The sequence below is a fragment of the Ammospiza nelsoni genome, chromosome 18 (assembly GCF_027579445.1).
Source record: "Ammospiza nelsoni isolate bAmmNel1 chromosome 18, bAmmNel1.pri, whole genome shotgun sequence".
In the NCBI taxonomy this organism is placed as follows: Eukaryota; Metazoa; Chordata; class Aves; order Passeriformes; family Passerellidae; genus Ammospiza; species Ammospiza nelsoni.
In genome coordinates this window covers 10,512,456-10,579,679 of record NC_080650.1, presented here as the reverse complement: position 1 = coordinate 10,579,679, position 67,224 = coordinate 10,512,456, and the positions used below count along the sequence as shown (strand labels likewise).

The window sequence follows — 67,224 nt, the reverse complement described above, 5'->3', positions numbered from 1 at the left end:
GCAGATATCATCAACTTTATGCCACACTCTAAATTCTTCAGAGAATATTGAGGATATTTAGCTTTTATTAGTTATAAATCCTTATTAGAGCTGTGTATGATAGAGCAATTGTTTTGTAAATTTTGATGCAATGATCTGGTTTGAATAGAAGGGTGAGATACTGAGCATTTAAATAGTTTAGCCTCCCAAACACAGGAACTCTGTAGAAGAAGCCCAGCAGAAACACATAGTCATTGAGCAGCTGAAATTCTGATTACTGAATGTTATGCAAGCAGAGCCCCTGCACAGCTCCCTGCAGTGATTTCTGCTCGCAAGGGAGCCTGGAAATTCATTTAAAATTAATAAAATTATTATTAATTAAATAAAATCAAGAAAAATGTTAAAGTAATAAAAAGCAACACTTGTCCATTACAATGGCAGCAGGGTGATTTGTGATTTGTACACATTCAAACAAGTTGTCAGTGCTAAACACTACTGATTACCCAGATAATGCTTCAGGCACCAACCCCACCCCTCAGCCTGTGGTGGTGTCTCAATCCCAGTGAGAGCTGGGGAGGATGAAAGTTTCCCCACAGTTATTCCCCCCAGTCCAGTGCTACTCCTGAAGCACAGTATGGTCATATTATTATGTGAATCCCCACTCGCTGCAGAAACACTGATCTGGAACATTGAGGCTGTACCCCTTGGAACAGCAAATGTTTTACAGGTCCCCCTGTGACCCAGGAGCCAGGAGGACAGCATGGGAGGAACCATCAGCACGAAAGCCCTTAATGAAGAAATGAACTGGGTCTCCCTTGGAGAGGAGGCTTACTGGAGTGGAACGAAAACAAGCCCCATCCCTCCTCCCCTGTGCGCACACACACACACCCCAGAGGCTTTTGCAAAGCCACAGGAACGGAAATAATTTTGTTTGAATCCATCAAGCATTAAAATCCGTTCGCTGAGGGATTGAAGTGAAAAATGAGCCGGAGACAGGAATTAGAAGCTCACTGCCTGGGCTGTCAAAAGGGATTTTCCCCAGATAGAAAACAAGCAATTGGAAATGCAGGGAAGTAAATCCTTTCAGGCTCTGACATGTATGAACACTCTTGGTTTCCCTTCCCAGCCCTCTTGGTTCTGGGTTCATGCAGTCAGACCTGAACACATCTCCTTGTGCACTCTCTGGTCAAGCTGACCATCCCTGGGATCCCCTTTCCCTTCCAGGGGTCTGCCCAAGAATGTTGCAAGCCTCAGGCCAAGTGGAGTGATGAGACACCCAGGGGAGCCAGCTGCGCTTCCATACTCATGGCTACCCAAAGTGCCAAAGGGAAAAGAGAGCAGCTGCTAAAAGGATAAACCAAAACAGCTCTAAAACTCATTTTATCTACTGTGTAAAATTTGCTGAAGACAAGGAGCAAAGTTGACATTCTAATTATAATCACTTATGAGTTATAAGCACCTTAGTTTACCCCTCAAAAAAACCCAAAAAAACACTGCACCTCATGTCACTGAAATATGGTCTCTTTTTCTCAAGACTGGTACAAATATCTCTGCACCAGTTACATTTTGTTGATGTTTCAGAGGTTTATTTGTTAAAGTCAAATGTCTGCTTTTCCCAAAATGAAACAGACATTACAGAAATTAATGTGGCAGCTAGGAAGAGTTTGGACACTGTGCAGAGGCAACCTCCAGTCTAGGTCATGATGTGCATGTCATATTCACACAGCTCTGCAGTCTTATGGCTGGACTTGGAGAAATAAATTATCATTGCAGCACTGTCTGGTTCATGCAAGGTAGACTTCCCCTTTTGCTCACTGCCAAAGCTAAAGGCAAGAACTATTTATAGCAAAGCTTCTGTATGAAGATAATCAGCACAACCCACTGTAAAAAGGCTACTGTAGCATTGGGTCCAGAGCACAGGGGCAGCCAAAAGAGAGACCACCAAGGAAACCCATATGGATCTACCAAATGGCCTTAACACACATTTTACACTGATCAAACTGTGAAACAATTGCACACTGCTGAGCCAATTGTCTACTGAGTGAAGAACAGAGAGGAAGAAAGAAGTAACGAGGAAAAAAGAGAGAAGATGAAGGGCCAGATATGCAGGATTTAAACTATGGGAAGAATCAACAGACTGGAGACAAAGAGCCATCTAACTCCAGCCCAGTTCCAGACATGCATGCAAATTGGTTTAAGAATAGGACAGAGGTAGGAAAAGAACAAGGCAGGCATTTATACAACAGGACCCCTGGTGCTTTGTGGCTTTGAATTCAAAACCCAATTAAGAGAACAGACAACTCAAAGAAGTTTAATTTGACATAAAATTTTTATGTGTGCTAATATGCTTCAAGAAAAAGTCCACAGTTACCTAGATACAAAAACATACGTGTTTGTAGCAAATATTTTCTTTAACACATGCTGTCCTCTGCTGTTGTGTAAAATGCTTTCCTATTGTACTGTGACTCTGATAATAACACTGCCACTTAGGTGGTGTTTCATCACTCTAGATCCCACTGTGCTTAACCCAGGGGGTATCATTATCTCTGTTCCACATGTGGAGTCATGGAGGCACCTAAAGATGAAGTGAGTCCACAGCAAGATCAGGAAACCAAAAGCAGTTTTATAGCATTAGCTTGTATAGAAGAGAAGCCTCAGGAGGTTTAAATGCAATTTGCTGGCAGCATAAAGCCCGTTTGAAAACACCCATGACAAGAGTTCATCTTAATGGTGAGCCAGGGATAAACATGGACAAAGAAAAGATAGAAGTGATAATGCTATGACCATGAGTCAGAAAGAATCAGCAAGTGTCAGCTTCGAAGCTGCAGTAGAAAGAGTTTGTGTTTTGTTCACACTGATGACATTCACAGCTGTCTCCTCGCTCTTTGAGAAGCTGATGAGTTATCACCAGAATCTTGCAACAGGACCACAGCACCCAGACAGCCAAGCAAAAGACTTGGAAAAGATGCTGGCTGAAGTCAGCTAGTGGCTGTGTGGCTCTAGGGACAATATTGGGGTGAGGGTTGATCTGTAACTGAAAAGTCCTATGTGCCATCCCCATTCTTGTCCCCTTCCTGCTGAAGATGCTGCTGCACTGAACCTGAAAGGTCTGGTTATAAATAACTTTTCCCTGCAGCTCCTCAATGAGCCACTGAGGTGGAATGAGTCATCTCTGGCAGCTCTGTGCCCCCCCAAAACGACTGCGTCAGGTTGGGAGCGTGGCTGCCAAACAGTGGCACACTCTGTTCCCTCTCAAAGGGCAGTGGCCTTGGGGGACAGGGACACCAAACAATCCAGAGCCACTCATTACTCATAGGCACCCAAAAGCCAGTGCCTTGTGAATAATGTAACATCCATCAGGAGAAATGTACACTGGCACTTCAACCCCCTTGTCCACACCATTATCCACATCACCTTGGTATTCAACTGGAGTTTCTAACCATTAATGGGTTTGTTATGGGAATGGTTGAGCAGATCTCTGAGCATGGACCTCACATTCTGTTTACAAAGAACTTTTTCTGACCAAGATTTGGTGACATTGCTCAGCAATTGGGACCAGCAACAAGCAAGTCGGCTGACAAACCCTCACCTCTAGGTGAGGTGTGCTACCAGGCACATCTCAGTATTCCCTATGATAAAATAACACGAGAACTTTAACAAGAAAAGTCAGATTTGCTTATTCCATTGTGAGACAAATTAACCCAGCTGACAGACAGCTGTATCTCTTTCAGTTCTGTGGCAGGAAAACAGAATGTGATTGGCGAGATTTCCTGACCTTGCATAGGACACCAGGTGCCCAGAGTAAAGAAATTCTAATGATTATTTGATGGCTCATGTTGACTTTATTCAGAGACAGATGGAGCTCTCCTGAAACAGGTCCTTTTTCAAACCTAAGACAATAAAGATAGATGTTTCATGGATTTTAGGATAAACACCTATGTAAATAAGTAAAGCACAAGTCCTAGCCAAGAAAATCACACTAATTTACTGTGCTTATCAGGGACTGAAGGGGTTGGGCATGAATACTTAACAGTGGGGGAAATAACTTAAACAAATACTGGGTTAAAATGAAGGAAAAGAATATCAGGAAAGGAACACAAGGAGGGTCCCCAAGGCAGTGTTACTGTTCTAAAAAAAAAAAAAAAAAAAAAAAAAAACCAAAACAGAACCACCAGAAAGTAAGATTTGGAGACAGAACATGAGGAAATCTGCTACATTTCTTTCACATGGAGAGTTTAAGACAATGTGGTCAAAATTATTATTGTATATTTTCAATAAACTAAGTTTAATGGCTGTATCCTGTTGCTCACTCAAGCATCATGTGAGAAAGCAAGCTCTGGACAACAGCACACAAAATCAACATAATTGAACAGTTCAGTTAAAGTCAAACCTTTGCAAGCAGAATATTGAAAACTAAAATTCACAAACAGAATAAACAGAGCAATGTATTGCAGTTCTCTCCATTTGCCAGTGCTCAGTGCTCCTGTCAAGAGCAATGTTGCCCAGGCCTGTGGCCTCTGGCAGTGGTGCCCAGCACTGCACTGGTGCTGGCTGAAGGTCAGTCTGCTTCCAGGTCATGCTGGGATGCAAACCATGACAGAGCTTGCCAGACTTTTTGCTACCAGCTGAGTTATACAGTGTTGTCTGAACAGAGGCAGAGGATGATGCAGCTTTACATGAGCTGCCTCTTCATTTTCCCTCCAGTTCATAATTCATCATCAAAGCAAGAAGGTACATTCTATTAAAAGTTAATCATTTTGTCCTGATGGAGTTTTAAAACAGACCTACTCTGGAATTTTATAGGTTCATCATGTGCAGCTTCATCATTTTTATATTCATGTCAGGGAATATTTTATCTTCCATGATTTTTTTCCTAAACAGAAGTGATTTACTCCATAGAAGAACCTAAACCTTGAAAAGATTCTAGTCCTGCCTTCTACCACCTTCTTAGCACTTAAAAGTTATTTACTGGTACCTGGCTCTCATAAAAGGACAATTCTCCTTTCTGCTCCTACCTCTAACCTGTCTTCCCTTTCCTCATTATTACCTTTTCCCTGTCTCCTAACAAGGGTACAGAGAGTGATACCTGTTTGCTCTTGGAGTGTTCCCATATCAGTGAGCAATAACACAAGAGCTTCACTTTCCTGCTTTCAGAAACTTTAGTCCTTTGCTGTATTTGAATCTCAGAGCAAGGTTTTTTTATCCACTGTGGTCGTGTTTCTTGCCACTTGGATGCAGAGATAGCAGCCAGTACAAGATACAGGACATATCTCCATACATTTTGCTCATTTGCAAAGTACAATTCCAATTATTTCCAGAGGTATGACCAGTGTACCCAGAGGGAGCATCTGTCCTAAAAATACCTGGGAATGCCAATGGCAAAGGCTAGAGTGACAGTTCTATGGCTAAGAGAATAGTAATTCTGATACTTGAGAAGCACAACATATAGTTTTATTAATGAGCAAGAAAACAATTAATAAAAAGAAAATTAGGAATATGGGAGGCAAGAACCTCAGTAAGGGCCAAGATCCTGATGGAAGAGGGAAATGCTAATGAGATACAGTTTCTTGCTGTAAATATTTGTAAAAGCCAACACATCCCAAAATACCCTGTAGGACATGATAAAAATCCCAACAAAACAATTCCACCAACATGTGTCCTAACTGCCCCAGGACTGTGAGCCATCCTCTTGTCACACACAACAAACTTGAAAATTGAAGGTACTGAAACCAATGGGAATGAAATAGCTACTGCTAGAGAAGGATGAGGATTTTGATAGAGCAGCTGAGTGCTGTAGCTGCTGCTGCCTGCAAGGGGCTGCCACCTGCAACCATCAGACAAGAAACAGAGTTCTTTCAGCTGAACTGGTGCTTGCAGGATCCTATCTATGTTCTTTCTTACCTGAGACCAGGTACCTCTCTAACCTCCAGGTCTGTTCCATCCTCATCAATGCCATTCTTTGACCACTCTGAGCAAGGGGAATTCCAGCTCCTAAAGACAAAAAGTGAACAAGCAATTAGCCCAAATATATTGGTGAGTTCTCTGTCTTTTAGACTAGGATTGTTCAAAGTTGTACACCTATTTCCTAGAAAAGCAAGACTTTATAAGTCCTAGAGGCTGTCTGCCAATCTTTCCAGAAATTTATACAGACTTTCCTAAACATCCCATGGGAGGATGTTTTCTGTTATATCTCAGCTTGTGCAGTCTCCCACAAAGAGCAAGGTGAACAGAGATAACCAGGAGTTTTTCATAAGCAATGTTCCCTTGCAATAGACAAAAATTCATACTCATCAAGTTCCAAATTGAACACTACACTTAAAAACTGAACAAGAAAATATTTTAACTGAAAATTTCAAGGAACGGGGGAAGCAGTTAAAAATTTCCAACTCAGCCCACAGAAGGTTCAGGTAACGGTAATGCAGGACCCATAATTCAACTCTAATTTCATTCCTGCATTCTTTGACCATCACAATTTTTTCTTCTTTCTGATCCACTGGATCCACTTTGCTTTCCCCTCTGCCTATTCTACTGCATTGAGCAGAGATGTAGTAATTATGCAACAAGATTTTTCTTAAATTGCAAGGTGGAATGATTTAAATGGGTGTATGAACAGAAGAAAAATGCTCCTGATTGAACTAAAAAGTTAAGCACAGTTAGAAAGGTGCTGATGCCAAATGTATATCCAGTTGCTTGTCCATAGTGTACAGGAAATGCCAGAGCTGAAGTGCACTGTCATACAACTCAGCTACAGCAGGACTTCAAACAGTGACCAGGACACAGCATTTATATTTGCTGTCATTGTTGTTTAACAGAAAAGTATATTCCTTTTAGCCTGTCTGGGCATTTTGGTTTCTCTTAAGATGCTATTTAGAAAAGAAAAATAAAAAGCAGAAGAAACTGATTATTCTACTGTGGGTAGGAACATGGAGGAGGTCACCATATGTGTAGGATAAATATCCTCCTATTGCAAACTTGTATCAGTCAGTCACCATCATCTGCTCTGTGGGATAAAAATGCCTCAGACACTGTGCACTCAAACATCAGAATTGCCCATCTAATTTACAGTGCTTATTGCTGTTCAGCAGGACCAGCATGAAGATTAAGGTGATTTCTTGCTTTTGTCAATTGCTCTTTCCTTTCCTTTATTTTTCTTTTCCTTCTTCTTTATTTTTTTTTTTTTTAAATAATTGAATGTTCAGCTCCTCTCTATCCCCAATGTTAAAACTCTGAAGAGACATCAACGGAGTCATGGGATTCACAAAGGAACTGATTATGCTTGGGTTAGGAAATTAGATCGCTCTGCAGAATTTTCAGCAGAAGCTCTCCAGTTCTGCTTTTATGTCCATCCTTCATTGATTTTGTTATACAGTATCAAAAGGGCACTGTAGGCCCCCATCTGAATCCAGTGCCAATGCACGGAACAGAAAGTCACTCTGTCCCAAGGGAGAAGAGAAGGAATGGGTACAGAGGAACAATGTGAGAAAGAGAAAGTAGCACAGGGGAGAAAAGAAAGACCAATAAATAGTTGGGGGGAAAAAAATCTTTCTTTTTTCTCTGTGTATCTTCTCTTGTTTTCTTCCCACACTCGAGTTCCCCTTGTCCCCTCACCTGGGTAGTGGGTTAATCTGGTCTGCAGTGTGATGGCTTTAAACTGAAACCCAGTCCAAACCTGACTTTTCAATTTCTAAAGCTCTGGAAGGGAACAGGCAGGAGGTAAGAGCATCCCAGAGGAAGCAAGGCTTCTCTGGCAGAGCTGCTGCAGCAGCAAAGCTATTAATAAATGTTTGCAATCTTTTAATCGCTCTTCTAAATTGCCATGGTGTTCTTGCAAACCCCATAGTGTGTCAGTGCAGCTGCCTCCTCCCGCTGCCTCCCCGTGTTCGTGCATGTGAGTGAGGGGGAACATCAGGAACATGCTCAGATCCAAGGGCTGCTGCAGCATTAGAGAAAATGATTTTGACAAGTGCCTATTTAAATCTTCCCTATTCCAAAGGAAGCAGCCCCATTAGTTACATCTATGAACCATATTTGCACCTGGTTTTCCTTATCCAGCAAGTCCCACCTCCTCGATTAAGACACTAAACTTTTTTTTATTAAAATATCACATGTGATCAGTCAGGCTTGGGACCTGCCACCCAAGATGCCACATCTTGTGATGTGATAGCACTGCAGTCTCAGTCACCAAGTAATCACTCTGGCTTAAGCAAAGATATTCTTGGCCACGGAATATTTTTGTACACTTTATGTGACCCACTATGGAGCCGATAGTCACCAGGGTACAACAGAAACACATATTGCTCTTCAGGCTTTTCTACAGGGTCAATTAGTCAGGATGTAAGTGGACTGGAGAGTTGTGATCCTATTTATGGTGAGAGATAACATTTCAGGATGAAAAGGATTAATACTTTTAAATAAATTGTCTATTTGCCTCTTCATGTTTCTAAAGCGTATCCATTATTGTCAAAACTAGGATATAGCAGACAAAGCTACCTTCTAACGTCATGGTGGAGATCAGCTTAATCCTTTCTCTGTTCCCTCCCCCAGCTCAAACTCTCATCTTCATCCTAATTATAATAGCATTTGAAATTATCATGGTTTAAAAAAAGATGCCAGCTTATATAATATTCTTATTGCTTATTAATGATTTCAGAAGGGAGAGCAAGTTGCCTTGCATTCTGGGAATTATGCAAACCAAGGCTCAGCCATACCTTGTTGGACTCCACCAGTTTCTTATTTGGAAGCCTGATGCATGAGGATTACCATGTAATAACAGATGTTAAGGCTCTCAGTGAATGACAGGCCTGCTGCACATACTTGAACAAGAAGACATGACAGGCATCACATTTCACAGTGATTAGCCTTGGGCACTTTTCAAAGGCAGAAGACTCGAGGCAAAGTGACTTTAAGCGCCCTTCGAGTGTGATAATCCCCTGAGCACAGCCTGAGGAGTTTGATTGCTGTTCGGCATGGGAGCTCATGAATAATGATACAGAGAACAGCAGAGAACAGCAGAGAACAGCAGACTGCAACACTGACACGGTTACTGGCAGCCACAGAGAGAGAGAGGCCTGCTTGCATTTGGAGTTCTTAAGTCCATTACTTAATCTGAAGTTACTTATACCCTGTCCTCAAAACATCACCTCCTCTATACAGCTGCAATGTGTGAAAGGCACCAAAAAACTGAGCTCGAGATTCAGTACCTGTCCTTCAATTTCCTGTCTTTGTCACTGTGGTAGATTTCTGTTGGAGAATATGGGGTGGAGTAGGAGGGAACATTAACGGGAGCAGGAGCTCTGTATCCATGTTATAAATTGCTGCAATTTTATTTAAAAACGAACTTCAATATAAGATGACACCATCCGTCTCTGATACTAAGAGACTATTAAAAGACTAATGAAGTTGCTTGCCCCCACACTTACAGAGAAAGACCTGCAACCTGCAAGTCCCAAAAATAAAAGAGCTTAGTATGTATAATTTAAGTAAATTAATTAAATAAAATCATTCTAAAATGATTTTGTTACTGTCTGTGATCTGACTCAGAGGTGCTGATCTTACAATTCTGGGTAACATTATTATAATAGAGAAACAACAGAGAGTACATACTCTTTTTCAAGCAATAAGTTCATCAGTGTAGCAATATACATAAAATGTTGAGAGCTGAAGTTGAATGTATATTTTATTGGAATGTAATAAATACTCAAAATCATCATTGTATGCTTTTTAAAAATCCTACATCTTATAAAACAAGACTTAACACTACTCATCAATTTAATAGCTGTCCCTCCGTGTGCCACAAACAAAGCTAAGAAAATTTTTGGTTTGGCCAAGTGGTTGGGGTGGGAACAGGAAAGTAGAAGAGACAGAACGAGTTAAAAGAACCAATGCATCTTCTGGAGACAAACTGTCACGTTCAGAAAATTTCCCATGCCAGCATCTTCAGAAATAAATGGGGATGTCCTGCAGACAGTGCTGCACATTAAATTGCAATGCTGTGAGTGTGGTGCTATTGCATCAGCAGGGTCCCTCCCTGCTCTTACCCTGAAAATGGTGTCCCTACAGTGCCAGTTTTGGTCTTGGCAAAGAGAAGCCACACTGCAAAACCACTGGCTTCAACAGGATAAAAGTCTTCCTACTTCTACAATCCTACACAGAGGGAAAAAACCCCCACATTTAACTGGTTCCAGCTTAGCTTCTTGACCTGTAAGCAGGTTCTGGTTTTAAGTTACACACAGTCCACAACAATTCCTGCTGTGTCTCACATTCTGTCTCTACACCACCTTGTGCCCCGCTGGCTCCAAGAGTGGCTCTTGGCTTGGCACGGCCATGTGGGCAGCCCAGGGTGCTGACACACAACAAGCATATGCTGAAATGTGGAGGAAAGTGAGCTCCCTTAGGAAAGATGGAAAATGAAACCAGATGCCACCAATACTGAGAGAGAGAAGAAACCAGATATGATCCTTTCGATGACTTGATGGAAGCTGCTCATGTTCAGAGACAGCAGGACCAAATTCAGCTCTAATTAAGTCACTAATGTTACAGGGGGATAAACATGATCTTTTATGCATCACAGGTATGAAAGAGGAACACAGAAGGTCACACAGAAACAACTCCTTGAGTTCTAGCATGAACATGTGGAATTTTACTGAGGAGGCCTAAGGGATGTACCCTGAGTCAATTCCCCTCAGTCATCTCACTGTGGCAGATGCTTCAAGCACTGGGAAAAGGTTCTTATGTGCATCACCAGGAGTTCCAGCTTGGAACCAAGCAGCAGCAGGCAGAAGGCATCTCAAATGTAGCTCAATCCCCCGTGCCCTCAAGGTAACTGGTGGCAGCAGCTTTGAAATCCAGCAAGATTTTTTTGTTTGTTTGCTTCGGTCTTCATGGTGCATATAGCTAAAAAGTGGCAAATATTGACACTCTGACTCAGATGCAAGCACATCTTTAGAAAAAAATTGGAAAAAAATAATTTTAAAAAAGCCCTAGTAACCTTCCCAAAATAGACCAGATGCTCCCAGTGCTTTTTGTCTTCTCTGATCTGTAACAGCCATTGCCTCTGGAAATCTGATCTTTGTGAGCACCCCCAGTCAGCACAGCAGAAACAAAATCGCTCTTGATTCTCCCCACCAAATCACACCACACAGTACACCCTGCTCTGCTTTTGAGGGACTTTCACCTGCTGTGCTGGGCTGTGGGGTGCTGCAGCTAAAATTGGAGCTAGGCAAGAACAGACGGGTGGGGAGGTCTCTGTCAGAGCGGGTCAGGCAAAGAGCTGAGAGCCGTGTGCCCCAGCCAGGCAGTGAGTGACACACTCCTTGCACCAAGCTGACAGCAGCACAAGCTGAGGCCCTGCAGCTGCCAAGGGGGGCCCTGGCTGTACCCAGTGAGCAGCTCCAGCACAGCCCCCTTCCCCCTGCACGTGCAGAGCCAGGCAGCAGGCACGTGTTGTGTGAGCTTGCTCCAGGATGCTGTCCTGGCACCTCAGCACTGAGGGATGGATACATTGGAAGTGTCTTTCATTGCCTCCCTCATGAGGGAGAGCAGTGCTCTGTGGAAGGCTCTGATCCCACGCTGCTCCAAGGCTGCTGGAGTTAAACATAAAGCCACGGAAAGAAAGGATTCTTCAATATGCAGCAACAGAAGCAGATACATCTTACTGTAAAATAGGGCCTTGGCTTAATCTGCTCATGGGAATTCAGGGGGAAGGAGAAGCAGAGAGCAAAGATCTGCAAGATGACAGCAGCACCAGAGACATCATTTTTGTTTCAGTGGCCCCTACACAAGGCTGTGTTTATGCCATACAAGTTTCTGTTATCTCATTTATTATATTGCCTAAGTGCATAATAACTCAATAATTTATTTGTAGCACTCCTTGAAACAGATAAATGTCATTTTCCTCATTTTGCCAATGTGAAACTCAGGCACGGAGAGCTTAAAGCCCTGATTTTTATGCATAGGAAGGTGCCCAGCTCCTCCTGTAATTAAAAGAAGTTATATACCCACATATTTTGGCAACAGAAATCAGTGGGGATGTCAGGAATTTCAGGTTGCACACAAACCTATCCACTAATCTTATGTAATTGAAAGTGCTCAGCTCTTGTAAAAATTCCAATTTTTCTTTTCTTTTTCAGCTAAATTCAAATATCTCAACATAATCTCCACTCTGTCAGACACCTCTGCTGTCCAAGATGTACTGGTTACTAAAGAGTCATGGGTGGGTTTTTTCTTTTTTTCATAAGCTTCCTTCCCAGATAAGCAATCTCTGACTTTGTTGGGGCTGTTTGTTGTTTTCTAATACTTTCCCTTTGGTGGTTATTCCACAGATTTGTGGAAATTTACAGAGGAAAAGTCTTACAGCATCCTCAATAACAACCAACCCTTCAAATTGCACCTCCTGTTTGAGTGCATTCAGCACAGAACAAAACACGAGTCCTGCCTTGCAGGCTGCTCTGAGATCTGCTATGTCTGAAAATCCTGGTTTCAGGTGTGGGCTGGGAAGTGAGTAAGACTCTCTGAGACCGTTCTTAAGTTTATGGCAGTCTTTGCCACAACATTATGGAATGTTGTAAGACTCCCTATAGGCAGCAATAAGTTAAAATCCTGCTAATGCTACTGGATTCTTTCTGAAGGAGCAATTTTTCAATTACACATAATTAATAGTAATTACCCTTTATCTTCAGAGACCAGAACAAAGAATAATTAATCCATCTTAACATCCCCGTTAAGGAGGTGTTAAATATGGGGGTTTTACACAGCAGATTACATAGTAAGTTATCTGGTTTACAGTTGAGTCTGTGTTCCCTAATATGGAAAGGAAAGAGAAGAAAATCCTAAACAACCTGAACTAATATTCTAGTTCTTGATTAATTTAATTAACTAGTTTGGAAGCAGCTGTTAACTTCTTGCAGCAGCTTGCTGCAAATGAAGTGTGCTGCCTACAGATCTCAGCAGTTTTACCATATTTGATAAATAGTAATATTCAAGTGGACAGTTTACTTATTTTTAACATATATAAGGTATTTGAAATTATCCCCATTACAGAGCTGGAGAAAATGAAACCCAGAATTCCAGGTCCAGCTTCTCCCTTGGCACATCACCTTTTTGTACTGCTCTTCTCTCACACTGGTTTTTGCTGCACAGGGAGACTCCTGATGCTGTGCTCATGCTAGGCAGCACATGCCAAACTCACAGACACTTAATGCCCTTTATCAGATCTTAATATTTGATTTCAATCTTCCAATGTGGCTTCTAATTTCCAATACCTTAATGGAAGCTCACCTTTTAAACACATGGGGTGTCTCTCAGAGCACATCCTGTTCCTGACTATTAAAAAAATTCCAAAGAAATGTGAATTTACTATTTTGAACTTAAGCAAGCAGTCCAAGATTGCACTGCCAGCACTGAAAGAGGCTGCAACAGAATTTGCCTCAAACACATGGTTTTGCAGGACAATTACTCCACGTGGCAAAGATGAGGGCAGTGCTGCAAGCAGCACACAGGGCAGCTCATGGGGCAGCTCTGACAGAGCAGCAGGCTCTGACCCATGACAGCGTGGGTGTACAGAAAGCTTATGATTAATGATTACATGTTAGGGTGATAAAAAAGAGGGATAGCTCTTAGCCTTATGTGTATTGATTTGAGGGAACCTGAATTCAAAGGAGAGGAGTAGAGAGGAGAGAAAATGAGGAAGAATACAAAGGAAGAGACCTCAGGGAGAAGAAGATTGTCCCAAATGTTAAATGAAAGCATCTGCATGAAAAGCTCCAGGCCAGCATGCTCAGAGAATGCACTCTTCTGTCTCAGTGACCTTGTGAAGATAAACTGAACAAAAAGCTTCAGGCAACATCAGACAGGATTTAAGAAGCAGTTTTAATTTTAGCCAGATTGTTTTGTATTTTCAGCACTGAGGTTATCTGGGGATGCAATGTGCACAAGGTGGAACAAAATGTAGTTGTCTCCCCCTGCTCTGCTACCACACCTGATGGCAAATTCAGTTCTGTGCTTCCAGGGAGAAGCAAAAATCATTATTTTGGCTACACAGGGAAGATATAATTGTGGTATCACAAGGATAGAGTATCACAATGCATCCTCATTTTACTCCAGAATGTATTTACTTAGCTACTTCATGCACAAGCAACATACCAGACCTGTACTCCAACACAGTATGTGCTGATGTGCCAGTTCTTTCTACTCACTTTATGCCCTTGATCCCTATCTCCAGACTGACAGCTATTTACCATGAAGAACCTGTTTATTCCCACTGTACCTTAGCTTCCTCATCTATAAAATGGATGCATTCTACTGAAAAAGAGTGCAAGGATTCACTAAAATATGTGTGTCTGTGTGTTATTGAATACATTTACTAATAATTTTAATTACAGCAAATACATACAAACCCTAGGAGCTGGCTGCACACAAGAAAACATGCATTCATCACAGTCTACTGCAGATTATTAGCACAATTAATTCCATACAAATGTATTCTGACCTGCCACCAGGAGATACAGATGGCGTGTAAATCCAAAGTGAGGATCTAAACCTTCAAGCCTGTAGTAAAATGTCAAATAATGAACCAAAATGGTAATAAAACCAACCCAGACTGATTGGTACTAGCTCCTCTGCAGGCACACTACCACAAACAGGAAACAGCAGTTGGGAAAAGGAGACCTCACATTCCTGCTGCACCTCCCCAGCACCACCACTTCATTGGACAGTCACTGATGAACATTTACATTGATGGAGAATCTTCTATCAAAGGTTCCTAAACTGCTTTACAAATTGTCTCTAATGTGTATAGACAGTGCATGTTATTTCCCCTGTCCTTGCATGCTCTGTCCTCCATAACCCCTATTTGATAAGATATCCCCAGGCCATTTTCTCTCCCAGTCTGCAGGAGAGACATCCAGCCTCTCTCTTGGCAGGTCTCTTGACCCACTCTTCCATTTAAATAGCATTTTCTTATTTTTTTCTCTCAGATCTTTTCTTAGGAGACAATTCTTTCCCACCTCGAGTGTATAACTCACCATCACTTGCAACAGTTCCTTGAATCCTGACACTGGAATCCACACAGCAGAGCTGGCAGAGGATGAGAGTGAGGAGATGGGAAAACAAACGTGAAGATGTTGTAACCGTTCAGCGCTGTGCTGTCAGCTCAGCACACCAGGATGCCTGACTGCACTTGCACACCTTATACTAACACAGACAGTGACTGTGCAGGGAGCTGTGGCCACCCAGGTGTGCTCTGGGCATCCTCCAAACAACAACAGGGAGCTAAGGCAATACCCTGGGTGAAACAGCACAGGGTTATATCACAGCTCTGCTCTCTGCACCATGTCTCTCCTCATCAGCCTTCTGGAGCGAAAGCAGGGGCTGTGCTGTACACAGGCCCAGCCTGTAGCATGCACAGTGCACATGTCCTATTGGATTACAGGGCACAGTGCACTCACATGCTCTGCTTGTCAGAGCCCAGCGTGCCTCTGCAAGAAAGAAATAAAGGAGGGGATGGATAAAAGCAACCTGAGCAGCACAGGGCAACCCGAGCCCTGTCGGAAGGCAGGATGGGGGATGCCACCACAAGCACAGGGGCAGCAGGGAAACATACCTGGCAGGCACACTGCAAGCCTAAACTGGAATCTCACCACAAAGAAAATCAATGGGAATCTTCATAAACTTTAATATTGTTCAAAAATGTGAGACTAGCTTATCACCTAGGAGCTCATTGTATTGACAAGTGGAACAGATTACAGTTAGATCCCCATTTGGATACTAAAACACAGAGCAATATGGCAAAGATCAATGCAATGCAGTCCTCTCATCGAGAAAATGCTTCTATCTGCATTAGCTTCAAAACTGCCCCCAGTCCCTTTGATCCTGGCCCGAGAGAAAAGGTCTCTTAGAAGTCCATGCTGGGCTTCATGCATTTTTCTCCTCAGGCAACTCACATTTTGCAGTTCTTAGAAAAAAACACGACCCAAAAACATGATCACAGGTGAAGGAGAGGAGTTAATAGCCAAGGGGAGAGAGCAGCAGAACAGGCATCTGTTTCAGAGGGCAGAAGTTTATCACCCAGGACAGGATTTCCACTGGCTTTATCATTGTTTTCTGTGTCTAGAATGAAGGTCATTAAAGACGTTTCCACTCTGAATTAGCAATGAGTTCCCACTTAATCTACACTGTCTCAGCACTCCTATGTGACTTGGCTCCAAGAACCTCGCCGAAACTCTTTCTCCCATCTCACATTCAGATATCTACCTCACATCTTTTCCCTTATTCCTCTCATTCCCTTCTCCTCAGTTAATTCTCCTACCAGATCTTTTCAATGAGCCCTCACTGCTTCCTCTACAGTGTCACACATCACAGCTTGGGACACCACTACAGAAATAATTATAGGAAGTAGCTCTGTTCCACAATTTTCTTAGCTGTTGTAATTAATTAGCACATATCCCCAAATCCCCAGTACCTGGAGCCTGAGGAGCTACAAATACTGGAGCAGTTTTCTGAGGGTAGCAAAGACAGAGCCCTTCCAGGAGCCCCGCGGAGGCTCCGGACGCTCTGCTGAGGCCTCCGAGGGGCCGCTACTCGCCCGCCTCCTCCGGACCTCCCGCGGCTCCCATCGCACGGATACGTCCCGTCTCCCTCATTCAGACTTTTTAGGCACAAGACAAGGGGGGATTTGGTCAGGGCGGGTCGGTGAAGCGCAGCGAAAGGGACTGAAGATAAGCATCGGACCCTCGGCAGCCGCCGCGCTCCCTCAGCCGCCCCCTCAGGCCGGCCCGCGCGCCGCGCGCGCCCCCTGGCGGAGGGCGGGAGGGACGGCGGGACCCGGCGGGTGCGGGAACGGGGCGGGCAGCGGGACCGGGGAGCATCGTACCCCCGGATTCGGCACTGCTGACACCGCGCCTCAAGGGCTCTGTGCAGTTCGGGGCCCCCCAGTTCAGGAAGGATATTGAGGTGTGATATACCCCAGCCAGAGCATGCCAGGATTTCCTCCACTAACAGTGCAGTGTGTCCAGAGGAGGCTGCGGAGCTGGGAAAGAAAGGGTCTGGAGCGTATGTGTTTGTGAAGAGAGACTGAGGGAGTTTGGGGTGTTTAACCTGGCGGAGGCTCAGGAGGGACCTTATCGCTCTCTACAAGTACCTGAAGGGGAACCGGAGTCCGTAGAGATCGGGCTTTTCTCCCAGGCAACAAGCGACACGACAAGAGGACAGTGTTAAGCTGCCCCAAGGGAATTTTAGGTTGGTCGTGAGGAGGAACTTCTTCACAGAAAGTCTGATCAGACATAGGAATGGGCTACCCAGGGTGATGGAGGTATTTAAGGAAAGACCGGACGTGGTCTGGCTAACACGGTGGTGACAGGTCACAGCATGGGCACGGTGACCTCAGGCCATTTCCACCCTCAGCGGTTCTGGCTCCGTGACCCGCGGGCAGCTCGCAGCAGCACCGCGCACGCGCAGCCCATGCAGGAAGGCGGGGCCAGGCTGTCCTCCCCTTGTCCCCGCCCCTGCACGCCGCCCATTGGCTACAGTGCGCGGAGGTGCCTCCCCATTGGTCGGGCCTGCCGTCCGTCCGCGCCGCGCGCCGCCGCCGCCGCCATGGTGCGCTTCAAGAACAGGTGAGGCGGGCGGGAGGCGCCGCTGCCGTGTCCGGCCGGTGCCGCGCCGCTCACGCCGCGCTGTCCCGCAGGTACGTGCTCTGCGAGGTGATCTCGGAGGACCCGCGGTGCCGGCAGTGCATCGAGGACCGCGTGCTGGGCCTCGCCGTCAGAGACGCCATCACACGGGTGCACGGGGATTACGGCCTGGCGTGCTGCTCCATCTCCTTCACAGGTGCGGGGGATACGGGCGGCCCCGGGGCGCGGGTCCCGCCGGCTCCGCTCACCGTGCGTGTGTCCCGCAGTGAAGTACCTGAACGCCTACACCGGGACGGTGCTGCTGCGCTGCCGCAAGGACTCGTACCGGCTGCTGTGCTCCGCGCTGCCCTTCGTGCGGCACCTGGAGAGCCGCGGGCAGCGCTACCCCTGCTCCCTCAACACCCTGCACGTCGGAGGTCAGCAGCGCCCGGGCTCGGGGGGAGGACGGAGCTTTAATCACACCGGCCATGATGCTGCTCTGGGTGCGACAGACATTCCTCTGTGTTAATAACATCTGCTTTCAGCAGATCCAAATAAGAAACAGGCACCAGTTCTTTTTTTTGAAAGCCTCGTTAACTTTGCTTGAAGCTTCATTATATTTATCTCAAAACCAGAGCAGCAAATACAACATTACATAATTTAAAATATATTTTCAAAGTACAGTATCTTCTGTATTTTGAAAATTAACCCCCAGGGGAACTAACAGGCACTGCATGTTTGAAATTATTACTCCACCATTTAACCTCAGCAGTGCAGAAGTCTGCAGCCCCCTTGTAGCATTTACAATAACAACCTTGTTTCCTGGGGCATTTATCACTTGATACAATGCTCTTTGTGAAATACACATGCAGCTCTGAAGCATTTGGTTGTGTAGATTGTTAGATGCTGTTCTTGTGACTTCTACAGGTACCATAAGAACATGTCAGAAATTCCTGATTCAGTATAACAGAACACAGCTGCTGAGGTTGTTGCAAAACTGTACAAATGAAGGTGAGTTTCTCCAGCCACTTTCCTAAAAATGTAGCCTCAGTTCCTGGGGTTTTTGTAGGATATGCTGGGCTCCTTCTGAATTCTTGGCCTGAGAAATGTTTCTGTCTTTAGAAGTGGAGGACAGTCCAGTGTATGTGAAGAGATCAAGTAATAACTGTCTGTTGCTTTCTTTATTGCAGAGGAAAGACAACGTATACAGAAGTCCTTGTTGAGCTGTTCCCTTACAGAAGAGCAGTCTGAAAGTGGAGATGAGGAGGATGATGATGGCACAGAGACAGACTGAATATCACTTGTTACTGTTCACCTCTATTCTGTGCTTGTTTACTCATGATGTGACTGGTTATCTTCAGTGTTAAGTGGTGCAGGAGACTGGAAAAGCATTTGTTCATATTTAGACTTCATTCCCCATTCCAAATGTTTTTAAATTTACAAAAAAAAATAAAACATTATTTCACTTAAGTAGGTTATTTGCCTGTTTCACTCCAGGAGTCAAAACCACTTGCACTCCTCAGGAGTGCAGCAGCTCAATGTGTTCTTCATGCTGAGGTAGAAGGGAGCTTTAGGCAGTTGGCACAGACAAGGAATGGAGTTATTCTCCTTCAGCATACAAAAAGCATTAATATCTGCTTTTTACTTTAAGTGCACTGTTAGCCACAGGGCAGTCACTGTTTTGAGTGAGAAAAGCACCAATTGTGTACACAGGAGCAGTGAGTTCATGGAATGTGTGGCAGAGCTGCAAGACTCAACTCCATCCCCCCATTACAAAACTCATAGGTACAAGTACTGCTTAGATATTTATTAAGTTTACACCAATCAGTTACAGGAAAGTAGCATTGCTGGTATTATCTCGAATCCATAGGAAAACAAGATACAGTTGAAGATGCTGTCCCTGCAGGGACAGCCGTGCCACAGGGACAGCCTGCCTTGCCCACATCACTTCCCTTAGCCTAGTGCCTGTGACATGTGGAGGTGAGTTACACCAGCTCCAGCTATTCTCTCTTCCCAATGCAAAGAAAAGTTGACTATAAATGTGCAGAGATAACAGAACACAACACATACTGGTTAGACACTTAAGTTTTGTTACTCCTGTTCCTTAGCTTTAAATGACTTGCTGTAACCACAGTTCAATGCATATTTGAATCCCTATTAGTTGCTTTCTCTGCCCTCATCTCCTGTTTTCCCATATGCATTTAAAGTGTTGACAGAAGATGTGTTACACTGTCAGGTATCCTGTCTTAGTTTCTTTGCAGTCCCCTGACAAGCTGTACTGTCTTTCATTGAGTGGGGTTAGTTGTGACCAAGCGTGAAGTCAAGCTGCTTTCAAAGAATGTCTTGCAGGTGTTTCCTCTATGCTCCTGCAGCAGTTGCAATATTCTTTACCCCCCCCTCTCCTGTTCTTTCTGGTTGACAGCCACATGTGATGGACTCTTTGGTACCAGCTTCCCATGAGGCACACGTGTGGAGCCTGCTGCTCTGAAATCAAGCACCCATGCACTGACAGCAGCTTTTGGAACAGGGACACAGCCACTGAGTGCCAGTGGTGCTGGAATACCTGACTCCAGGTGCCTCAGACCAGTGTCAAAGGGACAGAGCACACTGAAGCCTGGGCCACTGGGGCTGAAGACAACAGAAGACACTGTCAGTCTCCCTCCCTAAGTTCAGTGGCACTTTTTACCAGCACCCTGCAATTAATTCTGCCAGCAGGAAGGTAAAATGTGACCCTGTGCAATGTTCCAGGGCTCCAGGCTGCTGTGACAGTTCAGCTGCAGCACTGTGAGCGTGTGTGCGTTTGATTTATTGCAACTGTTGGCCTTGACTGGTACTTGACACCTAAAATTCATTTTATTCAACAAAATCCACACCACTTAACTCAGTAGCTCAAATCAAACCACAAGCAGTGCAGAATGTGACCACCCAAAGAAAGAGCAGGGAGGGGTCCAGAGGACACATGTTCATAGCACAGATCAACTTAAATCCCAGAACCAAGCACATCCAGGCCCTTAGCCCAGTACAAGGGAACCCCAGTTTCTTGCTGGGGTGTAAAAGTTATCTACAGACTTCAGCTATCAGTTGTTCTTCCAACTCAAGAGCGGCCAGTGTCAAACTATCATTCAGAGGGTTACCAGGAGCCCTAGAGGGGAGTGTTTATTCTAGATGACAGGGTTAAAAAGAATGAGTAGCCCATGGTTGGCAAAAAACAAACAAAAAGTAGCAGCCTCACTCACCCACATTAAAACAGACCTGAACAACTGAGAGAAGTCAGGAGGTTCCTTCTACCACTAGTGCCATTTTGAAATACAAATTCATCAAGCCACTTTAAAACCAAGTAGCCAAGTTCTGCTTTACACTCACCTCAGCTTTACATCTTTCCAAGCCAGGAGAACAGGAGGAATTCTTGCTCTTTAGAAAAAGAACAGATATAGCAGCTAACACTCTAAAGCCAATAAGCTGTTTTGCCTGTCTCAAGTGCAGCCAAAACCAGTTTCTCAAGAGAGCAGTTTGACAGCTTTACTGCAACAGCACTACTGTCAGTCAGCTGGACTTCTGCCCATGAATAATTACAGGAAAATAAAGGTTCTCTGCCTTCTCTCTTGGGTAATATTGCAGTACTTTGGCAGTGCCACACACCTGTAAGGACTTTCACACTGCTTATCAGGCCCAAAGGACTGACTCAGCAACTAGAAGCCTTGGCAGATTTGTCTCTAGGTTGTTACTTCCAAAACTCTGTTTCAGTACAAATTTGTCAAGCAGTTGGAATCAAAACATGTTATTCAACATATACTATCATGGTTTCCTCCTGAAGCCCCTAGAAGTCCTGGAAAAACAAGTTTAGGCTGTTCAAATTTAAATACTTAAACTACAGCAGCAAAACAAAGCAAAATTAAAAGAAAACCAGGAGAGGAAACTTCTCTTGAATAGCAGAATCACTTTGTGTGAACAACAGAGGTGCTGAACAATAGCTTCTGCTTCTGTTTCTTTCTTTTCTTGCCTCCCTTTTCCTCTGTGGAGAATTAAAACAACACTGTCATTCTTCTCACGGAACAGGAACATCACACAGATATTATAAATGGTCTTCCCTGGCTTTAGTGGCTTCCACAGATCCACAACACTTACTATCAATTTACTGAACACCACGTAGTTTAGCAAAAAAATTACTGCAGATGAACTAAGGGAGACTCCATCACACCTGAACACAGTTATAAATATGCCTAAATGATTGTAAAGTTGCTGTTGCAACAGCAGATCCTGGGACTGCAGCATCCAGCAGTTTGCCTTTCCAACAAGTATCACTTGGTATGTGTCCAAAAAAACCACAAGTGGAGCAGACACCCCACTGAAACTCCCAGACCCTCCCATCCAACTGTCTCCATCATTCAGTGCAGTCTCCAAACAGAAGCCAAAGCTAAACATCAGAACTGAGCATTAAAAGTAAGTTTCACCAGCCAGCACTAGGTTTAAGTTCATCTCAATTTGTTTCACATTGCCTAATTTGAAATTTCAGCTAGCAGTTACCTGGACATTTTGGTCAAACTGAAGTGGTAGTTCAGCAGCTCAGGTATTTCAGTTTAGAAATGTATAACCTCAACTTCCTTAACATAAAGCTTAATTTAGGTTCCAGTAGAGACATGGCCAACATGATTGTAAAAAGCCATCTTTGTCCTAACAGAATTCTTTGCTAGTTGGAGATCTCAGCTCCCACTAAGAGCTTTAAGCTGACAGAAGCCCTGGTCAAGCTGTTCAGAAACCACAACCTAACAATTTTCAGAACTGCTCTCTGGCCAATTCTTGGTCCTCAAAATTGCTGCTTTCACTTCTCCCAGAGGAAGAAGGGGAAATACTCAATTTTTTCACTTGAGAAAGCTTTCCTGCCCTTCCCCCTGCCTTTCACCTGATAAATGATCAGCTGTGGACGGTTTGTCCAGTTTCAGGAGGGCTGCCTCAATAGCTTGGCTGAAGGAATTCTGGAAGCTGGGCACAGGTATCCGGTCAGAGCTGTCACTCTCTCCATCACTCTCTCCAGGCACAGGCAGTGCCAGAGTGTTCTCATCTGAAAGAGGGAAGGAGTAAAGAAGGCTGTATAACACTTCCACCACACAAATGCCCCTCCATACTCCAGGTCCTTCCATTGAAGTTACAAGATTTCTCACATTTAGGTGCATGGTAAAGAACCTGAAGTACTAATAACAAATTTTCTTACCTCTTGTCTTTGGAGCAGGTTTAGGCCACGTCTCTGGTTTTGCCTTTCCAACTCTCAGCATCTATCAAAACAGTTGTAGGATATGATTAATTTTCACATACTTGAACAATCCTGCAGACTCCCTAAATGGCAAGAAAATCTAGAAACCCCTTCAAGCACTCAAACCTTACGGTGTCTCCCTAAGATTTATCCCACATTGTTTTTGTAGGGGAAGCAATTGTAGTCTCAGCCTAACCCCCAACTAAGAGGTAATTCTGACAAGATTCACTCTGCTACATGGTTTACCTGGGCAAAGGAAGGGAAGGGAGATTCTTCTTCCAAGCTTCCACAGAGCAATGGGCTGACCTGGCTGGCAGCAGGTGACAGTGGAGTTGGAATAGCCTCTACAGAGAAAGGAACTGAGAATTAAAGCCAGGTAGTCATTATGCTGCTTATCAGGATGTAACAGAACTAAAGTGTTATTATCCTATGTAATTACTCATTTTGATCTCATTGCTTCTATCCATCAGTCACACAGTGGGATCTCTCAAATTTCCTCAATCTTTTTATTTAAGGAAAATTTAAGTTTGCTTGTGGGGTTTTTTTTGGGTGGGGGGGGTTTCTTGGGGTTTTGGCTGGGGGGGGGGTAGGTTTTTTGGGGGGGGGGTTGGTTTACTTATTTTGAAAAGCTGAGGAGGGCGCATTTTGTCAGGTTTATTCTAGAATAATGTGTTGAGAAGATGGAGATGACAAAAAGAAAAAATGCCAGTAGTGTTTTCCTGGCAAACACAATTTTCATCCCTTTTTTGGAGCAATTGTTCCCTTTCTTCTGCCTCATGTAAAAAATGGGGTAACTACAGTACAAATCTCATATTGTCAAGGTAGAGGCAGCAAAAAGCAGACAAAGGAACAGAATATTTCTTAACTATGTCTGCCTTTTGTGTATTAACTCACAGGCAGTTTAGGAAAGAATCAGTATCATAGAATGGCTTGGGTTGGAAAAGACTTGAAGACCATCTCAATCCACCCCCTGCCATGGGCAGGCACACCTTTCACTACACCAGATTGCTCCAACCCCATCCAACTTTGCCTTGATCACTTTCAGGGATGGAGCAGCTGAGCTGCTCTGAAAAGAGGCTGTCTTTGATCAATATTGAGAAAGTTTAGCATGATGACCTGAGCAATAGATCCCAAAATGATGATCAAGAGCTAGATGTGATGTGTTTTTCCAGATGCTCACCTGTCTGAGACACAGGGCTTCTGCCAAGAGGAGACTGACAGAAGCCCTGATGATCGACGCTGGTAGTTTCTCCGGTGCAAGAGGTAAAAGCAGGGAACTGCTGCAGATTCTCCAGAGCAATATGGACCTCTGGATCTAGAAAGAGATTTTAAATTAAAGCACCACACAATGTGGGGGAGGACTGCCAATATGCAAGTCATTTCAGGAGTCTAGGAGGTGCCAACTCATTTCTTTCCACCCTCTATTTGGAGACCAGTACAAGTCCTGCTGCTGGATGGAAGCAGTTTCTGGGCCTTTTTTGCTTTCTTCACTTTCACTTTACATCGTGATTACTATAAAAACAGAGAGCTATGTACACCATGGAGATAACTGTGCCCTTGAATGCCCTTCATCCTTCCCAAAATGCACAAGTATGCAGCAATTGCATAACATCACTTAACATCCTGACTAAAACAGCTTATGCTTTTCATTACACAGACATTGTTCCTAATACTTTGAAATCTTGTTCTAAGTACACACTACAAACTACAGGCCTCAGAGTTCATCCCATAGCTCAAGAAATCATCTCAGCAACCAAATATGACTGGAAATCCACCAGTTGTGTGCCATCAGCACTTACTTACATTTGCCCTGTTTCTTGTTCTCTTCCATCTCAATCCTGCGTTCACGCCGCCGTTCATCACGAGCTTTCTTCTGCCGCAGACGTTTCCTCTTCTCAAGGTCATCTAGGAGCAATGCACAATGTTGGATATCAAAAAACCCACACCAATACTCTGGCAAGGGTTCCTCCAGCTCTGAGAACAGCCTTATAACACATTAGTACCAAAACATGCTTACATGCAACATATGCTCTTCCAAGCATTTGGGATTTTTTATTCTTTTTGTAACTGCTGTCTATGAAACAGTGAGCTGGGGCTGTTCTGTGTAGCAGTCACCAGACAGGTGGTGCAAGAGGAGTAAAGCTCTAAAGCATGTTCTTTTTTCTACCATTAAAAGGGTAAGAACGACTACAAACCTGAGAACAACTCTAAAGTCTCCTTAGAGATGACAGGGGGCTTCAGAGCCAGTTCACAGATGCTGAACTCACAGGTGAGGGGCAAGTGACAGAGGTAGCGATGGCGCTGTCTTATATCCTGATAAAGAGAGAGTGATTTATCACCACAAGGACTAGAGGCAGCCATGGTGATGAACAGAAATAGAATGCACAATAGTCATCAAATCAAATGAAAAAAAAATAGCAGCAGTGACACAATGGTTACTTTAAAAACTACAAACACATGATAGATGCCCTGAGTCAGAAACAAATGTTCCAAGATCTCCACCAGCTACATCATAATCAGACTTAGATGCAGTTACATCAGCTTGCTTACTGATTTTCATGTTCTTCCTCCCTTCTCACTCACATCACTGGAACAAAATTCTGCAATACCAGACTTGCAACACGATTTTTATAGTGGACCTTCTACCAAAAAAAAAAATCTATACTGCAGCCTACTTATCAAAAGCAACGTAAGGCCCAGCACCTTCCACAGATGCCCGTAACAGATTAGCATCCCTACTCATTCATACTTATAATTTCTTACTACTGAAGTGAATTAAGTCTCCTCTAAAATGACCAACCTGCTAAAACAAGGCCCTTAATTAACAAAAAGATAAAATAACTACCTCTGTCATGGAGTAGCCAGTTATCTCCACCACAGCTGCAGTTATCTTCTCTGGACTCTTCTCCAAGCTGCCATACTCACGCACAAGGCAGCGAACGTTCACAGGGTGAAGGTACATGCACTGCCCATCCTCCGCTGAAAGGCAACACATCTGTCACATTCACATTTTCTGAAAAATCCCTTTGCCCAGGATTTTTCTCCTGGGAAGCTTAGAAGCCTCAGAGAAAAAGGAAAACAATAATTATCTGATTTGCTTCTCCTGTGTTTTGCTCCTTTCGGATGTGTTTGGAGATTGTTTCATTGGTTTCTGCTGTGAATTGCTCTGATTCTTTGGCCAACCAGTGCCAAGCTGTGTCAGGACTCTGGAAGGAGTCATGAGTTTTCACTACCATCTTTTAGCTTTCTGTAAGTATCCTTTCTGTATTCTTTAATATAGTTTAGTATAGGATTCTTTAATATAATATAGTATCATAAATAATAAATTAGTCTTCTGAGAACATGGAGTCGGATTCATCATTTCTTCCTGCCACAAGGGCACCCCACAAATACAATACTCATCATCATCACTCCTTTCTTGCCTGTTCATTTTCAGTACTCTTCTCCCCACCTCAGGACATCCTCCACTAAAAAATTAAAGGTCCTTTCTGAGTTCCTGTAGGACTTTTGTTTCACAGGGGTTAGCTGCATCTAATGAACTAACAAACACATTCCTCGAGGAGGGTGCCAAGGAGGCATCTCTGCCCCTATGATTTCAGGATTTCATTGCACTGACCTTGATAAAAATAGTAAAAAGGAGAGTTGCCAAGATGTCCACTGCTAACTGTATCTTTAGATTCCTGGCAGCTTGTTTCAGCTGGATTTGGCTCCTCTACAGCGTTCATAACAGGCTCTCCTACAGTGTCCACCTCAGGTGCTTCCTCCTCATCCAGCACTGCCTCTTCTACTTCCACAGGAGGTGAAAAGGAACTTGCCAGGTCAGAGGAAGGTTCCACAAGCTCCTCATCAAATGCAGAGAGATATTCCACATCACACTACCACAGCAGAGAGGATAGAGTTAGTACCACACCACCTACTCCAAAGATTATCATCTTTGCAAAAATCTTTGGCACGAGCTCCCCACACACTGCAGTGTGAGGTGGCAGAATTAAGTGTTAACAGGATCTGCCAGAGCAGATTTGTCACCCACCTTTTTCTCTTGGGAAGCAGCAGGCTCCACAGCTTTGGAGCTTTCTAGGACCAATTCTTCCACAGCTGCACTGATTCCAGCAATGCCATTGTTCTTATCCTGGTCAGCAGACAGGGCTGTTTCTCGCTCCTGGAAATCATCCAAAGGGATCAGGCTTCAATTTGCCCTTTAAGCCAGGAGACCACCCCTACAGTTATTTTTAGCCTTGCCCTGGCATTCTTTTACTGGAATACCATCCCATAAAAACCATTCTGCTGTGTTATCCTGAACACCACATCAGATACCTGGGGCCTAAAGGCTACAGTCTCCTCCAAGGTGTAAAATGCTACTCCAGCAGCAAACACCAGCAATTTGCTAGAGACCAGAATAATCACCCACCACCATCCATATAGGAGAACAAGGGTGCTCAGCACACTCTTAAAGCTACCAGAAGGCTCCTAAGAGGTTGTTACCTTCAGCTCCTGGATAGCTGCCTCAATGAAACAGGCTTCTGGGGTGTGTTTTTCTTCCTCATACTGTTTCAGTAATGCTGCTTTCTCCTCCAGAATCACCAGCTGCAAGACCTGCTCCCTGGATGCCAGAAGCAGCTTTGAATACTGACTGTGTTGGTCATCTGCACAGAAGGAGCACCAAATCATTAATATCTGTATGTAGAGCCACCAATCTGGAGTGCTGCATCCTCTGAAGTGTTGCTACTGCTCACTTTTGGGAGTTAATCCCTCAGGGCAGACAACACTCAGCAAGACTTTGATACAGACTCCACAAATTATCATTGTTATCACAAGCTGGTGTCACACAGCTGCTCTGACACCTCCCCCACATAGCAGTTCATCTGCCACTTCACCATTGAGTTGCTACACATCAGTAGAAATGAAGCCTCAACTTTCACATTGTAGGAGCATCACCTTTGAGAAACCTTGAGGGCATCAAAGCTTCCTGAAACAATGCAGTCTGCAGCTGCTTCCTCTTCTCTCAGAGATACTGCTGCTGGAAATTTCTGCAAAGCCACCTTGGCTTGGCTCAAACTACTTCATAAGCCCATATGTATTAAAAATTCATGTAAAACATAATTATGAGGTTTGTACAGGAAGCACAGCAGAAATAGTAAGCTAAAGAATTATCTACAGACACCAAGTTAATGGTGAATTTCCTGGCTTTAGAGTGTCCTCAAATCCTATATTTATTCTTCTGTTTTAAAGTCCCCTAGTTTCAAATACTGAGAAACATATAAGACCACAACCTGCATGCTGGATATCCCTCACATGTTGGAAGACTTTTTCCAGAGAGTTTAAATGCATGCAGCCCTTTCTAAATGTGACTGCAAAATGAAGTGAGCCAAGACAGCCCACAAAGCAGCAATGTTCAGTAAAATTATTTCTTTAGTCACAAAATTTTTGCGATACTAACAGATAAGATGATGATGAGTTAGTCACACTCTTGACTGGAGAAAACTGAAGATGTCAGGCAACAGATGTTTGGAATAAGGTTTGCAATAATTTTGATTATTTCCCCATAGCATTCCCTGACTTCAGCTGATAAGCAAAGATTATGAAAACCTTGTTGAAGATTACAGCCTTGAAATAGTTTAGACACAGAGACAGTTATTTTTGTAAAGCTGTATAATGAGTCAGGAGGAAAAATGTTAAGGACACTGAAGAACCAATAAAAGCAGTGAGAGTCACACCAGTGACTGCAGGATACAAAGGACACATTAAACCATAAGCAGTGACTGTGAAGGGAGGAGTCTGAGTTCAGTCACTTGAAGGGACACAGCACACAAGGTAAAGCTTTTACAGAAAAACAGTGCGAGTAGAAAGTTTACTGTTAATATGTGGTCATCAAGCTTTTCTGCTGCTAAGCCAGGGTCAAGTGTCCCAACACAAATCCTGGTCACAGTCAGGAACAGGATTCCAACCACCAGGACTGAGATACTCACCTCTGATGTAAACAGGCTGAACCACATTCATCCACTGGGACTTGGGCAGTGCTACCAGAACACCTTTCTCTCTCCTCATGAGTTGCATTGTAATGGTGTCACCAATTGCATACTGACGTGTTTCCATAGCAACAACACTGCAATGTACGGAGGAGGTTAGCAGTGTAAAAATAACATTGCAAAAAGATGCATAATTTAATTAATACCATCTCACCTCTTGAGATCCTTCTTATGGACAGAGCCATAACAGATAGGACACTTACTCCAGGCCTTCTCACTCAAGGAGAGATAGTGAAGGATACATGCCCAGCAGAAGATGTGCCCACAGCGGGTGATCTTGGCAGCAGTTGGTGGGTACAGACATATGGGGCAAGAGGGCACTTCATGGCTACAGATCCGCTGAAATGGCACATGAGAAGAACAATACAAGACTCAGAAATCAGTTCTTGGGATCCAGAATAAGCCACCTGTAAGATCTACTCTAACATATCTTCCAGCTCTTTAGGCTCTGTTTATTTACCGAGAAATTAGTGCACTGTGAAGTAACACCTTCAGACTGCACACAGAATAACCTTCTAAGCAACCCATCTTATTTCTTAGGTCTTATTTCTACTCTAATGACATTAAAAAGTAAGTCTTCTCATGTTTCCCCTTAGATATTCATCATCTCTAAGAGATAGCAGTATCCCCATCATGTGAATTCAGACAGTGAGAAGGCAAGCAAGCTCTGTGGCCTCTCCCACAAGCAGACTTGTGCAGCCCTGTGTAACTGTGAGACTGAACTTACCCACTTCCATCAACATGCTAGGTCTACTCAGACACTTTGGTAGCTTCCCTGTGTGGCAGAGACATAACTGCCAAGCAAGCACCTAGATTTTTCAGCTCTCTTGTAGTGACAGGTAGCAGTAAGCCTACCTCCTCTCCACCTACACCATGCACCAGACTGTCTTGGCAGATATAAATTGCTGCTTGAGGCAACCCAAAACTTCTGACCACAATTCTCAAGAGATTTTCCATTTTGTTGCTAGGCAAGATAGGCCACCTATGCACAGAATATTTCTTCAAAATTCTACACTCTAGTCCTCTTCTGTGGACTCATGCCCAAGTTTTCTGTTAATATCTCAATCACAAGGACTCTGTCTACAGAATGTCAGATACTATTTTTGATGAGCTCCCATCTGCGAAAGCAAGAAGAAGCTGCTAATTTTCCTAATAGATTTTAGCACTTCTCTTTTTCTGTCATGAAAGTATTTCATAATATATTCCATGACAGATCTTTCCCAGTATTGTGGGAGTGACAGAAAAGGCCTCAACTCAAAAACAGATGAGTTTTATGTAACATCACAGAGGGAAAGAGGTAGTTAAAGACAGGTTGAGGTTCTTAAGAAGGGAAAAAAAAAAAATCTAGCCCATCACAACTGACCACTTGCTCCACAAAGTCCCAGTTGACCAAGGTATCTGGATCAGCAAAGTGGACTGTGTAGTCCTGTTCTTCAGAGACAACAAACTGGCAGCTGGGGAAAGGCAAAGAGACAGATGATCCACTCAGAGGTTTCTAAAAACTTTTTGAGAACTATCCTATAGGATTCTCTCAGCTTCTTCTTTGTCCAGCAGCAAACTGCTGGATGCAGTCAGTCACTTCTATCAACAAGAAACCAAGAGTTCAGTTCACACTCAGATTTTCAGGATACAGGTGTGTCTAATTTCAGTTAGACACAACATCACACAGTAAGTACAGAACGAGCCAGGCAGACTGGTTTTCCAGAAACATGTAGGAAACAGTCAGCTGCAATGGGGTTCTATTAAAAAACAGGGAATCCACAAGGGGAAAAATCTTGTCAAAAAACTACAGCTACTGGGGTTCCTGCAAATAGACTTCACTACAATAAACCATAAAAATTATGGAGAAATCAGAAGCATCAATGCTGAAAATACTTTTTAATATTATCAGAGATAGGATGCTCTGAACACACTTCAAATTCTGGGGAAATTTCCAGTCAAAAAGGAATCCTGCTGCTAGGTTCCTATATTGATCATCATTTGGGTTATACTAAATACTTTGGGGCCCATAAAATAATCAGCATTTTAAGAACTAAGACCCATATAAGTAATTGCCTTTGGGACTTAATTCAGATTAACTTTCATCTAGCAACTGCTATCCCTTCTATCTCAACAAAGCAACTTCTGGAAAAAACAACCATATTCTATAAGGAACTATACAGATATTCCCAAATAGGAGTGTCATGTCCCAAAGCTGTGGTGGAAAATTTGAGCAGAGGATTTTTGTTTGTATCTAAAGGACTCACTCCAACAGATACCTTTGCAAATAGGCAAACACAATATAGTCATTACCACTAGGAACACTACAGAAAGGTAATTTCATCCTGGAAAAGACAATCAGTCAAGCCCAAACACAATTCCCTGGCTTGTCACCCCTTACAGCTCCATGTCTCTGCAGAAGTCTAAGAGCCCCGTGGATCTCCCACTCACTTGGCCTGCAGGAAGAGCTCCTTGTTGAATGGTTTGTGTCCCCACTTGTTCCTTTTGCCCCAGTTGCCATGTCCATTCCCATCAAAATGTCCTGCTTGGCCACGGGGTTCAAAGGTGAAGTTCAGTAAGTGGTTCAGATTAATCTTCTTGGGACCAGAGAACTGGGCAGGGCTGAACTCTGCCCGTTGAGCCTCTGCTACCTAAGAGAGAACAGCATTGGTTACAAATTGCTGGAGTTCACAGCAAAGCCATCAGCACATGTGGACATCCAGGCCCATCAGTGACAGCACACAGAACACGCAGCATCTACTCACTCACCTCCTCCCATCCCTGTTCTGTAAATCAAGTAGTGCAGTGTCAGAAATGCATGAGAACCTCAAAGTCAGAACTCAGTGCTCTGACCCCATGCTGAGCAAAAGGAGAGAGTTAAAACAACCACAAAGACATGTAAAAGCTGGCAAAACATAGTCAAGAAGAAGTTAGTCATATCCTGACCATACTCTTTTACTACACAGTAATACAAGCCTGATTACTGACTGCACAGGCTGCACTTGCTTTGGTTAGTTTTCCTGTAATGAAGAAACAAATCAGAATCCAACAGAGGTAGCAGGTGAATTCTCAGGGAGTGACCTGGGTGAGAAGAGCTGCTCACTCACCAACACTGAAAAACCAGAGTATCAGTTAAAGCCCACAAACACTCTGTAGTATTTTAGATCCACATCAGCATAAAAGCCTCAATCTGGTTCTACCTTGCCAATACATTTACTTTTGCAATACCACTATCACCTGTAAATTTGTGCCCCTGAGTTGGTTGGGCACAATCAATCTTCAGAGGGCAAACTTTGGCCTGTTTAGAAGATTGGTTGGCAGAGTCCCTTGGAAAGCAGTGCTGAAGGGCAAGAGAGTGCAAAAGACTGGACATACTTCAAGCAATGTTAAAGGCATAGGAACATGCTGTCTCCTTGTGCCAAAAAAAATGAGGCAAGACCAGCCTGACTCAGAGTTTTAAATGGAACTCGGGGAAAAAAGGAATTTATGACCTGAGGAAGAAGGGATGGGACCTCAACAGGACTACAAGGATATCATGAGGGTGTGCAGGGAGAGAAGGGCCACAGTCTGACTAGAACCTAATCTGGCCACTGCTGTAAAAGACAAAAAGATGCTTCCATAAATACACGAGCTACAAAAAGAGAGCTAAAGAAAATCCCCATGCTTTACTGGATGCAGAAGGAAACAGTGGCAAAGGATGAGGAAAAGGCTGAGGTACTTAATGCCTTCTTGCCCTCAGCCTTTAATAGTAAGGCCAGTTGACCCCAGGGTCCCCAGCCCCTTGAGCTGGAAGACTGGGATAAGGAGCAGAATGAAGCCCACACTCCAGAGAAACAGTGAGTGCCCTGCAGTGCCACCCAGACATCCCCAGGCCCATGGGGCTGGATGGGACCCACCCACAGGGAGGGAGGGAGGGAGGGAGATGGCAGCAGTGAGCAGCATTTACCAGCAGCCCTGGCAAACTGAGAGGTCCCAGCTGACTGGAGTCACCAAATGTGACACACACCTACAGGAAGGTGTGGAAGGAGGATGTGGGGAATTACAGGCCTGTCAGTGTGACCTCTGTGATGGGCAAGGTTATAGAGATTATCCTTCAAGCCATCACACACAGTGTACAGGCAACCAGGGGACAGGCCCAGCCAAGGAGGGTTTATGAAAGGCAGGTTCTGCCTGACTAACCTGATCTCCTCCTATGACAAGGTGACAGTCCATGAGGGAAAAGCTGTGGATGTTGTCTGCCTGGACCTTAGAAAAGCCTTTGGCACAGCTTCTCAGAGCATTCTCCTGAAGAACCTGGCTGCCCATGCCTTGGATAAGCAAACCACTGCAAGTAAAAACCCTGTGGGGATGGCTGGGCCCAGGGAGCAGAGGGACAGGGAGTGACATCCAGCTGGGCCCAGGGAGCAGAGGGACAGGGGGTGACATCCAGCTGGGCCCAGGGAGCAGAGGGACAGGGGGTGACATCCAGCTGGGCCCAGGGAGCAGAGGGACAGGGGGTGACATCCAGCTGGGCTCCCACAAGTGGGGGTCACCAGAGCTCAGTACCTGGGCCAGTCCTGTGACCCAGGTCCTACACCTGGGTCACAACAGCCTCTTGGAATGCTCCAGGCCTGGGAAAGAGCAGCTGGAAAAGACACCAGGAAAAACCTGGAGGTGTTGGTAACCAGCAGCTGACCATGAACCAGGTGTATCCAGGTGGGCAAGGCAGCCAGAGGCACCTGGGCTGTACTAAAAATAGTGTGGTCAGCAGGGACAGGGCAGTGAAACTGTGTCACTATATATTTTCACAAAGGACCCATGTCACGTGTACATGGCCTGTCTTGGCACCCATTCCTCAGATGGCATTTTCTCTTGGAGCACAGCAAAGAGCACCTCTCTTCTGTAGTTGCCAAGCTGCTCTGCTCACACTCCCTCTGGCATCTCAACAATGTCAGCACCTCTTACTCTTTCCCTTCCCAACCTAGCACTGAACACAGCAGACCAAGCCAGGCAGGGCAGGATGATCCTCTCATCCCAAGAGAGGAGGCCTTGGAGTCAGGGCATCACACTTCTCACCTCATCTCGTCTTCCACCATTAGAAGAGCTAAAAGATTTCCCACTTCCGCCGCTGCCTCCCCTTTGAGGGGGCATCTTGTTAAAAGCTTTGCTTTTCTGTGAATTGGAGCGACGGGACTGAAAGGAAAAGTTCTCATTTTTGGAATATGAAGTTTCTCTTTTTCGATTATAACGCTGTTTGGATCCACTAGCATTCTTTCCATCTGAAAGGAAAAGAAAAGAAGAATCAGATCAGCAGCCTCAGAGCTGGCCCCATGTACTGCACCTCAGCTAAATTCACCTCAGAGATGAGCTCACCTCAGCCACCACCTTAAGAGTAGTGTTTATCAGGACATTAAATCCCCCAGCAACCCAAACCACTTCATTCCTATCACTGTCCAAAGAGTTTAAAAGAATATATTTGCTGTGCTCTACATTTTATAAAAAAAGTTGAATTTCTTTTTTCCAGACTGGGAATTGCCACCACCAAATAGTAGTGTGTTACCTGGTACATTAAGTTATAAATATGTAAACATCACATACCACATCTTCATACCCCATTACAAGAACTGACAACAACTAGTTCTTTCATTTAATTTACCTAAAACACACCATTTATCATATTTATTCACACATAAAATACACTGTATAAGTACACTGCTACCTGCATTTTTCTTAAAGGCTTCCATTGCCTGTTTTCAATCACTTCTGAACTTTTTGCTTAAAAGATCCCAGCAGATGTAATTCTGTTTTAAAAATACTTTTATGTTATCAGGCCAAAAAATGCTAATTGATCTTGAAGCACAAACCAAAAGCTTTGTGGCCTTGCAGGGCACATACCTAAGATCTAAGTACAAAGTCCACCAACCTATACAACAACAACTGTGTGCCAAAAACTGTCCTTAGCACACCACTGACCCCAACACAGGATACAGTCATGAAGCACAAAGCAAAAAACTGCAGGAATAAAGAGCAGAAAAATCAATCCAGCTCTTCAGAGGGGTGTTCTGTGCCTCAACAGCTGCTAAATCAAACTGCTAGAACAGAGTTAATGCTATGAAAGCATTTCCAGTAGTCTTAACACGAGATCAGAGCTGCCCAAGCACACAACAGGCTGCGGGCTGGGTGCTCAACCCAGCACTGCCACCACCTGCCCCAAGGTTTATTTGTAGCAGAGGGATGGTGATAAGCCCAGAAACAAAACTCCTCAGGCCCACAAGACATCTACCCACACCACCAGCCCCAAAGTCACTCTGGATACTCAGTAAACATTACACAAACAGCAACACCTCACACAATATCCAGTTGCACTTTATAAAAGCCTATTAGTTTCCCTTTTCCCATTTTGCAGTCTTCCTCCCCACCCCTTAACATAAATCTTATGTGGCAGGCAAACACAACACTGTGATTCAGGATCACATTTCTCATATGGGCACTTTCATTACCAGTTTTTCCCTTTCCCAGCACCACTTCCCATCTACCCAAGCATTTAAAACAGCTGGAATGGCATCATCCACATAAAGTATCTTTTGTTGTTGTTGTTTTTTTAAGTTTTTTCTTCCAACTGCATCCCCCAGAAAAGGTGAGCTGAGAACAGGATGGTTTTTGTGTATCACTGAGGATCCAACTTCTAACGAATAAATTGAGCAATAAAAGTGGCTGGAGCAGGTTCTGTGCTGGTCTGCTGTTTCTTGCACTTGTCAGACTCCTCTGGCTGCAGTTACAGCTAAAACAGGACACTATCATTACTTTCACACGATGTGACAGGCCCAGATTGCAGACAAACTTCATCATCACAATTGGTAATTTACTCTGCTATTCAAAAGGCTGATCCTTTAATTCAGAATTAAACCAACTCTGTCAGAAGCACAGCTGTGTAACTCAAACACACGCCTGCAGAGCTGGCAGTGCTTTAATGCACATCAGGCTGAAAGGACATGGCTTGAGTGTTATCAGGAAAAAACACACCAGGAGCTGCCAAGCACTGAGGGTGTGACCAGGTCTGGCTCAATGATTAGACAGACCTTTTTTGAGAATGTTTGTAGGGAAGAAGGAATAACCAACACCTCAGAGTCTCTGGTAAAAATTAAGTAGTTTTGAAGCAGTTTAGACTAGTCCTTAAGTTATTCATGAGCAGAACTTGTCAGCTTAGAGCTCAGCCACCCTCTGCTATCTGTAATTTCTGCAAATGCACTTGAGGTGCACATGCCTGTTGTGCCTGTACCACTTTGCAGTTGTTCTGCCATTATCAAATAGGGAAAAGACACAACTCAAAGTCAGTCAAAAGTGGATGTTTACAAGTCCCTGAACTTGGAACAGCTCAGCCCTGGAGCTGACAGAAGAATCCCCAGCCACTTAAAGTTTTATTTGAGTTACTCACCACCAGCTTTGTCAGTCAGATGGTTTACACACATTCCTCTCATACTATGGCTCCTTTTAAGGCACCTCCTAGAGCCTCTGGGAGTCACTTCAGTGACTCCCACATTTTATAGGAAAGAATTCCACTTGTGCCTTTTTTTAAAGGACCCTACAACAGTCTGACAATGCTTCACACCTGATTTTACAGATGGGCAGTTTCACCCCCCACCACCAGAATAACTGACCTCAGCAGAAGCCTGGTCCATGAGAGCAGTAATGAAATTGGTCAGCAGACAGCCAGGAGCTTGGAAAATGCATCTGTAAATTGGAACAGCTTCTCCCTACTCTGAATCTAAGCAATGCTGTCCCTTCCAACCTTCCCAGCATGCCACATGTCAGGGAGCTCTCTGCTTTCTATCATCCATCCCAGCACTCCCACAAAGTGCACTGGGCAGGAGAGGCTGCACTCTGGCACAGAGAAAAATAGAAGATTCTCACTGCCATCCTCTCTTGTGAAATCCCAGTTTTAAGCAGGGTAAGTTTGGATTTGGTAGTTTCTTTTCTTGGCAAATGAGGAGTTAGCAACAGCCAGAGTGTGCTGGTGAGGTACTCACTCTTCACTCAGGTCCTCAGTTTGTCCTTTTGCTGTTTTCACGGCATCTAACCTCTCTCTCTATATATATGTATGTGTGTATATATAGATATACATATACAGATTATGTGGATTTATCTACCCATTCACACTCCAAGAGACTTCTAAAAAATACTGTCTGTATAATTTAAAAACACTAGCAATAAAACTGTTCTATCATTTTGGAGCAAGCCCTGAGATTTTGGTTTCTCCTGCTGTATCTCCAAAGATCCAGAGAGGGGAGATGAAGCTCACAGCATTAGAAGCAGCTGTAGGTGACCACCTGGGCACTGGAGCTGCAATACTGCCTTGCTGCTGGGGTGAGAAGTGCTGTTTCCTCCCACCTTTCTCCCCCCTCTTTTCTGCTGAGCTGTGCTGAAGCCAGCAGCATTGCATAAGGGGTCTGGATCACACTAAAGCCAGAGAGTGGTTTCATGAAAACACAGAGAGACCAGTGCTGCTGCCAAGGCAAACATCCCAGTGAGCAGGAGGTGACTGAGCTCCCACAGCCCAGCCAAGCAGGCTCACGTGGGTGTGATAAGGCCCAGGAAGGTTTGTGACAGCTAACACTGCCCATCAGCTCCACAGACTGCAGAGAACCCCAACAAGACTATTCTGCCTCAGCTACTTTATTCCACTCTAATTGGATGTGATTCCTGTTGGCACACTAATATAACATAAAGAAACTTTTCTGTTAGAAACTTTCAGTTTAATTTAGTCTCTGAGGCCAAATTTGAAAGAGAGGAGGAACCAAACTTCCACAAATACAAGGGAACACAACACTCTATTTAGCCAATTTCCAGCTGCACTGCAAGAGAAACAGAAGCTACCATAAGGGTTCAGGAATATGCATTTCTTTATCTCCTCAGCTGCATAGCTACAGCAGGTAACTGTGGAAAGCATCAAGTGGCAAGTGCCTGACTGGATTTAACCCAGTGACCATCTGAGGAAGGTCTGTGGTGCATAGATTACCTTCCTTTCCAGAGGAGATGCAAGATTTCCAGAACACATCCTATACCTGTATATTCATATATATATACATATATATATGAGCAATCCTTCACAGAGCATCACACACCACTACAAAAGAAGCTGGAGTGAGGAGGTGTCTCTTGGCAAGACAGGGACAGAAAAAGCTCTTCTTAAAAAGACTTCCAAATGTTTGAATTCGAAGTTAAAATTTAATTTTAATTGCACAGTTACACCACAACCTGGGGAGCTGTGGGTGAGTCAGCTCCCATGTCCCACTTCTGTCAATCTTGGTGAAGGCCAATTAACACAGGTGAAGAGCAGGTATTACTTGGTTACCCAGGACATGACCATGCTTAGAAGGTCCAAAAAGGAGCCAACAAACACCTCCAAGATACTTATTTCGTTAACCTTCTGGAGTGCACTGCTGCCTTCCCAGAGGCCTCAAGTAACACAGCTCACACAAACCACTGAGGAGGAAGGAAATTAGTACAGCAATGCTGGTGTAGCAACCTGTTGACACTCTCTCATATACTTCCAGGACTAAAATCACCAATTTTAATCGCTACTACCCCATTTCTAGGTTTTAGGGAAAAAAAAAAAAGGTTGCCAGGAACACTCAGACACTCACTCTCCTAAAGAAGTTTAGAGAGCTATGTGGGCTTAGGTATTACCTTGCAATGATGACAGGAACCACACTGGCTTGTGACAAACTGCTCTGTCAGCAGAGGCAGCTGTTTGCAATCCCAGGTGAGACACTTTGGGTTGAACGCCAGATGAGCAAACAACAGCCAGCAAACCCTGAGCTCCCCCAGAGCAGGAGGTGACCGAAACCCCGGGGCAAGGGGAACGCTGTGTACGGATACCAGACCCCTCGGTGAGGGGTAACAGCACAGGTACAAGATAAAGTGAAGGGCTCTAGTCACAGGCACTGGGGAATACATGTTCTTACTATAGCACCAGGACTTTAGCGCTCAAGCTGATTACCCCATTAATGAAGATAAAGCATTAATCCTGAAAAGAAGAGAGTAGGAATCCCAGCTGGCCAAACAGCGAGCAGAGCCGGAAGAGGAAGGAAAAAGAAACCAAAAACAGGCAGTGACCTGAAACGCCGCCTATGAAACGCAGCTGAGACACAAACAACCCGGCACGGCCAAGTTCAGCCGCAGCACAAGCCCGATGCCGGCACAGGGCCCCTGTCCCCGCTCACCCCCGCTCCCCGCCGAGCCCCCGCCCCGCTCTCACCGCCTTTGGGCTTAGACTCCCCCGCGGCGGGCCCGGCCGAGGCGGAGCGCGGCTGCTGCCCTTTGCTGCCGGCCGAGGATCCGGGCGCACCGGAGCCGCAGGGGCTGCTCTTGTCCATGGCGGGGGCGGCGGGGGTCGCGCCGGGCGGGCTCTGCAGCATCAACGGGCGCCCCGGGCGAGCGGCGGCCCTGGGCGGGGGGGCACGACGGGCGCTGGCGGAGCCGGCGGGGGCCCAGGCTCATGGCCCGCGGGGGCGACCGGCGGGGGCGGCGCAGCGCGGACTCGGCCTCCTTCATGGCGACATCTTCTCGATGCTCCGCTCGAACCGGGGAAGGCCGCGGGAGGCCGGGCCGGGCCTGCGGGGCTCCGGGCGCGGGGGAGAGAAGAGCTGCTCACGGAGCCCCGCGGGGCCCGGCGCTGCTGCCGCCCGAGGGGTCGGCACCACCCCGGCACCCACCGGCTGCTCGGCGCCGCACCGGCCCCGGCTCGGCCGCCGCTGCCCCGTAATGGCGACGAGTCGCCCGCAGCAGTGGCCGGACCCGGATGCAGCCGGTCCGGGCAGGCCCCCGCGCATGACGGGATTTGTAGTCCTGGGCCGCGCGGGGCGTGCCGGGAGCCGGGGCCGGGCCTGCGCCGAGCCCGGAGCCCGCCCCTCCCTCCGCACCTGCACCGACGGGATCGCCCCCACCTCAGCAGGATGGAAAATCATCTGGTATAAAATCCTTGCCATCGGTTTGTAGCAAATAACCGTAAAAGTTAAAAGAAAAAGAAAAAAATTACTTTATCAGGCCTACTTGAAGTGACGTTTTTTAACTTTTCCCTCAAAGGGGAAAAAACTCACAAGGAACTCGGATCCTAAAGACAATTCTTTTAACCTTTAAAATGCTTTCTTGAGTGCATCTCCTGATGCTTTTTCCATTGTTTTAGGGATGAGAGCTTCAAGTTCTGTGGGAGAGCAATTCCCAGCTTCTTAAAAAAAAAGTACAGGTGGAGGATGTAAGGGCATCTTTACCCCCGTAATCCATACCATGGTCTGGATGTACAGCCCTCAAGCGAAAGCTTCACTGCTAGTTTTGTATGCACAGGCCGCATGCTCTGTAACACCAGTATGATCAACAAATTCAGGAATTTGTGTTGTACACATTTCAAACCAATCCTCTATAAATATTAAGAAAAGCCTCATAAAGGCCTTATTTTAACACCTGATTGTTCCCTATTGAGGTCTATTATTCTCAGAATTACTGACCAAACTGAGTGTAGCTACCACAGTGTTTAGATCTTCTGGATTTGAGGGGGAAAAACCCCTCAACTTTCTAATGAAGTTGCTCCTCCACATTTGAAAATAAATAAGAAAGAGCATATGCAGTACCAGATAGAGAGTAGACAGACACAAAACTTTTAAAAGCAAAGGACAACATTTTTATTAGCAAACTAGTTTGCTGTGGAAAGAATATAAATACAAGGAAGTCTTCCCCCAAATAAAAACAACCATGTAGTTCAAATAGTGCTCAATAGGAAGGTATTAGTAACAAACATTTGCCTTAATTACATGATCTGCAGTGCCACACTCAACACGGCAGAGCCCGACTGGCACCCGGGTATGCCGGGCACGGGAAGGGCGATGGCAGCGTTGGCCGGTGTGCCGGGCAGAGGAAGGGCGAGGGCAGCGTTGGGCGGGTGTGCGATGCAGCGTCCCCGGGCACGGGAAGGGCGGCAGGTCCCCAGCTCCCCTCAGGTCCCAGCCGCGCTCCGCCATCCCCGCCCGGCAGCTCCGCCTCCGCCGCCATTGCTCCGGAGCGCCCCGGCCACACCCCCTGCCCGCCGGCCGCCAGTCATTGGTCACCGCCAGGAGCTCCCCAGCAGCTCATTGGTCAGACGCGGGATGATGGGCGGGGCGTTCCCCCGCCCGGCGTGCCGCGCGCCCGTTGCCATTCCCATGGCGACGGGAACGCCGCAGGTCCCGCGGCCCCGGTAACCGGGAACACCCGCGAGAGCGGCTGCGGCCTAGCCCTGCCCAAAACAATTGCAATGCTGTGGTCACTGTAATGAACAGGGAGAGGATCGACTAAATGCCTCCTGCGGCTCCTGAAAGCACCCTTTGATGAACAAGATCCCGAGTCGTTCTATTGGCCTGGTTAGCCATTACTTCTAGTTGGTCAGGGAGCTTTGAGCCCACGCTGAGAGGAGTTTCTGAGTTTTTTCTCAGCAAGATAGCTGCTATCAGCAGAGTCTGGGGTTACTGGAAAAACACAGAGGACACTGAGCTTATCTTCAAGGCTCCACATATTTTCCTTCCCTGCAACACATCACCAGGAGTAGGACATGGGACAGACAGACGGCCTTCGACCCAGGGCAAGGCAACTGTAGCTCCTACTTGTCCCTGACAGAGCACAGGCCTGTCTAACCTCAGTGCCATGCATTTAGTTCAGCTTTCAGGTATTCTGGATTTTGGAAGAGATTTCTTTGAGGTGACACCAGGCCCCAGGAAAAGTCCGAAGTATCACATAATCACAGTATTTCACTATTCCAAGTATTCTCTGTTTATGTCTGGTGTGGATAGTGTTTAATGAAAAGCTATTACAATCAACCATTTATCCTCTTTGTAACGACTGTGATTTGTCTTTCACCTTCCCATTTCTCCACAGCCCAAATGGACCCTGCAGAAGCTGCTGCTGCATTTCCTTGCCATGTGTGTATCCTGTACCACAGCTGCCAGATCATACGTGGATGTTTGTATCAAGAGGGTTTATTTGCAGGAGGAACCCCCTGCCAAGCAGCCCCACGGGTATTGTCCCCAGTGTCACTGAGCAGCATCAGCCGGGTGTGCCAGGCAGGGGCACAGCTCAGGCAGCAGCTGCTCAAACCCAGCTCACGTTCAGCAGCCGCTCTCTGGCTGGGAGCCAGGCCCTGCCACCCACGCTGCACAAGCACCGCCCTGGGGCTCCCACTCCCCCTGAGCAGTGCAGCTGCTGTCCTTTGTTGCCAGGCCCGCAGGGGTGGCTCCACTCCACGCCCGGGGTGCAGCCAGCCCCTGCAGCCCCACACACCCCTCAGGCAGCATTCCCCATGACCCACCCAGACCCAGTCATCCACCGTCACCACAACATACAAATCAGCCAGAAATAACAACCTGGCTGGGGTAGAACTTGGCTTTTATTCTCCAGTACACTTCTCCAGAGACAGCAGAAAAAAGAAACAGCTCAGATTTTGGGACAGCACATCCAGCAAAACAAGAGGGGGAAAATTATTTTATAAAAGTAAAATCAAAATTATAAGAGAAGTTTGGAACATAAAGAGCTAAACACACTGTCAGTACTTGCATAGCACTAGCAGTAATCAGAAATACAGTAGATGGCTATAAAACTTGCAAAAGCAAAACTGCTCCAACAGCTCTAGTAGCAAAGGAGGAGCCTTCTGGAAAAAAATAAATACAAGGAAGACTTTTTTGGTACTTTTCCTTTTTATATCCACGATGTAATGTCATCTGTTACAACATAATCCCTGCCATCGCCCTTGAAGATCAAGGCCTGTGTCCTCAGGAAGGCTGCAGTAACTGGTCAGAGTCCTGTAACTGGATGCAAGTTTCAGTAACAGTCCATGGCTCTAGCCAGACTTGAACAGAAGAATAGCGACTTGGCCGAGGTAGAAGTAGATGAAGTGCTTGGTCTCATGAGTCACATAGCTGCCAAAATTCCTGCCCACGATGCAGTGCCAAGTGGGATTGTATTTCTTGTCAAACTCCTGCAAAACAGATCACTACAAATTAAGAACTCATCTAATAGATTTCACCTTCTGAGCAAGGCAATCAGAGGAAGAACAGATGCTCTTTAAGTACTAGGATTATTTTATTTACATCTTATTGTTCACCTGCTGCTTAGTCAGACACAAAAACCCCACAGTGCTTCCTAACCGAGCAGTACTAAGTTTAAAACATTACTTTTGTTGAGGGAAAGTAGTCTTCTATTCCCCCATAATTCATAACATTCTCGAATCTACAATTCTCAAATAAAAGATTCATCATTAGTTTTGTACCCCCAGAGACAAAGCCATAATTTAGACTTCATTTTGTAGCAGCACAGCTACAAAACAGAAACTTCTCTGCCACCTGCTGTGTAACAACAGTACGATCAATAAATCTAAGCAGTTGTAATTTACATGTTTTCAAACAAATTCTCTACTAATTCCCAGTAGTTGCAACAAAGGATACGTGAAAAGTACTAAACTCTCTTTTCAACTTTCATAGGTACCTTATGTGTCTTGAGAAAAAAAGCCTTTCAGTATTCTGGTCATAGCAAACAAGTGTTTCTTTAACAGAAACAATAGTTCTGCATGGATGAATTACTTCACATATTAGAGAAACTTCTCCACTCTAAGTATCCCAAGTTTTAAAGTCACCTCCACCCCAGGTATCCCGGAGCAGAGCCCCAGGCTTTCAGTGGTACAGGAGCAGAACAGCTCCAGCTGGGTGCCTTCAGAAGGACCCGGACAAAGAAACTGCCAGGCAATCACACCCTCCCAGCCTCAGCTCCCCACCCCTCACAGTTCTCACTAATAACATCGGGGTCTGGGGACTTCTTGTTCTTTACTGGGGTTTTTTCATTGTCGCTGGACAGTCTTTTTTATCTCTCACGTTGTGTTTTCTGCTGACAGTTATAACTTCCTTATTTTCCAGCTTGAACCAGCTCTTGAGGCCCTTTTTCACAGTGCTAGGTAAAAGTTAACATATCTATGTGAAAATTCACAGCTTGTGGCCTAAACCTTTATCAAACTTTTCTCCTTGTGCCAAGCAGTTAACTCAGACAGTTTCAGTTCAATTGGCCTCAACATTTCAACAGCTCTTCCTCTCAGATCACTTCAACTTCTACTGACGCACTTTCATTTCTCTGTTCTCCTGAGCTGACGAAGCAGGAAATATAATCTGAACTAGATCTTTCTCATGTATTGTTAATCCTACATAAAGGATGACACAGACGTTGCAAACAACAGATAAGCAGGGCCACCAGGATTTTTTTTCTTTTTTTCTTATACCACTACGTAAAGAGAGGTGTGATTACAGAGAATTACAGAAAACCACTTTTCCACTGCTATTTTTGATCCAGCTGGCAAGAATTGTAAAGAGATCCTTAAGATTAAGTTAAATACAGACGAAACCCAGAACAAGCTACCTCTCAGAGGAAAACCACAGGAGAGCTCAATAGAGTCCCTGTGTTTTGTACCAGCTCATCAGTCACAGGGACAGTCAGGTGCCACTCTATCCTCACGTGGACAACAGACAGTGGCAAAAAAGGCCGTAAGCAGAAAGCACTGCAAGAAAAAAGCAGCACCTAGAAAGGACCCGTAAAGGGTGGGTAAAACAACACATGGACATCAGCCTAAAGAGAAAGTCCAACTTGATTATCTAGCGTCTCTAGAACTTGTTTTTGTAGCACTACTTGCCTAGCAGCATTCGCCCCAATTGATTTTTCATGTGCATAGAGATATCACGAGCACATTACAAGCCAACATCTACCTTCTTTATGTGAGCAGCGATGTCCTTCTCGATGTTGTATTTCTCCAAGGCTTGAGTTGCACATTCCACAGCATCTTGCTGCATCTCCTCTGACATGTCCGCATTTTTGATCACTGCCTTTCGGTCACTCATGATTGCCTGCTTGGAGGGAAAAAAGAAGGAAATTCAAAGTTACAGGAGCACCTGCCAGAACCACCTGCTGCCCAGCAGCCCCACGGGTATCGCCATTCCCAGCGCGCTCTCGGGCGCCGCGCGGTGCCCCCGCCCTGGCCGGGAGTGCCGGGCACGGCCCGAGCAGCGGGGCTCAATCGCGGCCTCACGTTCGGCACCCGCTCTCCGGCCGGAGCCGCACAAGCACCGCCGCCCTCCCGGCCCTCCCCAGCCCGGCGCTGCCCCGGGAACCCCGCGAGCCCATCCTGACGCCCTTCCCTGCCCCGAGGGAGGCGAGGAAAGCCCGGAACGCGCGGCCAAGGGCTCGGAGCCCCGTGCGGCCGCCGGCGGTTGCCGGGGATGCGGGAAAACCGGAGGCGGCGGCCGGGAAAGAGCCCAGGCACGGGGGGGTTGCCCAGTCCCAGACTTCCCGAGCCGGACCCGACCCCTCACGGCAGCTGCCCTTGCCCAATGCTCAAGTCGGTAACGCCTTGCCCTCACCGTCGAGCGGGCGCCGCGGTATGGGCGCGGTGCGGATGCAGAGCCAGTGACGGTGCGGGACGGCGCAGAGCGAGAAACGCACTCGGCTCCGCCGCCGCGGCTGTTTAACCGACCCGCGCGCGCCGCCGGCGCCTCCGAGCGCCCCCAGCCCCGCCCCCTCAGCACCGGCCGTCAGCCATTGGTCACCGCCACCATCACCCCGAAATCTCATTGGCTCCGCTCCGGCGCTCTTGCAGGGTTTTGCCGCAGCAATTTCTTTCAGCCCGGCATGCCTTGCGGCCGTTGCCGTGGCGACCGGCGGCCGCGGTGAGGCGCGGCCTTGGGGCGGCTCCGGGCCCGCCTGCCTAGCGCGGGACAGGCCGCGACTGGCGGCTCTCCGGCCCTGCGCAGCCGTTCCCCGTCGCTTTGTTTTTTTATTCACGGCTGAGCTGCTTGAACGCAGGAAGGAAGAAGGGGAAGGAATAACCCCGAGCACTGGTGCAGGTTGGGGGCTGACCGGCTGGAAAGCGGCTCTGCGGAGATGGAGCTTGGGGTCCTTGTGGATAACAAACTGTCCCTGAGCCAGCAGTGTGCCTTGGGGGCCAAGGGAGCCAATGGAATCCTGGAGAGCATTAGGGAGAGCATTGCCAGCAGGCCAGGGAGGTGATGCTGCCCTTCTGCTCAGCACATCTGGAGCGCTGTGTCCAGCTCTGTGCTCCTCAGGACAAGAGAGACATAAAGCTCCTGCAGCAGGTCCAGTGGAGGGCAGCACGGATGATAAAGGGACGAGAGTATCTCTCCTGTGAGGGAAGAGTGAGGAAGCCAGGCCTGTTCAGCCTTAAGAGAAGACAGCTGACAGGGGACCTTATTAATGTGTACAAATATCTAAAGGGTGGGTGTCAGAGATGGACCAGGATCTTCTCGGTGGTGCTGAGAATAGGACAAGAGGCAGACAAAACACAGAAACTGGTGCACAGGAAGTTCCACCTGAGCAAGAAGAATTTCTTCACTGTGCAGGTGACTGTGCACTGGAACAGGTTGTCCAGAGAGGTTGTGGAGTCTTCCTCAGTAGAGCTATTCCAGAACCATTTGGACACAATCCTGTGCCATGTGCTCTGGGATGACCCCGCTGGAGCAGGAAGGTTGGACCATGTAACCAACAGTGGTCCCTTCCAGCTTGGCTGTTCTGTGACTTTGTGAATGCAGCTGGTCACTGGTGTCCATGCAGTGTCCATGACTACAGTGTGAGAGGGACTCCCAGTCACTGCTCTGGTAGGCAAAGACCATCTGTCACTATAGCTGAGAAAAATACCCAACAAAACCAAACATGATCCTTTGGAGGGCATCCTACTGCAAAGAACATAGAGTTTAAAAATATAATATGAGGAAAGTAGGAGAAAATTGTGGTGTGGTCTGATGATGGTGCTAAAAGTCCCAATATGGCAGGAAGGTCCTGGGTGAGGGAGCCCAGCTCATGCCTTGGGAATGCAGTCCCTGGGCTGATTTTAATAGCATGATATCATCTCTCCTGAGAATGGGTTAAGTAACTTCTTTGTATCTACAAAGCTGGCAGAACTCCTGGATGATTCAAGGAGTGTGATAAGCAGGACAGGTTTTGGGAAAAGGAAAAGAAAAAGAAAAGAAACGTTAAGTTTCTAATGTGTCCTAATGCTCCTAACCGGAATCAAAGCATCTTTCACTCCTCCTTGCAATTCATAAGAACCCACAAACCCTCCCTCCCCTTCCTCACGAGGCTTCACTTTAAGTGAAGAAAACTGCAAAATTAGAAATCTAAAGAAAAGCTAAATAAAACGAAGTTTAACTATTTGCAAAATTACTCAAGTACACCACGAGGGTTGCGTTTGGTTTGGGGTTTGGGGTTTTTTTTTCCCCATCACGTTTGCCCTCACAGCACCGGTTCCACCGCAGAGCAGCGGTGGTACCGGGGGCGGGGGTTTCGGTAACCGCGTCCGGCAGGAGCGGCGGCGCCTTGGGCTGCGGGGAACGTCCGTGGTGGGAGCGGGCACGGGCGGAGCGCTGTCCCGGCTCTGTCCCGGCAGGAGCTCCGCGGGCGGAGCGCTGTCCCGGCTCTGTCCCGGCAGGAGCTCCGCGGGCGGAGCGCTGTCCCGGCTCTGTCCCGGCAGGAGCTCCGCGGGCGGAGCGCTGTCCCGGCTCTGTCCCGGCAGGAGCTCCGCGGGCGGAGCGCTCTCTCGGCTCTGTCCCGGTAGGAGCTCCGCGGGCGGAGCGCTGTCCCGGCTCTGTCCCGGCAGGAGCTCCGCGGGCGGAGCGCTCTCTCGGCTCTGTCCCGGCAGGAGCTCCGCGGGCGGAGCGCTGTCCCGGCTCTGTCCCGGTAGGAGCTCCGCGGGCGCAGCGCCGCCCCCTCTGGCCGTGCCGAAGATGGCGGCCGTGCGGCTGTGGCAGTGCCGCTGCCGGGCGCTGCTGTCCCGGCCCGCCGCAGCTCTGCGGGCGCGGCGCGGCCTGGCCGCGGGGCCGGAGATGCATTTCGGCTTCCAGACCGTGACGGAGGAGGAGAGGAGGGAGAAAAGTGAGGGCGGCGGCGGCGGCGGGAGAGGGCGGGCCGGGCCCGGGGCCGAGCCGGGCTCCCGGCAGCCGGGGATCGTTCTCCATCCACAGTGCTGGGGACGTGTGTGGGGCTGGGCCCTTGTTTAGGGTGCTACCTGGAGTCTCGGTGAATAATATCGCTGCTACTTCCATCAGCTCGGGAAGGCTGTGCTTCTCCAGACACCTTTGTCAGGCAACAGGCTCAGTCCATTCAATCTTTTTTTTTTTTTTTTAAATGAGTTTTCTTGTGGTATTTTTCAGCTCCACATAGTGGAGAGACCTCCACAGTGCAATAAAAGATAAGTTTTACTTAGACATTTGTAAGTAAATTGCATCTCATTCCCATGTCCTTTCTTTGCAGTTTATCAGGTCTTTGAAAATGTGGCCAAGAAATACGATGTAATGAATGATTCAATGACTCTGGGAATTCATCGGGTGTGGAAGGATATCCTCGTGCATAAAATGAACCCTTGCCCAGGAACACTCCTTCTCGATGTTGCTGGGGGAACAGGTAAATAATTTTGGTGAGTTCCACATGACAATGCCACACTCTTTTTCAGCTGTTTGAGTCTGCTCAGAATTATGTTTCCTGCTGTTTTTTTTTTTCTCACCCTTAGCTCCCTGTCTTTAAAACTGGTGAAGCATCTACTTAATTTTCCCAGAGAAGGTTTGAGAACTGATATCTTTGTGTTTTGTAATATCTTGCTTTAAGGGTCTGAAAGTGTTATAGTCCTGCCATGATATGTTATGGGAAACTATGTGAATTTGTAGACTGTGACGGACTCTTTGATTTTAATAAGTTCCCTTTTTGTCTTTACCCATTTACACACACACACACACACACACACACACACACACACACACACACACACACATACTTTCTGTGTCTATTTCAGTGTGTCTGAGGGGGTGTTTTTATAAATATATATGACTAAAAAGAAGTAGTAAGTTAGTTAGATGTTTAAAGCCTTATGTTTCAACTTCCTGGAGTCAGAAACCATTCCAAAATGTGTATCTTTCCTTTGAAACAACTGCAGGTGACATTGCCTTTCGGTTCATTAATTATGTTCGCTCTGTACGACAACGCCAGCTCCAGAGGAAACTCAAGCACCATCAGAATTTGTCATGGCAGGAAATTTTTGAGAGTTACCAGAATGACAAATTTAACAACTCACTAGGGGATTCCCAAGTGGTGGTCTGTGACATCAACAGAGAAATGTTAAAAGTTGGGAAGCAGAAAGCGCAGCATCTTGGCTACTCTGAAGGTAAATAATGCATTGTATTGTGACACTAACCTTCCTGATAGCAAGAAGTTGTAAGGGACAGAGGTTTTTTTGCTGTTTCCCTGTGTACATTCAGGAAGAGTGGGAGCTGTGCATGGGGAAAAGGAGCATGAGCTGCACAGTCACTGATTGTGCATTTTATCTGCTTGTCAATAACCTGGACATCCATGCTCCACAGACAGACATGGTCTTGATCCTTTGGGGACAAGGAAGCAACACATCTGCAACTGCATCACCTACTGATAGTCCTGATGGAGTGTGGCTTTCCATGTTCCTCAGCCTGTGGGAGATTTCTAGCAAAATGTGTTAAGTGTTCTGACCACTGTTGCATGGCAAGATGTTAGTAATTGTCCATAGCTACACTTTGAGCAGGGATTCTCTTTTTACAATTTTGCCACAAATGGCAACGAACAGTGCATTCCACTCTGATGCAAGTTTTGGGTAAAATCCTTGTGGCACATACTCACTGTGTGTATGTGCAGAATGGTGTTTTGGCTGATCTGCAAAATCAACTACTCTGTCTTGAAAGATTGGCTAGTAGAGGCCAAGGTGTCTTTCCTCTAACAAAACTGCAAAATGGAAACATTTGTTTTCAATATCACTTTAATGTAATCAATTCCTTCTAGAATGGGTAAGTTCGAGCCTTTTTGGAGCAGTCTGAGCTCAGTTCTATGACTTGTCTTTCACTACAGGCTTGTCCTGGGTACTGGGGAATGCTGAAGAGTTGCCCTTTGATGATGATAAATTTGATGTTTACACAATTGCCTTTGGAATCCGAAATGTAACTCGTATTGATCTGGTGAGTTACTGTAGTGTATCCTGACATGGGGTCCTTATGATTTTTTACTCTGCAAAGGAAGCAAAGTAGGAACTCCTTTGGATAAAGGAAGATCCTAGTCTACTCCTGAAACATTTAAAATAAGTGGCATGTAACTTGTGTGAATAGAAAATGCAATTAAGTGCCCCACCTTTGTCATAAAAAGATAGATTTATACCAGTTGCACCCAATCCTTCCAGCCTGGCAAGCCACCCAGTCTCAGGTTCCTAAGGCAAAGGGCTGCATGTTGCAGTCACTGCCCACCTTCTCCTGACCTATGGCATGGGTGGATCTGCACATGCACAGGGCAGTCAGGCTGCACATCTCAAACCTTCCTGCAGTACCTGATCTATATCCCACCAACAGTGGCTCCAGTGCTTCCTGTCCCCTTCTGCCTCCCTGCCTGAGCCAACAGAGCTGCCAGAGCAGAGTGGGGAGGAGGCTGCTGCCCCACTGCTGCTGAACCAGCCTGCTCAGCCCGCTGCTGCTGAGTGTCTGCACTGGCTGGTGGCAGAGCTCCCTAGAAAGAACAAGTCTGATTTTAATTAGGATAAATAGTACCTCTTTGTTGTGAACTATCTCTGTCCTTTGAGAAGGACTGGCTGCTGTGGGGGTGACACCTGTCTGGAGGCACTCATTGTCTGCTTTGGAGGAGTGTTACAACCTTGGCAGAGCTCCTGTGGAAGGTGAAACATTTGGATCCAAACCACCTTGAGCCATATTCCTTTGAACTTAATGTGCATGGGGCTTTTCTTGGTGCTTTGTCTGCACCCTTCCAAAGCCCAGGCTCTTTGCCTTGATGCATAGAGCAGCCTGGTAGCAGAGCTCCCTGGAGACCTGATACAAAACACAGCCAAGCTGCCAACTCTTGTGCAGAGCTCCTGTGTAGTGTTGATATTTTATCCCATGGGAACAGGACAGTTGAAGTCAAGCAAATGTACAACCTTCAGAGGTTCTGGAATACAACTCTGCTCCTGTATGAAAGAATAAACAGTTTTAAACAGGATTTTGTCTAGATTCTTGTTAGGTATTCCATTTTGATGCAGGATGGAATTTTCAAAGTAGCCAAAGATTTTCTTCTTTCTCTTTCCTTCCTGTTCTTACACATTGCTCATCCGAAACCCAGTATCGTTCCTGCTTTGAACCTTTGGGCATGCCTCACAGTAAAAACTTTTGATTGAAAAAAAATTATCCTGCCTGTTTTTGATTTTCAGTTTCTTGTCCCTGAGTCACCTTCTCCCTTTTGTGTTTGGTCTGTAATTATAAGAGCTCTGCCAACAAACTTTCATCAACTGCAAGTAGGGAAAGAAAATTGCAAACCCGACATCACAGTTTTGACACAAAGCCTTGTAAAAATCTATTTATGTAACAGCAAGAGTATTTGTGCTTTGGGTTGTGGCACATTTTGGGCTTTTTTTATATTTGTCTTGGGATGTGTAAATCTTGCAGACTGCCAGGCAGGATGCTCTTCATTCTCCTCAGTTCATCAGAGTTGCATGATAACATCACATGGCATGATAATAGGCAGGTGCTGTTCTACAGTAGCAAACTTATCTGCTTTGTCTCAGGCACTCCAAGAGGCCTATCGTGTGCTGAAACCAGGAGGAAGATTTCTCTGCCTTGAATTCAGTCATGTCAGCAACCCTCTTCTTTCCAGGTAGGAACATGGTGATGCTTTATGCCAGGTCACAGGGCTCTCTTGTTTGTACTCAGTAAGAGGTGGAGACACTGAGACCACGTCTTGGTGCACTTTTAAAGCAGCTACAAAGCCTAGTGGCACAGAGACCAGCTCATGTTGGAGAGGGTTTGAATGTGTTTCTGTTAATCTGTATTTACCATCTCTCTGTGCAGGCTCTATGATCTCTACAGTTTCCAGGTTATCCCTGTCCTGGGTGAGGTTATTGCTGGTGACTGGAGGTCTTACCAGTACCTTGTGGAGAGCATCCGACAGTTCCCCCCTCAGGTAAGGCAGGATTTCCCCAAATTCACTGACACACAAACCACAATTCCAGCATAATCTTGTGGCCAGCTGGCTTATGGGCCTTCAGGTTATTAATACTTATGGCATTTATTTTTCAGGAGGAGCTGAAGGCAATGATAGAAGATGCAGGCTTTTTCAGAGTGGATTATGAGAATTTGAACTTTGGCATTGTTGCCATTCACTCAGGTTTCAAACTCTGAGTCTGGGTACCAAAACACCAAAAGTATTTTCATGAGGGATATGAAAGCTGTGGAATTTTAACGGGATCAAAAGGAGTCCTAAGAAGTTGTGCAGCCAATCCTTGCTCAGCAGCTGGGCTCAGAAGAACACAAGTTACCTCTCCCCACCAAGAAACCTGTGGAGTGACTCCAGTGGTGTTTCTTACACTTGCATTTCCCTTCAAGTGCAATGTAAAGGATGTGGCCAAAACTGAGCAATGGTGACAAGCAAAGCAAGTTGGCAGTGGGTGTGGATAAAGACAGACTGATTAGTCTCCAAATAAGATGCCTTTCTTGTTACTAAGCTTTAAAGGAGGATATTATACTTGTGAGAAGTAACTTGGATTTATGAAGTAACTGTGGACTTTTATGAAGCTGTTATTATCTTTGTCATGTGGAGTTGAAGGATTTTTTCCCATGACTCCTTTCAGAGGCAAATGGAAGGCTTATGAAATAAAAGGGCTCTGCATCAAATTTTTTTCCACTTAAATCAGTCTTGTAAGAAGGTTTCCTAAGAAAGGATGGATTTGGGGTGTGGGAATCGAGGTGGGGTTGTTCATCCTTCACATGGCAATAAAGAGGGTAATTCAAGAGGGCAAAGGGATAAACGATTTTATTAGCAAAGAAGCCATCTTTTGAAAGAAAATAAATACAAGGAAGACATTTTTGCTTTTTTATATAGCCACAATGAAAATACCAGCCGCTACAGCAAAATCCCTGACATTAACAATACAATACAAGACCTGAAGATCAAGATGTGTTTCCCCAGGAAGGCTGAAGGTGGGAATCAGTGTGCAGTCCTGTAACTGGATGCAAGTTTCAGTAACAGTCCATGGCTCTAGCCAGACTTGAACAGAAGAATAGCGACTTGGCCGAGGTAGAAGTAGATGAAGTGCTTGGTCTCATGAGTCACGTAGCTGCCAAAATTCCTGCCCACGATGCAGTGCCACGTGGGATTGTATTTCTTGTCAAATTCCTACAGAATAGAGAATTAGAAAGTCAGCATTTTCATGGTAATTATACTAATATTGTCTAACAGTTGGGGAGGTTTTTTTGGCAATGAGTTGTCACTTGATAACAAGTATCACTTTTGGAAGAAGGCAATTAAGGAGCAGCATATGCTCTTAAGCACATAAGGATCATCTGTCACTTTATAACTCATCTGCTGCTTAGTCATACCAAAAAAAAAACAAGTGCTTCCAAGCAGAGCAGGAATAAGCTTAAAACATATGTTTGGGGAGGTAACTTTTCCCGTACAGTCATGCCATGATCTCAAACCATAACTTCTAAGAATTTGTGTGCTTGTTCTGAATCTCCAATGAAACTGGTATTTTTCTATATTAGCTTCTATTTCTGAAGCTAATGGACTTCATTAGCTTCTTTTTGCAGTAAGGATGCTGAAAGAACACTTGATGGAAAATTCTCTGCCATATCTGACACCTGGTCATGAGATGATGATGATGTGACATGCTGCTGTCAGGAGCCTGCTACGAATAAACTCCTGTGTACAGGTCTGCAGTGAGCAAACCCATGCAGTAAATGGATTTATACTGCAGTACCTAACAGCTGTCAGCTGAAGAGAATTTTGTGAGGACATGGAAGTTTCTGTTCTGCTCAACCAAATCCTTCAGCTCCTTGCAGCTCAGACAGGCTCCCAGTAGGAGTCAAGAGAGAAAATGTGACAAACTGTAAGCTATGAACCATCTGTTCAGCATTAGCATGAACAGCTTGTCTTACATGTGGTGGGAAAGGCAAAAAACCAAACCCACTTATAACATGGTCGGCAAAGAAGCAACACTTTAAATAGGCTGCACAGAGCCCGTGTCTTGTACCAGCTCATCAGTCACAGGGACAGCCAGGTGCCGCTCTGTCCTCACGTGGACAACAGACAGTGGCAGAAATGGTGTAAGGCATTACAAGAGAAAAGCAAAAGGACCTAGAAAGGTCCACGTAAAGGGTGGGGAACAGAACAGAAAGAGAGAAAGTCTAACTTGATTATCTGGTGCCTCTAGAACTCGTTTCTCTAGAGCTACTTGCCTAGCAGCATTCGCCCCAATTGATTTTTCATGAGCACATCACAAGCCAACATCTACCTTCTTTATGTGAGCAGCGATGTCCTTCTCGATGTTGTATTTCTCCAAGGCTTGAGTTGCACATTCCACCGAGTCTTGCTGCATCTCCTCTGACATGTCCGCATTTTTGATCACTGCCTTTCGGTCACTCATGATTGATTGCTTGGAGGAAAAAAAGAAGGAAATTTAAAGTTGCAGGAGCACCTGCCAGAACCACCTGCTGCCAAGCAGCCCGTGGGTATCGCCGCGGTGCCCCCGCCCCGGCCGGGAGTGACGGGCACGGCCCCGGGCACGGCCCGAGCAGCGGGGCTCAATCGCGGCCTCACGTTCGGCACCCGCTCTCCGGCCGGAGCCGCACAAGCACCGCCGCCCTCCCTGCCCTCCCCAGCCCAGCGCTGTCCCGGGAGCCCCGGGAGAGAGCGCGGCCGCTCCACCGCCCGTCCCGACGTCCTTCCCTGCCCCGGGGGAGGCGAGGAAAGCCCGGCACGCACGGCCAAGGGCTCTGAGCCCCGTGCGGCTGCCGGGGATGCGGGAAAACCGGAGGCGGCGGCCGGGGAAGAGCCCAGGCACGGTGGCGCCTCCGGGACACGCGGGGTCCCCGGTACCGGGATGGCGGAGCCTCTGGAGCCGCCCGCACCCCGTCCCGTCCCGTCCCTCACCGTGCGGGCGCTGCGGAGCGGACGGCGCTGCGCTCTGGTCCGTACGCGCCTCGCAGCGCCTCTGCCCCGCCCCCTGAGCGCTGACCGCCCCCATTGGCCGCCGGCACCGCCTCCCGGGCGTCCATTGGTCAGCGCTGCCGGCCCCTGAACGCCCATTGGCTGAGGCGCGGCGTCCGGCCGGGTTTTACTGCGGCATTGTCTTGCGGCCCGCGATGCCCCGCGCCGCGTCCGTTCCCATGGCAACCGGCGGGATGCGGGAGAGAACGGGGCGCGTGTGTTGGGATGGTCCCGTAGGTTCGGGCTGGGTATGGAAAACTTCCAGTCCCGACTCCCGTGCTACTGGTCTGCTGCGCCACGGGAGGTTTAGGTTGGATATTGGGAGGAATTTCTTCACAGATCTGTTGATTACACATTGGAAGGGGCTGCCCAAGGGAAGTGGTGGTGTCACTGTCCCTGCAGGTGTTTAAGGAATGACTGGACATGACACTGAGTGTCGTCGTGTGGTTGACATGGTGGTGTTCAGTCACCGATTGGACTCAATGATCTCTGAGGTCATTTCTACTCTAATTCTGTGTGGCATCAGGTGATCCTGGGTAAAAAAATAGTTCCTTAAAGTATGGCCAGTCTCCGAGGCATTGTAATGTGTCCACCAGGTTCTGTAAAACACCTTTCCATAGGTGATGTGTGGGCCCCAAAAGTCATTTTATTACTTGCCCCAGCCTGGATCACAGAGATGCTGAGTTGAACCAATAACAGACTTTGTTTCTCTTTGGAACAAGCTCTTGTTGGAAATATCCCTTTCAATTGTATGTGATCTTACTGAAAGAATACTGGGATATTACCCGGGGCAGCTGTTTCAGTAGTATGGCCTTTACTGGAGTGAAGCCCACCCATGTCAAAGGAAGGAGTTCCACAGCTTGTGAATGGCCTTTGATCACCTGTCCTGTTCACTTGTCTGTTTTCTGTTGTGTCTTTTCAAGTGACCTCTGATAGAAATCTGACCCATGTTTACTGGGTATAAGTCAGCTCCAAACTTTGTTCCTTTAATGAACCAAATCTATCAGACTTTTACACCATCTTTTGCAGACCTCACTATTTCTGCAACTCTTGCCTTTTTTTGCTTGTGTTTGGTTTGGGGGTTATTTTGGTTGCTTGTTGGGTTGGTTTTGTTTTGGTTTTGGTTTTTTTTTTTTTTTTTTTTTTTCCTTTTGTTTAAATGAAGCAAGATGTTTTGGTAGAACCTCAGTGCTCTGTTTTCTTAGTTTCACTCTCCCTGGGGCACTTTCTGCTTACTCTCTTGTCAGCAGATAGAACATTGCTGTTGAGTCTTCCACTGCTGATCTGTTAATAACAGGACTCTGAACCATGTCTACAGCAAACAGCACAGGATGATTTTAAAGAGGTTGTTAAATACTGGTTGGTAGACTCTCATTTCCTTGTAGAAATTTAAAAAAACCCACCTCAAGAGCAGTCATTCACCTCACTTGCAATGCAAATATTTTGCATATTCACTACTCAGTGTTATTTAGAGCAAAAGCAGCACAACTGCAAGGAACTCTGTGCTTTTGCAAACTCTAAGGCAACCTCAGAAGAATACACTGCCCCCAGAAATACTGAAACTGCATAATGTAATACTTTTGTCAGTCTAGAATATCTCAGAAATAACTCCTGACTCACAGGTTTTAACACTCCAAATAGAGATACAGTTCACAACTTTGCTTGTGTGCTAGAACCATGAAGAAGTTCTGAGTGGTCTTGGGGCCACAGTAAGTAATTAATTTCCAGAACTGTGTTCAGTATCTGCAGCACTTGCAGTTGTTCTTTGAGTACTGGACAGTTTTGTGCTGACAGAATGGAACCATTTAACAATCTTCCAAATGCTCCCACTGAACTTCAGAAACACCCATGGATCTCAGAGGAGGTGGCTGTGTTTGGTAGCTGCAGGCAAATTTCTCTGCATTTATTAAGAAATGGTTTGCTGAAGGAACAGTTGTGATGACGACTGCAGGAAATGGCAGTGTGGGTGAGATACACGTTGTTAATGAGAAACATTAAAGCCTGGGATACATCACAGCCCTACTTGGTAATTAAGAGTATAAAAGTAGAGTTTCCCTCAGGATAGAGCTGCAGGGAAAGGCAGAACAAATAAACACAGGAGATGATAGCAGGGGTAGAGGAGGTGCTGAAGAAAACTGGGTAATGGATAAGGCATCTCATGAGACTGCTCTCCAGTTTAGGCTGTAAGCACTTTTCATGAGGTGGTTTTTCACTCTGTGTTGCACAACCTATCTCTGTACTAACAGAGCTTTTTCCTGGGGCTCCCAGTTAATACTAAAACATAAAATAATCATTATTATTAATGAAACAATAAAACAACTTCCATCTTTTTCTTTCCACAAAGGTGAAGAAATCTCCACATTGAAATTTTCTTTGTAAACCTGGGATTTATATGCAAGAGCTTCCAATCTAATTTTAGATCTACAGTTTTGTGGTGGTGGAAAAATGTCAGCAGCTCTAAGTGAGGTTATCTCCATGGTCCCCAGAGAAACTGGATCCATTTACTGAGTGCTGCAGTGAATGCAGGGGAACCAGCACATGAGGGGGTCTCTCTCCCTCTCTCAAAGTGCAGCCAGGGCCCAGTGGGGCTCAGCACCATCCCCTGGGGCTCAGCACCACCAGTGTTAGACCCACAGAGGCACTGACATGCCCTGCCCCACAGGCACCTCATCTGCCCTCTGTGAGCTTTTCTTCTTGGTGGTTGCAGGTGTCTGAGTCCAGGTTGTAATTCCCTTATTTGTGGTGAAGTTGCATCAAACCCCTTCATTAGGGAGATGTGTTTTCCACTTTAAATGCAGTTTGGGCTGCAGGGAACAAGCATCAGGCAGTCTGTTCTCTCCCTGGAGTGTGTGGGAGCAGCACTGAACTGGCAGTTTTAAGTTTAGCCTGTGCTGCATTGGCAATGTGGGATCATCTTGTCCAAATTGCTGGTTTAGTTGTGGCCTTTAAATAGTTACTTGATGCTATTTTGGGTTAAAAGCTCCTGCAGGCAGTCAGTTCCCTCTCAAACTCCTCTTCCTTCTTCTGTGTAAATAATACTGTCCCCATTCTCTCTAATGGTCAAACAGGCCAAAATGGATAGATCAAGGGGGAACTTCTCAAAGTGGGAATTACCTGATATTATGATTGTGGTATTGATCATATTGTTTGATAGATATTTGAAGTCTTTCCTTGTTATGATTTCTATACACATCTTAAATTCCTTACAGGCTGAGCTTGTATATTTGTAAAATTTCAGCATTTGCAGGGTCTGAATCTTGACAAGTCTCAGACTAAAATAATAATACAGTTTTGTTACAGCTTTGCAGAGGATTGGATTAGTGGTGGATTAAATACAGGCTTTATTTCAATACCCTTGACAGAATTCAAGTATCACAGTAATTACATGTTTTATGCAACTAGGTGAGTATATTATGGATGCTTAAACAAATAATGAGGTAATTGCACAATTAAGAGTGGTACAAGGGTTTGCTCTCACCTCCAGACAGCAAATTCACTTTGCCAAATAAAAGCACCCAGGTCATCTGCCATGCTGCTGTCCAGCTTCAGAGACATTGAATATTTCAGCAGCACTACTAAACTTTTACACTTCCTTTCTTCTGTCTTGCAAGTGCTCTTCTTCTGACCAAAATACACAGGGTGTGACTGCACAAAACTTCATTTTCTCCAAATAAAATACTGAAAGGACATTTGGGCTCTGGGCTGTCACTGAGAGCCCTGCAGAAAAGTCTCTTGTTCTTCCAGCTTCGGTAAAGGGATGTTACCTGAGAGAAAACAAAAAACAGGTTGTGTGAGACCAGCTGTAAGTTACCTTGTGGGCAGGACACCTCGGCATGGAAGTGTTTATGCAGTTTACTCCATGTACAGGCTGCCTAAATATCCTGAGAAAGTCAGGGAAGTAAGGAAGTGCCTGACCTCCTGTAAGGAATTTCCCAAGGTGTGCAGTAACTCCAGAGTCAGGTCAGCCTCTGTGCTGCTTCTGGACCATAAATTGCGCATTGTTTTACACAGATGGATACAGACATTTCTTTTAGTGCTCCCTATTATTGACTAGTATTTCTGAAAGTAAATGCAGCTATGGCAGGTTATTTTCTTCAGGTTAATTCAGGTGAGATTAAGAGATTTTTGTAACCAAGTCAATACCTGGTGGAGCCACAAAATATTCCTCTACTTTCTCTCTGGCGTTTTCTAGCAGTTCTTTGGTGCAGTTGCCTTCTGTCACATCATCTTCTCTGAGATACAGACACCTGAAGGACAAAGGTTACTGGTTGTCTTCAAGCTGTTGTGTGAATATGAGGTAGGAAGGGTGGCTTATCTCTAAATCTGGAGTTGGTCTCTTAAATAAACACTGACACAAGTACTGGAACATTCTGAAGCACCAATAAATGGCACTGCCAGGCACTGGGGGTGCAGTGTGACAATTAAGGCAGATTAAAGAATTGAAGTTCACCTTTGCTTTGCTCACACATAAAAATTACACAGCCAATGACAACTTTCCCCCACACAGAACCCCACGAGGATGTTTTGAACAAAGGGGTCACATGCACGGTGATTCCCAGGGGGAAAAGGTGACATCAAACATTTTGATGCATGAACAGATAAAAGGAGGCTGCTGTGATTCACCACCTGTCCTCCAGCACTGAATCCATGGGTTCCACGCCATCAGTGTTCACTTCATGAAGCTGATCAGCAAACTGGATCGCTTTCTGCAGCCGCTGCACGCCCTCTGCATCCCGGAAATCCACCAGGGCCAGGTGCTCCAGGTGCTGCAGCACTTCCACCGACACCTTCTGCTGTACAAAAGCATCAATATGGACAAAACAGTCAAAAACCAGCAAGTTTAATAGTGCTACGTTCTTGCTACCCATTACTGTGAGCTCGGCAGGTTTTCATTAGAAGGCACAAAATGGCCAACAATCTCTTGTTACAAGGTCTTTAAAGACTAAACTATCCAATTAAGAGCTGACACCTGGATTATTTTCCCTTTTAACCCAATAACTGATCCCAAAGAGCTGCAATGCAGACTTTTCTGCCCAATTACAAAATGCCACCCAAACCCGTGAAGAAGGAAGAACCAGCATGAAGAAGAAACCCAGGACAGCACCCTGTGCCTTCCATCTCGCTTCCATCCACAACATACTAAAAATCCCAAAACCTAAATTTCTCACCAAGTGATACACCTACACTACTCTCTATAATTTATTTCACAGTTTTGTGGGTTCTAGTCTATCTTAAAGTCCGGGAAACTTTCTCCATGAATGACGGTCAAAGTCAGAGCTGCCCTGGGGGTCAGGGCACCCCAGAGCAGACACAGAAATATTCCCGCTGCTCTGGGTTTCCACACTTGTTACACGCAAAAAACGAAGTTTACAAAGAATCCTAAAATCGTTACGGCTGGAAAAGACCTTTAAGGTCACCAAATGCAGGGACCCGCTGATCGCTGTCCCTCTCTGGGGCGATTAACGGGTGCGGTATCCCGTGCCCGCCTCGCGGGGGGCGGAGCGGCGGTGCCCGAGCGGCGCCTGCGGTGTTACCCGGAGCGGTGCCTGCGGCCGGTGCTCGCTGTGCCCGCTGTGCTCGCTGTGTCCCCGGTGCTCCCGGTGCCGGCGGCCGCTCCCCGGTGCCCGCGGGAGGCCCCGCCCGGCGCGGAGCCAGGCCCCGAGGAGCAGCGCGCGCATCGCCGCCTCCCGGCCCCGCCGGATGTGCGTCAGTGGCGGCGCGCCCGGCCCGGCCCGGCCCGGCCCGTCCGGCGCGGCCGCCGCGATGAACAGCGTGGGCGAGGCGTGCACCGAGCTGAAGCGCGAGTACGACCAGTGCTTCAACCGCTGGTTCGCAGAGAAGTTCCTCAAGGGCGACAGCGCCGGCGACCCCTGCGGGCAGCTCTTCAAGCGCTACCAGCTCTGCGTGCAGGTGCGTCCGGGCCGGCCCTCGCTCCCTGCCCCTCGCGTCCTTCCCCGCGCCGATCCCTCCCAGCGCCCGCCCGGTGCCCCCGGCAGCCTCAGGCCTCACGCAGACCCCCACACGCAGCGCTGGGCTTGTCCCGCCCCGTGTCTGTCGGTCATGGCATGAATATTTTACAGGCGTTTCCTATTTTTATTGTACATTTCTTAAGGCGGATCTGTAGAGGCTGCAGCGCGTTTCTATTAGAGCGACTGTAGCTCAGTGAGTTCTCAGTACATCCTTCAGCAGCATTGAAACTTTATTCAAACCAGCAACTTTAACATTGAAACTTTATTCAAACCAGCCACTTTAACATTGAAACTTTATTCAAACTAGCCCTTAAGACTACTTTTTCTAGATCACTTGTTTTTTTATATGGTTTCTATTCAGGCAACAAACCATATGACAAGAGGATACAGATTTAAGCTGCACCAGGGAGGTTTAGGTTGGGCTTTAGGAGGAGTTTTCTCACAGAAAGGGTGATCAGATGTTGAAATGGGCTGCTAAGGGAGGTGTAGGCAGTGTTTAAGGAGAGCCTGGGCATGGCCTTGGTCTGGTATTACTCATGGGCCATAGGTTGGACTGGATGATCTCAGAGGTGTTTTACAGTGTCTGTGGTTCTGTGTTTTGTACCAAAGATAACCTCATGTAGCCCTATAAAGAAGTGCTGAATTTAAGTATTTGGTTTTTTTCTTTTCAGAAAGCAATCAAAGAAAAGGACATACCCATTGAGGGCCTGGAGTTCATGGGCCCAAGTAAAGGAAAAACTGAGAACTCCTCCTGATGTTGGCAGTATGGGTGGAGTCACCAACAGCAGCCTTTGGACTGAGCACCAGCACGAGGTGTGCCACAGGTGCCACCAGGAGAAGACCTTTCTAAACTGCTTTTTAGGAAGTGACAGATGTTCTCTGCTTGTGAAAACAAACAGCTAAAAGAAAAAAAAAAAAAAAAAAACAAAACTGGATAATGTTTTAACTGCTGCCTCCTTGCCAGTGAAACTTGGTGGTGGTTCAGCATCTGACAGCTTAAAAATCCATGTGAGCTTCCTACTGAATGTACTCTGCAGTGGGGAATGCTGGTTGGAGTGGGCTGGGATGGGTTCTCTGTGACTGATTTCTTTTGCTTATTTATATAACACTTCAAAGTGTTTAAAAAGAATATGAAGGGGGTTGATGTACTTGCTATCATCTCTATGCTGCTGAATTTTGGTGATGAAATTAGTTTCATGTAATCCTGAAGGGCTTAAGCACTGTTTTGTGTCAGCTGCAGAGATGGTTTAAGAGCACTAGTGGACCTGCAACAGCTTGGCTAAAATAAATACAACCAGGTTGATTTTGTTCAAGTAGGTAACTGTGCAGTAGAGTCTGATTGTGCCCCCTGGGAGGGATGAAAGTGCCTGATCAGCCCCTGAGAAGACTTTTAATGCAGAGGCTACTTCAGCCTTTTCTGAGGTACTGACACATCCATGAACTTGGAATTCTCTCTCCTTCAGCATTACACATTTCTGTGGCTTGATCCTCACCAGGGATGGGGCAAAGCTTGCCCCTCTCCTTACACCAACACAGGGGAAAAAGATACTATGGACTGGGGACAAAAGATAACTTCATAATTTTGGAATTACAGTGCGGAAAAAAGGAAGCTTCTTCACTCTCTGCTTTTAATTACTACTAATTATTTAAAGATTCTACTTAAAAAAAAGCAAAACTGAAAAGGTGCAGTTCTCCAACATCATAGCTGGCCTGTCTGCAGCACAGCCCCTCACAGAGCCCAGACCCTGAGTCCTTGTGCAGAGGATCAGGAGCTGCTGCAGCCTGAGGCTGTTCCTGTGCCAGTCAGAGCCAGGTGAGCCATACTCCTGTTCTCAGGTGCAGAGAGCTCCTGCAGTGTCAGCACAGGGCTTAAGTACAGCACTGAAAAAACAGGCTGTTGGCAAAGTGCAGCAGGTCTGAGGGAAGGATCTATAAATAGCATTTTGGAGACAGTTGACTCTAACTTTTGTGTTTTAAGGAATAACACACAAAACCAGTTTGCTTTTCTGTGATCTTCGTGTAGGGGTAAATGTAATGTGACTGTCAGCTTTAGAACAACTGTGTCCTTCAGTGCCTTGTACTTTCAACACAGGAAAACCTCTCTCAGCAATCTTTTACTGGTAAACTGACAAAAAATCCCATGGAAACATGGGGAAGGGCATCCTGCAGTGCCACAGTGAGATTCTCTTTTGCCATCCATCACTCCTTTCCACAGCTAGATGCCAAAGCAGCTGCTGTGTTCTGCCTTTTCAGAAGAACCACATTAATGACAGCTGAGATAGAGCTCACATTGTGCAAAAAATACAGAAGTTATAGTAAGAACTGGAAAATGGTTGACTTGTAGTGAGCAAAACCTTGAAAATGAAAGTTGTACTGGCACAGACTGTTTGCTCACTCATCCCTTCTGCTTCAGGCAGCTTCTGCATGACACAGTACATGCTATACAGACAGAAGCAGAACCAGAATTGTGTTTTCTTCTGCAAAACCTGTGTGAGAGACATTGTACAGACTGCAGCTTTATGGAAAGCAGAGTGGTGAGGAAAATATGTGCTGATGTACCTGAAAATTTAAGAGCTGAAGTGAACAGTGTGAAGGCAGAGCTTAGCTCAACATCTTTGCTGCCTCCCTGTGCCAGAAGGGACCAAGAGAAAAATCACCTTCATGACTGTTAATAAATATTGCAAGAGCTGATAATGGAGAATGTGCTTCAGTATATATTGAATATTAATCTATGTATCTGTTGTTCTGGCTGTGAGTTTAGAGCCATCAATTAAACCAGACATGAAGAACACGAAATTGATTGATGTCCTATGCCAAATGCATTCCTGGTGTGTTATCAGACACAGGAACACTTGTTATCATTCAGGCAGTCAAACCCCTTTGCTCCTGCACTCTATCCTGGGGGAAATCTTCATGCTTTATGCCAACACTGAACTAAAAAACTCCAAAGGATTCAGATAAACAAGTCAAATCCCAAATTCATGTTCAGAATTGTTTATTTAAAGGGCCCCATCACGCGTACACACTGGGCCACAACACCACTCGGCTTCATCACAGAAGAAACACAGAGTTTCTGAAACTATGACCCCAGAAATGATGGCTCCCACTCGACATTCTGGTTCAGGATGGGGAGAGCCAAAGTTCTGGCTGTTGGCAGGATCTTGATTTTAATCTTCATAACCAGTTGGGAGAGGGTTAGCGTGGGGGTTGTGAAACAGAGTTTTATTCCCATCACCCCAGGGGAAACGCTGTTGGAAGAAGAAAGAAAATCAGCCAGTGGCAGCTGCTGAACAATCCCTACAAGTACCTGAAACCAAGAACAGCACACACTCAAACATCAATTCTCACAGGCAATTAGTGACAGGACAGGAGGAAACAGCCTCAAACTGTGCCACAGGAGGTTCAGGATGGACATCAGGAGGAATTTCTTCACAAAAAGGTTGCTAAACATTGGGACAAACTGCCCATGCTGCTGGGGTCACTGTCCCTGGAGGTGTTTAGGTACAGACTGGATGCAGCACTTAGTGCCATGATCTGGCTGACAAGGTGGAGATCAGTCAAAGGTTGGACTCCATCTCAGAAAACTTTTCCAACCTAAATGATTCTATGATCAGCTTGACAGGCTGAATTAGGCGAGCTGGCTCCCAGGATGTAGGGGAAGCAAGAGCTGGAAAACTCTTGTCTCTCTTAGCTGGGAGCCACAGTCTCTAAACAGCACAATCTTTGCTCTTAAACAAACTCTGTGCTGTATTATGAGGACCCCAATTTTGAGTATTTTGGGATCTGTATTACTTTAAGCAGCTCTAGGACTGAAACACCTTTCAGCAATACATTGGGAGGATCACTCTGGGTGGGAGGGCCTGTGAGTATCATGGGTACTCCACCAGAGCTGTGACAAACCCTCACTGCCTCAGACACAGCCGTGAGTTGGTATCCCAGGCAGTCTCAGAGGAGGCTCTGCAGCCGTGCAGGGGGAGGGGGCCGTGACCGGGCACAGGTACCTTGGTCCGGATGCGGAGGTGCGAGTAGGGCACGAACTCGGGCCGCTCGTGCTCGTGCTGCGCCTTCAGGTAGCAGTTGAGCATGCACACGGCCACGCCGGGCAGCGCCACCACGAACGTCAGCGTCTTCCACAAGCGGGCTGGGCAGGGACAGCGGCATCAGAACCAGCACGGCTCCGTCAGCGATACCGACCGCACACGCGTTACCGCAATTCGCGCATTAACGGGGCGCTAATGAACCTGCGTCCCACGCTCCAACCCGTCTGTAACAGGGATCCCGGCTCATGGTTTAAGCCCCGGTTCAGGCCCCACCGAGCGCCTGCCTTGCCCCGCTCCCGCAGCGAAGGGCATCGGCTGTCAAGGGCAGCGCCGCGCCAGCCGCGGGCCCCGGCTCCGCCCTCGCCCCGCAGAGCCCCGTTACCTCCGCTCTCCTCGTGTGCGGCGGCCGCCGCCAAGCCGCGCCCCGGCAGGGAGCGCGGGGCGGCGGCGCCGAGCAGCAGGCGGGACACCCGTCCGAGCGCCGCCATGTCCTACTGTCCGCACGGCGGGGCCGGAACCGGAACCGCGCCGGGCGGAACCGGCGGCAGCAGCGGCCGCGCTGACCTTGAGCGGGGCCGCCCGCGCGCATGCGCCGCCCTGCGCGGGAGGGGCGGGGGCGGTGACGTCAGCGCGGTGCGGGCTGAGGGGCGGCCCGGCGCCATCTTGGGGCTGAGGGCGGAGCTGGGGGGGGTGACAGGGGACACAGTGTGACAGAGACACTCGCTTAGCTTGGAGGTGACCTCGGAGAGCATCGTGTCCGTCCTATGATCGAACATTACCGTGTCAGCCAGACCATGGCACTCAGTCTTTCCTTAAATACCTCCAGGGACGGTGATTGCACCACCTCCCTGAGCAGCCCATTCCAATGTCTGATCACACTTTCTGTGGAGAAATTACTCCTGATGTCCAACCTTAACTTCCCCTGGTGCAGCTGGAGGCCGTTCTCTCCTGTCCTGTTGCTATTGCCTGTGAACAGAGGCCGATCCTCACCCGCCTCCATCCTCCTGTCAGGTAGAGAGTGATGAGTCGTTCAGAGAGTGCAAAGTCCTCGGGCTGTGGGGTCAGGGACAGTGCTGGGGAGGTCCCAGGCATGAGGGGATCAAAGGGGCCCTCAAATGGTGCCCTTCTGTTACCACCAATGTGTTTTTAATTACATGGATTCCTGGCATGATTCTACTGAAATAATAACATCACTTGAATGAACATAAGATCTCCTACAAAATATATTACAAATACCTAGGTTTTCTTTTAGTTCTTTATTGGGGCCTGGTGGTTGGCTGTTTGACTTTTGGTGTAGGTGCACAGTATATTTATCAGCACTTAAAACCCCACAGCAAAATGAGAGGATTCCCATGGTCCATATAGAAACTCTTACAGTAAAAAAAGCGAAGAAACTGAGCATTTGGGAAGGACAATGGTAGGGGCTGGTCTGAGAGGAATGACATGAAGGAATTGTGTTTTACTCCAAACAAGGTTGCTGTTGGAAGGAAGGGGTTGGTTGGTCATGTGCACACCTCGGTCCCATGGAATTGGTCACTTCTCTGTTGCCAAGACCAAGGAATGCAGTCTGCCATGGCTGTAAGATGGTGGGGAGATGTGTTTGCTGCTGGGGAACAGGATTTCTTTACCCATTTTCACTTGGAGCAGGGCTGGTGTCCAATTTACTGTGTGAATGTAAGATGGCCAGAACCTTGGAAGGCTGTTGTGAACACACCTTGGCATAAAAATACTGCTCAGTTATTTACTTTATCTGGGCACTGTAAACTGTTAAAAGTGCTTTGGTTTCTTTGTTCTTCTCTTATTTTTTTTTAATTACAATTACATCTTCCAGTACTTTGCTTTTGTATGATTTTATTTAATAAATATTTTGAGGACTGCTTTGTTTCCACACTGGAAGAAGTTATTCCCAGGTACTGTGTGTACCTGCACAAGTGTTCTGTCACCATGGACAGGATGCATTTTGTACAAAACAGCCCTCAAACCACTGTGGCTTGCCATGTGCACACACACCTGCTCTGCTAAACCCACACTGGAGGGAGATTTTGCCTTTCCACACCTTCATCCTTTGGATTCAGGCTTATGAGATGTCTAACATATCAGACTTTTAATATGAAAAGAATTTGCATGTGGGGTTTTGGGGGAAACAGAAGATCTGAGAATTATTTGGTACAGTATTTCAGTGATAAAACTTAAGACTGAATTCTGTATGCTAAAGCAAATTTGTAGCAGGAACTGTATAAACAGAACTACTCTTGTTTGTAGCAAAAAAAAAATCTTTAAGTAAGCAACAGAAACTAATGTTTATGAACAAAAGAAAACAAAGAATCGGCAAAATAAGCAAACATCTGCCTA

General features: G+C 46.3%; 8 protein-coding genes across 12 annotated transcripts; 3 read left to right on the top strand and 5 right to left on the bottom strand.

The window, feature by feature from the left end:
* Positions 1–17,559: 17,559 nt before the first annotated feature.
* Positions 17,560–19,055, top strand: POP5 (POP5 homolog, ribonuclease P/MRP subunit). 2 transcript variants are annotated; one of them, XM_059485328.1, is made up of 5 exons: positions 17,560–17,588; positions 17,660–17,802; positions 17,873–18,022; positions 18,513–18,596; positions 18,776–19,055. In XM_059485328.1, the coding sequence occupies exons 1-5, from the start codon at positions 17,569–17,571 to the stop codon at positions 18,877–18,879; spliced, it is 501 nt and encodes a 166-aa protein (XP_059341311.1). In that variant the 5' UTR covers positions 17,560–17,568; the 3' UTR covers positions 18,880–19,055. The 2 variants fall into 2 exon arrangements, with proteins under 2 accessions (XP_059341311.1, XP_059341312.1); XM_059485329.1 differs by lacking the exon at positions 17,873–18,022 and having other exon boundaries at positions 17,569–17,588.
* Positions 19,056–19,377: 322 nt separating this feature from the next.
* RNF10 (ring finger protein 10) lies at positions 19,378–39,577 on the bottom strand. Of its 3 annotated transcripts, none has more exons than XM_059485324.1 (17): positions 39,076–39,577; positions 33,894–34,096; positions 31,290–31,489; positions 30,223–30,313; positions 29,014–29,198; positions 28,800–28,936; positions 27,316–27,476; positions 26,864–26,992; positions 26,450–26,708; positions 25,679–25,812; positions 25,029–25,146; positions 24,637–24,738; positions 24,014–24,148; positions 23,080–23,192; positions 22,795–22,855; positions 22,486–22,644; positions 19,378–21,597 (listed from the first exon to the last, which is right to left on the bottom strand). In XM_059485324.1, the coding sequence occupies exons 1-17, from the start codon at positions 39,233–39,235 to the stop codon at positions 21,521–21,523; spliced, it is 2,424 nt and encodes an 807-aa protein (XP_059341307.1). In that variant the 5' UTR covers positions 39,236–39,577; the 3' UTR covers positions 19,378–21,520. The 3 variants fall into 3 exon arrangements, with proteins under 3 accessions (XP_059341307.1, XP_059341308.1, XP_059341310.1); XM_059485325.1 differs by having other exon boundaries at positions 23,080–23,177; XM_059485327.1 differs by lacking the exon at positions 39,076–39,577 and adding an exon at positions 38,505–38,806.
* A 2,633-nt stretch (positions 39,578–42,210) lies between these two features.
* LOC132081272 (dynein light chain 1, cytoplasmic) lies at positions 42,211–45,387 on the bottom strand. Its single transcript, XM_059484883.1, has 3 exons — positions 45,236–45,387; positions 44,585–44,722; positions 42,211–42,816 (listed from the first exon to the last, which is right to left on the bottom strand). Exons 2-3 carry the CDS (start codon positions 44,714–44,716, stop codon positions 42,679–42,681), a joined length of 270 nt encoding a protein of 89 aa, XP_059340866.1. The 5' UTR covers positions 44,717–44,722; positions 45,236–45,387; the 3' UTR covers positions 42,211–42,678.
* Positions 45,388–47,530: 2,143 nt separating this feature from the next.
* On the top strand, positions 47,531–52,549 carry COQ5 (coenzyme Q5, methyltransferase). Its single transcript, XM_059484881.1, has 7 exons — positions 47,531–47,759; positions 48,138–48,287; positions 48,814–49,041; positions 49,752–49,858; positions 51,445–51,533; positions 51,728–51,839; positions 51,956–52,549. Exons 1-7 carry the CDS (start codon positions 47,612–47,614, stop codon positions 52,055–52,057), a joined length of 936 nt encoding a protein of 311 aa, XP_059340864.1. The 5' UTR covers positions 47,531–47,611; the 3' UTR covers positions 52,058–52,549.
* A 122-nt stretch (positions 52,550–52,671) lies between these two features.
* On the bottom strand, positions 52,672–54,962 carry LOC132081271 (dynein light chain 1, cytoplasmic-like). The gene is made up of 3 exons (XM_059484882.1): positions 54,807–54,962; positions 54,169–54,309; positions 52,672–53,051 (listed from the first exon to the last, which is right to left on the bottom strand). The coding sequence occupies exons 1-3, from the start codon at positions 54,960–54,962 to the stop codon at positions 52,914–52,916; spliced, it is 435 nt and encodes a 144-aa protein (XP_059340865.1). The 3' UTR covers positions 52,672–52,913.
* A 3,218-nt stretch (positions 54,963–58,180) lies between these two features.
* Positions 58,181–60,751, bottom strand: GATC (glutamyl-tRNA amidotransferase subunit C). Of its 2 annotated transcripts, none has more exons than XM_059484908.1 (4): positions 60,398–60,751; positions 59,490–59,656; positions 59,007–59,110; positions 58,181–58,627 (listed from the first exon to the last, which is right to left on the bottom strand). In XM_059484908.1, the coding sequence occupies exons 1-4, from the start codon at positions 60,539–60,541 to the stop codon at positions 58,569–58,571; spliced, it is 474 nt and encodes a 157-aa protein (XP_059340891.1). In that variant the 5' UTR covers positions 60,542–60,751; the 3' UTR covers positions 58,181–58,568. The 2 variants fall into 2 exon arrangements, with proteins under 2 accessions (XP_059340891.1, XP_059340892.1); XM_059484909.1 differs by having other exon boundaries at positions 59,490–59,653.
* On the top strand, positions 60,546–61,762 carry TRIAP1 (TP53 regulated inhibitor of apoptosis 1). The gene is made up of 2 exons (XM_059484910.1): positions 60,546–60,773; positions 61,504–61,762. The coding sequence occupies exons 1-2, from the start codon at positions 60,564–60,566 to the stop codon at positions 61,585–61,587; spliced, it is 294 nt and encodes a 97-aa protein (XP_059340893.1). The 5' UTR covers positions 60,546–60,563; the 3' UTR covers positions 61,588–61,762.
* Positions 61,763–63,810: 2,048 nt separating this feature from the next.
* On the bottom strand, positions 63,811–65,465 carry LOC132081290 (cytochrome c oxidase subunit 6A1, mitochondrial). Its single transcript, XM_059484907.1, has 3 exons — positions 65,255–65,465; positions 64,834–64,973; positions 63,811–64,080 (listed from the first exon to the last, which is right to left on the bottom strand). Exons 1-3 carry the CDS (start codon positions 65,358–65,360, stop codon positions 64,000–64,002), a joined length of 327 nt encoding a protein of 108 aa, XP_059340890.1. The 5' UTR covers positions 65,361–65,465; the 3' UTR covers positions 63,811–63,999.
* Positions 65,466–67,224: the final 1,759 nt, after the last annotated feature.

What these genes read in the sequence shown, in the direction of transcription:
- POP5 (XM_059485328.1), top strand. Translation starts at nt 17,569, where the DNA reads ATGGTGCGCTTCAAGAACAG. An exon ending in CAACACCCTGCACGTCGGAG is followed by an intron (nt 18,023 to 18,512) that starts GTCAGCAGCGCC and finishes TGACTTCTACAG; the next exon opens with GTACCATAAGAACATGTCAG. An exon ending in GCAAAACTGTACAAATGAAG is followed by an intron (nt 18,597 to 18,775) that starts GTGAGTTTCTCC and finishes TCTTTATTGCAG; the next exon opens with AGGAAAGACAACGTATACAG.
- RNF10 (XM_059485324.1), bottom strand. Translation starts at nt 39,235, where the DNA reads ATGCTGCAGAGCCCGCCCGGCGCGACCCCCGCCGCCCCCGCCATGGAC. An exon ending in CAGCTATCCAGGAGCTGAAG is followed by an intron (nt 26,993 to 27,315) that starts GTAACAACCTCT and finishes GATGATTTCCAG; the next exon opens with GAGCGAGAAACAGCCCTGTC. An exon ending in CTGGCTACTCCATGACAGAG is followed by an intron (nt 25,147 to 25,678) that starts GTAGTTATTTTA and finishes TCTCTTTATCAG; the next exon opens with GATATAAGACAGCGCCATCG.
- LOC132081272 (XM_059484883.1), bottom strand. Translation starts at nt 44,716, where the DNA reads ATGAGTGACCGAAAGGCAGTGATCAAAAATGCGGACATGTCAGAGGAG. An exon ending in TCGCTGCTCACATAAAGAAG is followed by an intron (nt 42,817 to 44,584) that starts GTAGATGTTGGC and finishes TCTGTTTTGCAG; the next exon opens with GAGTTTGACAAGAAATACAA.
- COQ5 (XM_059484881.1), top strand. Translation starts at nt 47,612, where the DNA reads ATGGCGGCCGTGCGGCTGTGGCAGTGCCGCTGCCGGGCGCTGCTGTCC. An exon ending in ATGTAACTCGTATTGATCTG is followed by an intron (nt 49,859 to 51,444) that starts GTGAGTTACTGT and finishes GCTTTGTCTCAG; the next exon opens with GCACTCCAAGAGGCCTATCG. An exon ending in TCCGACAGTTCCCCCCTCAG is followed by an intron (nt 51,840 to 51,955) that starts GTAAGGCAGGAT and finishes TTTATTTTTCAG; the next exon opens with GAGGAGCTGAAGGCAATGAT.
- LOC132081271 (XM_059484882.1), bottom strand. Translation starts at nt 54,962, where the DNA reads ATGGGCGTTCAGGGGCCGGCAGCGCTGACCAATGGACGCCCGGGAGGC. An exon ending in CGCTCCGCAGCGCCCGCACG is followed by an intron (nt 54,310 to 54,806) that starts GTGAGGGACGGG and finishes TTTTCCTCCAAG; the next exon opens with CAATCAATCATGAGTGACCG. An exon ending in TCGCTGCTCACATAAAGAAG is followed by an intron (nt 53,052 to 54,168) that starts GTAGATGTTGGC and finishes TCTATTCTGTAG; the next exon opens with GAATTTGACAAGAAATACAA.
- GATC (XM_059484908.1), bottom strand. Translation starts at nt 60,541, where the DNA reads ATGCGCGCGCTGCTCCTCGGGGCCTGGCTCCGCGCCGGGCGGGGCCTC. An exon ending in GATTCAGTGCTGGAGGACAG is followed by an intron (nt 59,111 to 59,489) that starts GTGGTGAATCAC and finishes TTTGTCCTTCAG; the next exon opens with GTGTCTGTATCTCAGAGAAG. An exon ending in ATATTTTGTGGCTCCACCAG is followed by an intron (nt 58,628 to 59,006) that starts GTATTGACTTGG and finishes GTTTTCTCTCAG; the next exon opens with GTAACATCCCTTTACCGAAG.
- TRIAP1 (XM_059484910.1), top strand. Translation starts at nt 60,564, where the DNA reads ATGTGCGTCAGTGGCGGCGCGCCCGGCCCGGCCCGGCCCGGCCCGTCC. An exon ending in GCTACCAGCTCTGCGTGCAG is followed by an intron (nt 60,774 to 61,503) that starts GTGCGTCCGGGC and finishes TTTTCTTTTCAG; the next exon opens with AAAGCAATCAAAGAAAAGGA.
- LOC132081290 (XM_059484907.1), bottom strand. Translation starts at nt 65,360, where the DNA reads ATGGCGGCGCTCGGACGGGTGTCCCGCCTGCTGCTCGGCGCCGCCGCC. An exon ending in CGCACACGAGGAGAGCGGAG is followed by an intron (nt 64,974 to 65,254) that starts GTAACGGGGCTC and finishes GTCCCTGCCCAG; the next exon opens with CCCGCTTGTGGAAGACGCTG. An exon ending in ACCTCCGCATCCGGACCAAG is followed by an intron (nt 64,081 to 64,833) that starts GTACCTGTGCCC and finishes TTCTTCCAACAG; the next exon opens with CGTTTCCCCTGGGGTGATGG.